The following is a 72,089-nucleotide window of genomic DNA, read 5'->3' on the forward strand; positions in this document are numbered from 1 at the left end:
ATAACAATGTAATAAGCCTTAAAAATGTCAACTACCTACCTACCCTACACAAACAAAACAATTAGCTCTATGTAAAAGTAATCCTAATCATTGTCCCTATACCTGACCGGTACGCGAACCGTACGACCGCTCCGCGAAACATATGCCGTATTATCTGCGTTCGGTTCGGGTACTCTGCTTTTGGACACTCCCGGATTCGCGGTCTCGATATCGCCCGCAGATTCACTTGAGTCCTCACAGGGTACATTTGTCTCGGCCAACCTCGATTTAGGGCTAGTCAATGCCTTGCTATCCATTAAGCCCTCTTCTGCACATTCCAAGGGGTAGAGACGTTGTACAGGTCTCAAAAGTTGGCCCCTTTCGGTACTGACCCGCACCACTCGAACCTCACCATCTTTGCCAGGTAGCAGCTCAATAACCCGCCCTAACGGCCAATTAACCCGCTTATCTAGGTTATTGCCAATAAAAACCACATCCCCCATCTTAACTTGATAACTGGAACTTCCCTTGGACCATAGCTGCAACTGCCCTAGGTATTCATTACGAAACCTTCGACGAAGATCCTCTGCCAATTTCTGTCTATGCTGTACCTTCCTAGACAGAGAGTGACGGTCAACAGCATCACAATCTGGAACACCACTCACCAACTGATCCCTAAGAAACATTATGGGGGTTAAAGGTACCAACTCATTAGGGTTAGTTGAACAAGTGAGTGGCCGCGAATTGATGATGGCCTCACAATCACAGATTATCGTTAACAAGCTTTCGTAATCCAGTAAAGCTCGTCCCAATACTTTACGCAACAATTGTTTCAACACTCCGACAAGTCTTTCCCAGAATCCTCCCCACCACGCCGCCGTTGGAGGATTAAAACGCCATTGGATCCGCTCGGTACTACTAGTTTCGGCAAATTTTTTAAAGTCTACTCGCGAAAACGCGTTGTCCGTACCCACGAAATTTGTCCCGTTATCACTGTATATAGTCCGAGGGCGACCCCGCCTGGCAATAAACCGACGCAATGCTTGCATGAAACACACAACCGATAAAGATGAACAAAGTTCCAAATGAACGGCCCGATATACCGCACATGTAAAAAGGCATATCCATACCTTTTCTCCCGATTTGACAAATAACGGACCAGCAAAGTCAACACCGGTTATCTCAAATGCTATAGCATCGCGAACCCGATCAATAGGTAAGGGTGGCGATCTTACAGTAACCGGCTTCGATGTGTGTCTCTTGCATACTACGCACTTTGATATCGCATGTCGAATGGCTCGACGACCACCCAAAATCCAAAAATTTTGCCGTAAAATACACATTAAACTTTGTGCGCCAATATGCCCTAACTTTAAGTGTTCTCCAAAAATAAGTCTGTTTACTAAAAAATGTTTACCAGGTAATATCACAGGAAAAAGGAAGTTGTCACAATCACTCCTATTACTTATACGGGATTTTAATCTAATGACGCCATCCATATCTTCGAAAACTTCCATGCCGCTTAGTCTATTTTTATTGTCTTTAAAGAATTCTTGTTGCACTTGTCTTAATACAAATATCTCGGCTTGATTAATTTCTTCGGTACTTAAGGGCCCTGTGTGCCGCTCCTTATTTCTCGTATTATAAATAAATCGAGATATCCATGCACACATCCGTATAATTTTCAAATACTGAGAAAAGTAGTCCAAGTGCCAATCCATAAGAGACATTTTCTGACGCTCATTATTTATTAAGACAGTAACCAGCTTTTTCCTCCTCTCCCTATTAATTTCTTCCTCATCGTAGCTAAGGCTTTCCAGGGGGGTGTTAAAAGGATTTTGATAAAGCCATTGTGGACCCTCCCACCATCTTGATTGAACCAATTGCTTAATAGAGCAGCCTCGAGATGGTAAGTCGGCAGGATTTAACAACCCAGGTACATGTCTCCAGGTGCCAGAAGCTGAGAGTTTTCTTATTTCTGAAATGCGATTCCAAACAAAAGTAGACCACTCCTCGGGTCTTTCTATCCAGGAAAGGACTGTTGTTGAATCGCTCCAGAAAAAGGCTTCCAGTTTATTGTCAAAATTCTCCACGATGTTACTGTATAACCTTACAGCAATCAGAGCTCCCATTAATTCAAGCCTTGGTATAGATAAAACCTTCTTTGGAGCTACCCTTGACTTAGCTCCCAACAGACGAACAAATACTCTACCATTCTCGACCCCTCTCAAAAACACTACAGCAGAGAAGGCCTCCTTACTTGCATCACAAAAAATATGCAGGGACCATTGTTCAGCCTCTTGAGGTCCAGCATTTATCCATCTGGCAATTTTAATAGTCGACAAATATGGTACTTCTTTAAGCCAATTCTTAAACAACGACTCAATTTCCCCATTAACTGGCACATCCCAACCTACTTGCTTTTCCCAGGTTTTTTGTAATAAAAGCTTAGGTATTAAAACTGCCGGGCAACTGAATCCTATGGGATCGAATATCCGTTGTGCTAGTGATAACATCAATCTTTTGGTTACTGGCTGACTAAGAAGTTCTTCAATATTTCCGATGTCCTGATTTAAAAATAAAGTATCATCCACCCTGTTCCACTTAATACCCAGTACAGATGTTGTAGGGTCTCGGGAGTTACCCTGGACTTGACCTGTATACTCCCACCCTCTAAGGTCAAATCTGCCTTCAGCCATTATCATGATAGATCCTTTGACGAATGATTCCAAATCTTCCTCATTGGCGACACTAGTAACGCAATTGTCAACATAGAAAGCCTTTGACAATTTAACTACAATGTCCTTGGATACTGCCATCGATTCACATTTTTCGGACATCTTTGACAAATGGTACTCCAACGAAGCTCCCAACAAAAAAGGGCTACTATTCATTCCAAACACCACTCTACGATGACGAAATATTATTTCTTGGCCATTTTTATCTCGCCATAGGAACCGAAGAAAATCCCTGTCATCTGGGTGTATGCTAAGCTGTAGAAATGCTTTCCGAATGTCTGATACTACCCCAATTCTTTGCTGCCGAAACCTCAGTAAAATATTTGAAATCATTTCGATCAAATTAACCCCCTTTTCAAGGCACTGGTTTAATGATGGACTGTCCTTTTCTCTGGCCGAAGCGTCGAATACCGGTCTTATCTTTGTGGATGAGTTTAATTTGATTACGGGCCTATGAGGTAGGTAATGAGCCTTTGAACTTGTTTGATCTTCGCAAACCTCCTCAATGATGTTCTCACTTTGCCAGTCCTTAAAAACCTGATCATAGAGTTCGTAATAACCATCCTTCGTGACTTTAGTGATGGTATTATCCAGTCTTTTCTTAGCAATGCCATAATTACTGGGCAATGCTGGATGTCCTTCCAGCCATGGAAGTCTAACCTCGTATCGTCCTTCGGCGTCGGTTTTAACAGTCTCTAGAAACAATGCTTTTGCTGCCAATGCCGTCTCCTCCCGAGTTTTTCTTTCCACTGGATCGCTTATGCCTAGTACGTCAAGTTCCCAGAGGTTTGAAATGGACGCGTTATTAACAAAAAGCGAAACGGCGGACATAGACAAAGTGTCCTTTTGTTCAACTGGTATTTTTCCCATCAAAACCCAACCTAACAGAGTTTCTACAGCTACCAGTCCACATCTCAAAATGTGTCTCTTGCCTGTGTATAATTTACCCGCTATATCAGATCCTATTAACAGTTCAATAGGGCCAGAATTATGTGAATCTGATATCTTGATGTTCAGTGTTCGTAACTCTTCCATCCAAGGACCATTGAATACAGAATCCACTCCACTGCATATGACGGGTTGATCCAGTGCCTCGAAATTACAGCTGTAGTTGTTGTGACTAAGAGTGACGTCATAACAGCAATGGACTTGCGGTAACTCAGTGCCTCCAAACAAACCATGAATAACGTTAATTTGCCTCTTCGATTGGTAACCCAAAAAATCAGCCGTCGATTTTAAAAGATAAGTTTTTTGGGAACCGGTATCGATCAGCGCACGCACGTACTTTGATTTATTCGCGCCCTTAACTTTTACCTGCAAAGTTTGCAAAAATACGTGTGTATTAGAACTATTTGCCAGAGTCTGATTTACGTTTTGTACTACACTTTCCATAACGTCCTTTTTCTCAGAGCTGTTCCGACCAGAGCTGTACTGACCCGAGCTACAAGATGGAAGTTCAGGACACATTAAAGTGACATGGGATTTGCTGCAAACTATACAATTTAAGCGTGCTCGACACTTTCTAGAAAAATGACCCAGTTTTAGACATCGAAAGCATGCACTATTTTTTGACAAAATATCCTTTTTCTCCTCACGACCTAATTTCTGCGCCTTAAAACAATTGCTGCTCTCATGAGAATTTTGACAAAAAATACATTTTGTGGTTCCATCTGAATTGATTAAGCCCATCGCGGTTTGAAATTTTGGCTCAAAATCCTGGCCTGCTTTATTTGTTTGGTAACCACCCCGTTTAACATCCTTATGAACAGTGCTTCGCAAATTAAAACCTTCTGTTGCTAAAGAAACATGTTGCTCATTATCGACTTCCAATTTTAGAAAATTCATGAGGCTTTTAAGTCGATTTTCGATTGTAGTAAGACCTGTATTATCCAGTGAAACCTGCAAATTTATACCAGTGTCTCCGATATCCGGTGTCCGTTGCCAAATTCTTAACAGCTCTGGCGGTAAGCAAGACTCGACCAACGGAAATAGCATCGCGGCGTATTTATCGGACGTAATACCGAGGGTTTCTAAGGCCCGTAGCTGAGTTTCCAGTTTATCATACAAACGAGTTATGTCTAATCTATTGCCAGACGAGGTATTGTGTATAACTAATTTAAGTAACTCGCGCACATAAACTTCTACCTGGAGGTCTTCCCGACCGAACCGCGCTTGAAGACACTCCACCATTTTACTATAGTTACTTCCGGTAGCGGGAAAACTTTCGACTAGTTGCCTTGCCCTACTGCCTTGAACCGTCGCCTGAATTAAATATTCGACCTTGTCGTTGTCGTCTATTTCCAAATCATTGTGAACCTTTTGAAACTGAGACCAAAAAGGCAACCAGTCTTTGATATTTCCATCAAATTTTTTCAACTCGAGAATAGGTAACTTAAATTTACGCCTACCTTGTCTGATGCTGTGGCTAACACTACGCTCCGAATTTACCTCTTCATCTGGATCTGCCTTTACCCTAGGCTGTAAACATTCCTCACATTGAAGACTCAGATCTGTATACCTTTTAACATATCCATCTGCACCCTCCATTTCTGCTAGTAAGTCTGTCTCTGCCGTGTCATCCTTTTCTAACATAAGAGCATAAATATCCCCGTCAAGTCTCTTTAGATCCTCAATTTTCTGTTTTACCAATTCTAAAGAGACCGTAATCAAACGCTCTTTTCCTTCCGGTGATGACAAAAGACCCTCTAACTCACCAGCGGTCTTGGTAAAGCTGGTGCGGAGTACTCTCCGACTTTTCTTTTTCTGATCCATTGCTATGCACTGTATACTCACTGTTAATCACCTAAACCGCGTTCACCAGTCCAGGGCGACAACGCGTCGGACCGATTGCCCGGTGATCAAGTAGGGTAGCCAAAATATGTCCGTATACACTACAAGATTAAACACAACCCGTAAAACTGCCAGTCCTGTCACGGTCGCCAAAATGTCGGGTGCGTATTGATGTAAAACTACCCGTCGTACACAATACGCGGTTCGGTCCAATAATAAAAGCCAAAAACTTTAGATAAAAAAAAAACACTTATATTATCAAACAAAAATCAGGCAGTTTTAAGATGGTTAAAGACTATGTAATGTATGAAAATTAAATAAAAATCAGAAAAAGCAAAAAACCTATTAACCCGGCCCCGAGAATATAAAACCAACCGAAATAATAAAATAAAAACTGATAGCTCTGACAGACGTCAGACAGGATGACGTGACATCTTCATTAGCTAACGCAGCATAGGCTCTTTTCAGAATCACCTCTTTTTTTTTATCTTTTGACCCCTTTTTCAAATTTTTTTCACTGGCGTTTCTTCCGAATTATTCTAAAAACATATTTTATTTTTGTTTCCAAATACAGAAAACGAATGGATGGAAATCGGAAAGGAGTTGGAACAAAGATAGAATTTTCCAAACTATGGCGGTGCGATTGACGGGAAGCATATTCGAATCAAATGCCCACCCAAAAGTGGATCATATTACTACAACTATAAACATTTTTTTAGTATCATATTGATGGCTATCGTAAACGCAAATTATGAGTTTATTTACGTTAACGTTGGAACAAATAGACAAATGTCCGATGGAGGAGTTATCGAACAGATATCATTTTATAAAAAATTAAACGAAGAAACCTTAAATCTACCAAAACCAGAGCAAAATGTGGAAAATTTGAAATATGTTTTTGTTACTGATGATGCATTTGGACTGCATAAGAACATCGTGAAACCGCAAAATTAGCTAACATACGAGCAAAGAGTATTTAATTACCGTTTATCACGTGCCAGGCGCATTGTGAAAAATGCTTTTGGGATAATGGCAAGTAGATTTAGAATTTTGTCAACAGAGATAAGAATACCTGAAAAAGTTGATAAAACTGAACTAGCTTGTTGCATACTTCACAATTTCTTAAGGAGAGAATACAGAAACAGGTGATAGTGTATATGAAGAATGAAGGAATGAATCTCAGTTGATTCACGGGCTAAAGAATACGAACAGCAAGAATTGCACAAATGATGCCAAACAAAATAGATGTAATTATATGAATTATTTTAATACAATTGGTATTGTACCTTGGCAAAATAAAATGTTGTAAGTGTTGTTGTTGTTGATGTTGTTGTTGTTGATGTAAAATGTAGAAATATATATAATTAATCAATAGTTACCTCCGTCAAGTCTTCGTCTTCATCGCTTATATCATTCGAAATATTTTTTCCAGGTTTCCTCCTGATCTGCTCTGAAGAGAAGTAAGTTGTAATAACATAAAGTTGGTTCATTTTGTTCAGCTTCATCACCGCCCATTCCGGATTTAACATATTTTATTTTTTTCAACTCTCTTCGGAAGGAAGAACATAGAGATAATATTTTTTTCTTTACAGCGTTCTTAGCCGCATTTTCGATACCAAATCGTTGGTACACGTACATAATGCGGAATAACCCTTCTCTTTTAGAAGTCGATTGGAATACTCGAGAGACTGGATTTTCCACAATGCATTATGTTCTTTATAAATATTAATAAACTCTGTTATAAATTCAACTTCATTATGTTTTTTTAACACATCCTGCATTTATTTGTTGTTAGCTATCATACACAGGACAGCAAACAGCAAGCGCAACAACAAGCCCAACAAAGATTTCAAATCAAACTGAAAACCGCCGAACCGCCGTCATCGTGTTGCGCTCGCGGTGGTGCCAAACACCGATTGGCGAACATACGGGGAGCGCAACCATGTTGTACCATGGCTCAAGTTAGGACTTTCGAAGGATCCAACAGTTTGCCACTGGAATTATAGACACTTGACATATAGCTACTATTAGAATTTTAATAGTGAAAAAAAGGTAAAAGGAAGGAACACATTCTCATTCTGAGCTTTCCTCATAGACTACTCACGACGAGAAGGGCTGCATGGATTTTTTAAACTTTAACATACTTTTATGGGTGCCAGATTGAATGTACTAAGGTCTCTGAGTAATGGGCAATTTTTAAGTTTTTGAGGATTCCATAGCATACATTCGTCCTTTAGAATACTGAAGTCTGTGACTTTTTGATAAAAAAAAATTTTCTTAGTGTTATTTATAGAAAACTAAACGACTGTCAAAAACCGTCTAAATAATCCTAAAGCAGGAAACATCTATATTTTATAGGTTTATAGAGAAACTAAATGATTAAGAACAAAATTTATTTAAATTTTAAGATAACAATTATTGTAAAAATTAGGCACAGCAAAAAGTCCAGGTCTTTATAAACGTTGCTATAAATAATGATGGGCAGCTAATTCGGTCCTGCTTTATTCTAAAAAATATATATTAGCTATTTTATTTGCTTATAATGTTAATACAATTTTCTTACCCCGTAGTATTCGTTTTCAGATAAAATCTTTTCATATCGGGCTGCCACTCCTTTCAACGGGGGTTCCATGTCGTGAATTAGACGATACACTTCCGACTTCTGAAGATAGTCGAGATTCTTTGCCGGAGGCTGGTACTTCAAGAAATTGATGCTGAAACAAAGAGAAATTACTGTAAAGTATAAGCTTATACAATTAGGATATTAAGAACAACTAGTAAACTAGCAAATTACCATCATCTGCATAGGTTTCTACATGATAGTACACTGAGAAACCCAGCACAAACAAAATAAATACTTACTATCTTATGTTGGACCTTGCTGGGCACCATACAACAGTTTGACTCTCTGGAACTGCACACAATAAAAATCATGCCAGACAACTAAAATAAAAAACGTTCAACAAGTTTTGCACATCATAAACAGAAGACAAGCTTTTAGAAGCTTTCGAACTATAATATATAATAAATCCATATAATTATGTAAGGATAAATAAATATAATGAACTAAAACAATTATATAGGGATAAACCCATGTGTACTTAACTTTTCGCTAGCTTCTGTTTATGTGCAGCCAACATTTATTCCAACATTATACCTGTAGATTGGTTTCTCCTTATTTCCCCAAGGCCATATCCTGTTCCAATGGTTGACCTGAAAAGACAAACCATCTTAAAAACAGCATACTGATATAGGTGCCTACCCTTTCGTTTTTCCCACAATCACTTCCGAAAACTCGTCAAGGGTTTTGCAAATTTTTTCATCGGACATTTTGGTAGTTTTTGGTTTTGGGGTAGCGTCGTTGGGATCGATCCATTTCGTTCCACCCGGAAGAACTATCGGACGTTGCGGCCAGTCCATTTTGTTTCTTTCTTCTTGTAACTATAGTGTCGTTACAGCGCAGTTAGAAATGTTTATAAAACTAAGTTGTTTATCAGTGTTGCCAATTAACTCGTGCCAAGACATTGCAAAGGTCAAAAGTGTGTTGTTATTCGCTTTTGACCTTTAAACTTAATAAATTATTAACATTCCGGTTAATTATACTTAAGTCGTAATTAATTTCCAATTACTAAGCTATATATACAGTATTATAATTAAGTGTAAAATACTTGCCTTTTGTTTTTTTGCCAACAATTGCTCCTCCCTAATTTTAGCTTCTTTCTCTTCCTCGGTAAGGCCAGCATAGGGATCAATCACTTCTGCTTCCCTTGTTTCTTCAACATCGGTTTTCATTTCTTCTGCCCTATTAACATCGGGCATTGCAGATTCCTCATTTATTGCTTCATCTACCTCGAACTCTTCCAAATTTGGCTGATCTTCATCTTCAATTCCGTTTTCAGTTATATCATGTTCTGCGTTTTCTGACTCGGTTAAGTTTTCCTCGGCTGCATCTGTAAAATATATATTTTAGCCTTTAAGTGAATTTTAAAACATATTATTTATTAAAAGCAAACGATGATATTATTAAATAATAATATTTATCTCAGAGAATAGCTCAAGAAATAGTCAATACCGCAACGGTCACGTAAATATTTTTTGAGTCAATTTTGGGTTTGCGAAAACAAATAAAACACACAGTCACGGTCTCGCAACGTAAACAGGCCTTTAAAAGCCATATCACAATCTTCACACTACATAAATAAAAGTTTGAGTCCTTTTTATGTAGATGTTTAACAAAAAATATCTTTCTTTAACGTCCTTTAACCATAGTAAATATTAGTTAGAGCTATTGGATTATTCATTACTGAATATACCCGTAATCAAGCAACCTGTATATGGAGTGTTATTCGGTAATGGACTGTATGAATAAATATTTAGTCTGAGTGTTCATGAGGCAGCATCTAAGCAACTGTGTTGATGAGCCTTTTGCTGCTTTAATGAGCCAAAAAATTTAATCTAGCACTAATTTAAGGATAATGTGGTATTTTAGCGAAAAAGTCATTAGAAATATAAGTATTTTAAGAAAAATATTAGCCATAATAAAATTCTTATTTGTTTTAATTATCTGACGAAAAAAATCTCGTTAGAAATCTATAGTTAAGAATATATTTTAAATTAAACTAAGAGTCAAACAGGTTATAACACTAGTTGCATTCTGCATAAAGCGACTAAACGCCACGATAGTTTGCATACGTCAATTAAACGCCATGATACTGGTGCTTGGTTGAGTAATGCAAATAGCAGCTAAGTTTGGTAATTGCATCTGCGAGCAAAATGAGTCAAACTTGACAGATGTCACGTGATCTGGCAAAGAAAAATAGTTAATATATCACATGATATCTGTCAAATTTTGATCATTTTTCTCGCAGATGCATTTGCAAACTTAACTAGCAAATATCAACTGTCGTTTTTTGAGTGACGTGAAGAGGTTATGTTCATGAATATTAATCGTTAATATTGATTCAATTCAAAATTAAAAAAAAATGTTGAACCAGACTGCTATTATACTTAAACGCGCTTGTGAAATAAATTTAGATGTAAGTGGATACCCAACTATCTACTGTGAAGTAGTGCTACTATGAAGTATTTTAAACCTTTGTTTTTATTTCTTAGAATCAAGAAAATGTTCGGTTCATTCGCGATGGATTCGAACAATTCTTTTGACAATCGTGCAAATAATTATTGTCAGGTTGCTTTATTTATCTAACTTAAATTATATATTTTACTTCTTATAGTATTTATTCGAAATTAACCTTAATGCGCATAAATGTATATGCAGATCGTGTTATCGTGAGTTACGTATTACGCAAAATAATGGCAACACCGCTTGGTTGCGGCTTGCAGGCGGCGGAATTTTTCGTATTTATTTTTTGAACCGGGAGTCAGCAGACCTCACTTTGCTGTGTTACTACACGTTGCACTAATGAGATTTGTTTTCAGTGACATTTGAGAATAGACCGATTCCTTGTGAAAAAACGGTTTTAAATGTGGTTACAAATTTTGAGACATCTTTTTGTCTTCAAGATTGTAAAAAATGCCACACAAAACGTCAAGAACCACCTGTTGAAGTGGTCCAGGATATATTAGAACGGCGGGAAGAAATGGTTTGCAGTGCCCTAGAACTTGATTCGACACGGTCCACTAGAAGTGTTGGAGAGGAACTGGGAATGAGCAATAAAACTGTTGCTTATATCTGGAAAAAAATATGGGAACAAATGTTTCAAGTATTTAAAAACTCAGGAAATATTTCCTGAAGACCAGTGGCGAAGAATGGAATTTTATGAAACCAAGATGGAAAAGGCAAATGAAAACGAATATTTTTAAAAAAATATTTTGTAAATCTTCTTTTCCATTACATGGCAAAAACAATTCTTCCATTGTTCGTTATTGGTCTCAGAAAAACGAGCACAGAAGTTTTTAGTTTCGTACCCAGTATCCTCAGAAATTGAATGTTTGGGCAGGTATTTTGGGCGACAATGTTATGAGGCCATTTCTTATTAATGGCACTTTAAACGCCCAAAAGTACCTTGAGTTGCTGCAAAACCAAGTTCTTTCTGCCATTCAAATCCTACCGGATGTAGATCTGGGATCGGTTTATTTTCGGCAAGATGGCTGTCCTGCTCATAACGCGGCTAGGGTAAAAGAATTTTTAACAAATACTTTTCCTAACCACCTTATTAGTGGGACTGACGATATTAAATGGCCTCCTAGATCTCCAGATTTGTCTCCAAATGACTTTTATCTGTGGGCTTCCCTTAAGCAGACCATTTACAAGCATGAATTTAGTAGGCCAACAAAATTAGAGGAGTTGCGATATAAAATTGTCGAAGGTGCCAATTCCATTTTACCTGAAACTCTTTTGGAGGTACGAAATAGCTTTTACGATAAGTTAAGTTTTTGTTTAGCGAAAGAAGACGGTTTATTTGAGCCTTTTATTTAAAAAATGACATGTTGTAAGTTTGTTTATTAGAGTTTTATTTCTGTTTTTTTATTATATTTTTATCAGAGTTGATATTTTATTTTTTATTAGAATAACGCTTTAATTTTCATTATGCAAAACACAGCATATTTAACATTTTAAGATTACAATTCTATGCGGATTTTACACATTGTCATGTCTGTAAAACCCGCATTAGAATAAATATTTTAAAAATGCCTGGATTTTCCTAATATTTTTTTTGCCTAATATTTTGGGACATTTTATCGCCAAACGACACAGCTCCCACGAAAGTCAGATGTTTACTAATCCCACAAAATATACCCCCTATAAGGGGGTATATTTTGTGACTAATCCCGTACTCGGGCCGGCCGGCCGGCTCTGTCGCAGGCGCTCGTACACGCGCGACGTTGCAAAATTTCGCCTCTATGCGGTTTCCTATAAGTAACGAACGAAAACACGATCTGTTGTTTAATTTTGTTCATTGTTTTGTCAATTTTTGAAATTGCATTTTTGTTTTGTTTTTTTAGCTTGTAGGATGCTTGTACACAAGATTATTCTTACGTAATATAGCACATTTTCTTTCTTTCTTTCTTTCTATAAGGAATGAAAGCTAAGAAAATAGCTTCACAGTCCGGCAACGCTGTAGTGATTAGTTTGATTCTCCTGAATAGGTTGTGTATCAAATGTCAATAATTTGAGAGTTTTTATAAGCGTCAACGTTCCTAAATTAAAGGAGGCTATTAGGTAAACAACTTTAAAACAGTGTTATGTTTTTAATCGTTATATTTTTTTATTTAATACAGAAATAAAGTAAAAATATTTTAGATCAATATAAAAGTGATTAGTCCGTGATAATACTCTAGTATACTTTTAATATTTGTGTCCATAAGTCAATAGAAGCAATAGGAAAATCGTGGTCCATATAAAACGTAAATTTTCGTTTTTTTTGTTAAAAAATGGCTCATCCAAAAATTTTTTTGTTTTAGTTTAATGGATTTAAGGTAAGCTTCCTAAACATACCAAAAAAATTAAAAAATCGTTGGGTCTTAAATTGCTCAATCACCCGAAAAATTTATTCTCCCCATTCCGTCACTCTGTCTGTCTGTTGGCGCTATAACTCAAAAAATACCTAACCAATCGTGAGTGAAATTTTGTACAACTATTATGTAGCAAAGGGTGAAGAGCCCTATTCTTTTTCAATTTTTCACCTTTTACCCCTCGTTAAAAGAAAAAGATTGAATGGCTTGTAATACTTCGTTTTAAAATTTATTGAATATAGTTTGTAATAAAGATATGATTAGATTTATCTCCCCTCACCCCTAGAAGTTACCCCTTTAAGCAGGAAAAAAATTAAAGGAAGCTTCTACCTTGTAATAACTCATTTTTAAGCTAATTGAATATTGATAACAAAAAAATAAATTTTAGCTTTCTACTTCTTCATCCTTAAAAGTTACCCCTTTAAACAGAAAAATATTAAATGGGAAGTTTCTAGCTTGTGGTACCTCATTTTGACTAACCATAGCTAAATGAATATGAAATTCAAATTATATTTATAGCGAGGGAAGTATTGGGTAATCAAAGTTATCGATTTTTTAAATTTATTTTTAGCCAAATCCTGGTTTTATTGAAGTTCAACTTGATCAGTTATCTTTAACAGCTTGTTTGCCTCCAAATTCTTCAGTAGTAGTAGCACAGATTTAACTAGCTACGCTCGAGCGTAGCTAGTTAAATCTGTGGTAGTAGGCAGTGAACAGGTATAATAGAAAAATAGATTTATTTTGTTAGTAAAAAAGCATTATATTTTTACACACGATAGATAAAAACCCGGCATACTCTTTGTCGGCTCCAAATTAACGTCACCGTTTAAGATTTAATTTATACAGGGTGTTTCAGAACTAGTGGATCGAACTTCTAGGGGTTATTCAGTGCCACAGTAGAAAATTACACAGCCACATTTGAGTATAGGGACCTATGTCCGGAAAAGTGTCATTACAGCTCTACGGTCCTAAAACGCGTTAAAATTTAGAAAGATAATGAATTGCCTAAACTGGATTTAATGCATTTAAATTGTTGCCTTTTGTACATGTTTTACATGTACATCATACATTTCATCACAATAATTATTTAAATGTACCGGCGCGTGTATGTTGTTATCTTTAAAAATTATAACAGAGATTGTTTTTGGATCTGCATTCCTTAGTCGTGCTATTTTAATTGTGAACTTGAATTGAAAAATCAATCAAGAACTGGCGGATATGCATTTGGCATACAAAGTAATAAGCTTCAAAGTATGAGCGGCATAACGGTTGTATTAAGAACGTTATCCCAAACGGCAGCATCTGGGATAAAAAAAGTTTATTCATCTGCGGCTCTTTGAGACAAGCATGTTTAAAACCAACTCGCATGAAGCGGAGAACACACATAGGCGATCGCGACTACGATCGCGATGGCAAAGTTTACTGAATAAAATATTTTGTATTTTATTGATATATTTTTATATTGTATTTTATTCAGTAAACTTTGGCGATGGCGATAGCGATGCAAATCGTGATCGGTGGTGTAAGTGAACAGACATATTGCGATTGCGATCCAGTTTATACCAAAAGTGAAAAATGTGTAGTTTAGAGGAAGAGGCACTCATTCTTGCTATATTATTAGAGGAAGAAAATTGTACTAATGAAACAAGAAAGTAATTATATAATCTTATCTTTTATTTGTTTTTTTTTTAAGTAGTGCATATTTTTAATAACCATTTAAAATAGACGTCACACGCTAAGTAATATAATTTAAATTATAGAAGAACTACATTTAGGGAACCTATTGGACCAATAGAACGGCTAGCAGTTACATTAAGGTAATTGAATGAGCATTTATATTTTATTCTTATTTTTTATTAAAGTGTTTTACAACAGCTAGATTACATATTGCAATTACATATGCGACGTTTAAATCGGTGTATTCAGGATGGAGGAAGATATTTTAAACAATTATTGTGATAATATCATGTACAAAAGGCAAAACTGCATTAAATCCTGTTTAGGCAATTTATCGTCTTTCTAAATTTTAACGCGTCTTAGGGCTGTAGTTCCGTAGTGACACTTTTTCGGACATGGGTCCCTGTACTTAAGTGCTTTCTACTGTTGCACTGAATAATCCCTAGAAGTTTGATCTCATAGTTCTGAAACACCCTGTATATTATATTTAAGGTTTATAGTTTATGTTCTACTTTTTAATGCGTTTAAAAAGATATTAATTTTTAATTATGATTGTTACTATAATTTTTTTTGGGTTTAGGAAGAACTTCAGAGTATTGATTCGCCAAAAATTTTTATTAAACTGCTACCTCCAAAATTCACAGAAGAACTCTCAGAGAGTAGTGATAGTAGGGATGATGTGAAAACGAATGTTAAAGAGCCTGAAAGATGTATTGTAGAAACTTTGGCAGAAGAAGGACTTTCATTACATGAACACATTGAAATCGAAGAAGTAAATGAATTTCAAGATGAAGATGAACAACAACCTCTAGAAGAAAAGCAGAATGAAAATAAAATCAAGGGCCGGCCAAATATGGGTAGGAAAGGAAAGTTTTCTGGGCAAAACAAAAATATTCGAAAAATGAAAAATATCCAGCATAAAACAGATTCACTCAAAATGGAAAACTAAAAAGAACAAAAGAATTTCGATAATTTCTGTGCAAATACGAATGGTTACAAAAGTAAGGGTGGAAGCAGTAAAATAGGAATATCATTTTTTATGCTCTCATGATGCACAGCGGTCTCTAATTTGTGCAATGGTATCTGAAAATCTAATAAAAAGAAAAAGGGTTAAAAACTCAAATAAAAAAACTATTGAAGGCAGTATATTAGTAGTATCCATGGAGTGAAAGTCTGCGAAATATTTTTCCTTTAAACGTTGAGAATTTCTATTTCAAAGGTTAATACTTGTATTAAATTTAAAAAAAGAGTTGAAGAAGTAAAAGATATGAGAGGAATCATTAGAGGCGGTAAAAGCAAAGTATCAAGAAGTTATCCAAAATATTAAATAATTTTCAAAGTACAACTCACATTATAGAAAAGAACAGACAAGTTGCATGTTTCTACGTTCGGATACTACATTAGGCGTTATGTATAACCTGTATAAGGAGAGCTCAGAGAGCCCAGTCTCATTTGAAAATATAAAGAAATTTTTTTAAGTAATTTTAATCTAAAAAAAAAACAATTAAAAAAAGACACCTACGTACCTGCAAAAAACTAGAAGTTTTGAAAAATATGGCAAATCTTGAAGGACAAAATAAGTACAAGATGGAAAAACAAAATCATTTAACTTTAGCTAGTGAGATGAGGAATGCAATGAAGGCAGACAGAAAAGGGGCCGAAGGATGGTCTTTGATATGGAAAAAATTTTACCTTTTCCTCGTATACCAACAAGTAGTGTTGTTTTTTTATAAAAGGCAGCTAGGAAAAATAATAAAAGAAAAAGAAAAAGTAATAAAAGGCATTGTTACATATAGTTGGAAGGTATTGCAGGTAGATGCGCTCAAGAAGTGGGTTCCTGCTTAATTCGGCATGTAATAGAAAATGCTGATATGGCTGCTTGTAAAAATCTGATTTTGTGGTCAGATAGCTGATGTGGTCAAAATCGCAACATAAAAATGACTTTATTATGTAACGTTCCGATTTTTAACATTTGGTCAAACTTATCTACCCAATGTCACAGATTTTGAAGATATCGAATGAGTATTAAAACTACAACAAAGACTAAATACACCTGATGATTATATAAAATATATCAACAAATTATGCAGAAAAAAAAATCCACTTGTGATCCATAACATGGAAAAAGAACATTTTGTTTTTTTGCTGCTAATATAGGAAAAACAGATTGTTAATTGAAAAGTAGATATGACAAACAATAAAATAAATTAGCTCTAATTTAGAGAAATTGAAATTCGAAAGAATAGACCGTTCAGAATATTTGTCAAAACTTCTCTTAAAGATGAAATTCACCAAGAAATTAATGTAGAAAAGTCAAAAAAACAGATTTAAAAATTTACTTCAAAATTTATGGCCAGATGGAAAGCCTATTCCAGGGAAAAAACTGGAAGGCATAAAGTTTTTGTTTCCTCTGATTCCAAAAGATAGTAGGTGATCCAACTATTGAGGATGACTTAGAAGGATATGATGGGCAACCGGATGTTGACGTTGAAAATGGGCCAGTAATAGAATTTTTTAGGTAATCGTTAGTTGTTATTAAGAAACTCTAGTTTTATTTGTGAAGTTTTTCAAGGTATGATACACCTGCGCAGTTAGTAAATAAATTGGTTTAATTTTACTGTAATTTTGTTTAGTTTAAAATAAAAAGTGCTTTTACATGATTTTCTAAAAGATCTGTAATAGTTTTAGATAATCACTTTATATTTTAAGTCAGTCTTTCTAACAAAATTTGCAGCTCTTCATAAACTACCTTAATGAAAAGTAAATAGAAAAGTATATGAAAAGTAAAAAGAAAATACATGGCTTTTCACAAACGCGCTAAAATATAGCTAAAAATAAAACAGGTAAACTAGGCAAAATTTTTCACCATAGCTTCTAAAATTTATAATTTTTTGCTAAAAGCTTACATAGTATAATTTGAAATACCGCCTTGAATATATCGATTGTTAAGGTCATTTGAAACTTTATTGTGTTTTCCCACAATTGTTATTTTGGCGCTTGGTAGCGTTATGCATAAAAAAAAGTGTAAAATATACCTATAAGTATTTGAATTAATTCAAGAGCCTGGAATAAGTGTATTATTTAATCAAATGCCTGTAATAGAGCAACATCAATAATCAAAATCGCCTTCTATTTGATACAATCCTTAAAAAATTAATTTAAATTACTAGAAATTGCTTGAAAAAAGTTGTGTGATATAAAATACTTTTTATAGTAACTTTTAAATGTTATATTTAATGATCATAAAATAATATGAAATAATTTTAACATTAGACAGCATTTTGGTGCTTAAACTTAATTAAGGTAAGGCAAATATTTTTATTTAAATAAATATTAACAATAGGATAAGGTATAAACTAAAAGAAGGTAAAATGGGAGACCAAGTAGTGAGGTTGAAGCAAACATTAACTGAAGTTGGTGAACCTAAAATTTTAGTCGAATATTTTAAAAATAGTGTGTTCTTTTTTTGCCTACCTTAAAATTCACTAAATATGTCAACTTTAATTGTAAAAAAATGCTTTAAAAAAAAGTACTAAAATATCAAACATCAAGAATAAAAATAAATTTACCTTCTTCTCCTGAGGATTTATCACATACATTATCCACATTCTCTTCGCAATTCTCATTCTCGTCTATCGTACTTAGCTTATCCAAAGCAATTTTATTGAGTTGTTCCGTTACCGCTTCTAAAGTAACCTGAATAGCTGAAGGTAGCTGAGATAAGAGCAATAGTTGCTTTTGTACTGCAGCTAGCTGCTCTGCTAAGGATTGCGAGGACTCGCATACAACAGGCTCAATATGAATATCAATTGGCTTAGGCTTCACTGTGACAGTCATAAAATAGTTAAGAGAAGTTTAAATAATTTTTTATACTCACAAATTGGCGTAGACTTATGTTCTGGTGAAGAAATCTCATTCGAAGAATCCGATCTAAGAGTATCAAAATCATCATTGCCCTCCTCGCAAATTTCTACAGTAGTTTCTTCAATTATTTTTACTGAGGTCTCCATTTCTATTTCGCTCGGTAGTGGTAAATCAATCGATTCGGAAGATTCAGTCATAGAAGCTATTGAAGATTCTCGAGATATTTCGACTTCTACCTTTAAACGTGGTAATTATTAAGATATTACTTAAACTGGGTCGAAGAAAAGTGAAAATACTGTCGTGTATTATTAATTTATTATGCATACCACGTTGGGCTCGAACTTTACGGTTTTCTTGTGATTTAGTACATCTTTGGGGTCTCGTCTAGGTTGTTTTACTATCTTGACTTTATATGGTTCTGCCTAAAAAAAGATATAAATCGGTAAGTTTGTTGAGTGATGGTTAAATAAAAAATAGTACAATCTTTTGTACTGGGACAGCCTGTGCCTTTGGTACAGGATTCTTGGGTTTGACTAAAAACGTCGACCACTTTTTTTTCTTGCCTCCAGTTACCTTATCACCTTTTTGAGGTTGTACCAACTGCTCTTGCCTGTAATCCAATATATTTGTTAGTTAATTAATAATTTATTTTTTTTAAACTTATTTCTTACCCTGATAGATTTTCTAGAACAGGTGATGGTGTGACCCGGGTTTCTTTCTTTATGCCTATCAAACGAAATTTAAAAGATTTATTTTAAAAACTTTAATACATTACCTTCAAGTTGTTCAGCTAAAGATTCTTTAAGTATATTTTCTATTTCGCTATTAATGTCGTCCTCCTAATAAATAATATTCAATTAAAACTTGTTTAACTAGAAGAATATCTCTTACCGTTGGCACTGGGATATCAGAAAACAATCCTCTGAAACAAGTAAGTTAGTCATGTAGAAAGGCTTTTTTATATATAGTGGGTTGTTTACGCCACATATTAAATTTTTTAAATATTATTTTAGAAATAATTAGTACATCTTTTTTTGACGATATAATATTGTATTTTAACACTTGCACTTTAGTGAGTAGGATTCATTTAATTTTAGATTATTTTTCAACCTTTATTATTCTTAAGACTTCTTATTCTTATGTAGATAATATAGAACATTAAAAGTAGCAATTACATTTCCATAACTATGGGGAAGGAAGGTAAAGACTTACAAAATCTCTTGGCAAAAAACTATTATCACAGCCGACTTTACTCAAGCCGCGAAATGATAACATCGGCAACATGGCTTTCTGATCCGTTTTCATTTCAGTTCTCATGGGACTTAATGAGAATTGTTTGAATTACTCTTTTAAATTTGAGTTTTTAAGTGATATTTCGGAAAGGAAGGTGAATGTAGTTATTATTAAGAACTTATTAAGTTTTAGTAACATCTCCCAGCCAGTATCGGTGTGTTATATACTATAAAAACAGTGATAAATGTTTATAAAGATAAACACCTTGTTTATAAACAGAAACAGGTGGAGCCGGCCGGCATCTTAAGTGGGTCATTGTGCTATTTATCGATTTTCAAGTTTATTTTACATATCACTTTTAAGATTTTTGTGTTGTGCTCTTATCTGTGTGATTTGGGATTTTTTGTGAATATCTTGTATTCCACTAAAACTAGAAACTTATGCCTAAGAGCCAAGGCTAATGCTTTATTCACATCAAAAAATTTAGGTTTTGTTTTATTTATAAACATATTTGAAGGAAATCTGGTAAGGAATACCCATAGTATTAGTAAGTATAGGTAAATAGCTAATGTAAATTAGCTTTATTTATATATAAAGGGTTAAGGGAAAAAAGCAGGTAAGTCAATTTTTTGATTTTTTGACATACGCCTTAAGTTTTACTATAAGGGAAAAAAAGCAAGTAAGTCAAGCGAAAAGAGAAAAAAACCAGGCAAGTCAGTAATTATTATGAAACGCCGCCGCCGCCATTGCCACCTGGCACGGTTCCTGCTAACGCATTATTAGTGCGTCAACAGCGTTTAATTAAAGCCGTTAGATTGTTTTTCGTTTACTATTGTTTCGTTAGTTTTATATCATCTGTTTAGCTTTGTGTTTGTGACTATACCGTAATGTCAAGCTCGGACGAAAGTGATAAACTTCATAGTGAGCCAAAAAAAAGGAAGAAAACTGGTCGGATATCTGATGTAAACAAAAAAATTAAGACTTGCGACACATGAAGCTGGTCCCCCTTGCCATTGCAAACGATTTAAGTGTTATGATTCAATCTCTGAACATAACAGAAAAGAGATATTACGCTACTTTAACCAGTTCCAATCCCACGATGAACAAAATATGTACCTCGCTGGGCTAGTTACTGTAGGACACGTAACACGAGAGACGACCCCGAAAGAAAGAAGAGGAGGCGAAGTTGCGTGATGCTAGTTTTTCGTATAGAGTTCGAGTCACCGACGAGGCGGGAAATAAGGTTGATATTACTGTATGTGCAAGGGCATTTTGTTCATTAAATGGCATTAGCAAAAATCAGATTTACTATGTGCAGAAAAGTTTAAAATCAATGGGTTGTGCACCTAAGGATAAAAAGGGTAAGCATTCTAAGGAACACAGACAGCTAAATAGGGTCACTGCAGCTCTGGTTGAGAACCATATCAAAAGTTTTAAAAGTCGCCAGAGTCATTATAGCCTTAAAGATTCAGGTAAAACTTATTTGCCAAAAAGTCTAAACATAAAGAAAATGTATAAACTATTAATATATGTTAAATCAAAGCCAAAAAGTTTATAAAAACACCCGTTTTATTACTTTTAATAATAACAACTCAAAAAGAACGACTTAAACTTCTCCGACCCGATTCGAAGACTGCCTTCCGTCGTAGCTTCCTCGTAGTAGGTTGCGCGCCTCGTGTGCGCGCAATTGTATTTGCACACCACTCGGTCATTTGATAATCCTGACATAGCAGAATTATAATGGCATTTAACACGGCCATTCTGATCTCGAGGCGTCCTCGCATCGTTTTCTGAAATTAGAAAACCACAAACAGAACCTTTGTAATTCTCTATTTTTTTTTTTAATAATTTTATGTGCAAAAATTTCAATTTTCATACCTAATAATGGGATTGCCATTATTATTACTTTTTTTTTTTTTTTTTTTTTTTATAATGGGTTTGCCATTATACTTTACTTTTTTTTTTTTTTTTAAATTATTTGTTACTTTCCATAATGGGATTGCCATTTTTTTTTTCTATTAATGGGGTTGCCACTATTAATCCTCTTTTTTTTTAGATAGGATTGCTATTATCAGTTAAAAGAAGTATTTGCATACTCTCATTATTTATAAAAATCACACACATTTTTTTTTTTTTCTATTAATGGGATTGCCATTAATAATACATCACTTTTTTTTTTTTTTTTTTTTTATCATAATGGGATTGCCATTATTAGTTTATTAAAGTATTGTAGATATTCTAACATACTTTACTACTATATATTGGGAATGCCAGGCATTTATAAAATTATTTTTACAATTAATGGGATCGCCATTATTAATTTATTAAAGTATTTTAGACATTCCAAAGTACTTTAATTAAAAATCACAGGTACCACTATTCATTGCTAAATGTGCGCACCACATTTGAATAGTATGACTACTTCTTACCAAAACATTTGTTTATGTAAAGTTACAATAAAATCAAGTTTACTCACTTTATTTACGTTGTTGAAGGCCATGGTCGTAGTTGTTCATGAGCGGCAACAGTCGTTCGCCGTCCTTGCTTATGCAGCACATATCTGTCATTAGGTAGTATAGTACGAACAGTATATGGCCCTCTATATTTCGGTTTCAGCTTTCCTCCGCCTGCCAGCTGAGAATCTTCCACAGCCACAAGATCCCCAATTGCAAACAATTTCGGCTTATAACGCAAGGCGTTAAAGTGCTGCGCTCGCTGTTTGGCGCTATTTTCCAGACGTACTTGAGCTTCGGCCACGGCCTTGTCGGGATCAACAAAATTCTCAGTCGACGGTGCGTCTGATAAAAACTGCTGCGTAGCCAATAGTCTCGGATTTATTCCGAAGTGTAGCACTTTAGGCGAATGACCGGTGATTGAATGAACAGTGGAATTTAAGTTATCTTCTATAGCAGAAATTACGGTGGTCCATGTTTTTTCTTTTTCGGCTGTAAGGGTCGCTCTCATTAGATTAAATATTGTCCTCATGACACGCTCGACTTGACCATTGCCACGAGGAACACCTGTAGCAATGTGATGTAATTCAACATTTTGCTCACTCAGGAAATTTCGAAACGTGATCGAAGTGAATGCAGCTGCTCTGTCAGCGATTATTTGTTTTGGCGTACCAAGTTCATTGAAAATAGACATTAATGCACAGATGGAATTTTCTGAGTTTTTCTTTGGAATCGGCATTAAACGGCACAGCTTTGAAAATGCATCAATTACTACTAAAATTTGCGTACACCCATTTGATTTAATCAATGGACCGGCATGATCAATGTGCCATGTGTGTAAAATATCATCAGGTTTATTGCCATGTTGCCACAGTCCTGCCCTACGACCAGTATGAGATTTCCCTAGCACACAAGCCCTACAATTTTTGATGTATTTCTTCAAACATTGGCCCATTTTGGGCCAAAACAAATCTTCTCGCATCTTAGAAATGCATTTATTCCACCCTATATGTGACGATTCGTCGTGGTATAGACGCATTGTTAGAAGTCTTGCAGCAACGGGTACATAACACTTTGGAGCCTTTGTGTTAGTTACAACAAGATTATTTATGACAGTATAATAAGTATTAATATTCGGGTCATCATATATTTGGGAACAGAAAGCATCATTTAACTGAAATTGTCGTAAAGTGCTTACCTCTGATATTTTACTGGCCTTAAGGGTCTTTAATGCACACACTTTTAGGGTAGTTTCGTCGTCTATGGGATTCCGACTTAAATAATCCACGTGTCCCATTTTCTTTCCAGGGCGATATTCTAGTGAAAAATCGTAGTCTTGAAGTTTGACCCACCAACGTGCAACACGAGGATGTAAGTCTTTCTTTAAAGCGGTAGCACGAACTGCATTACAGTCAGTGTATATTGTAAAATGTACACCATACAAATACACTCTAAAGTGTTCAACAGCTTCAACAATCGCGAGCGTTTCTAGGTTATACGAATGATACCGGGCCTCGTAATCAGTCGTACGGCGACTAAAGTAAGCTACAGGGCGAACAACACCATTTTCGCTCTGCAAAAGAGCAGCTCCAAGTCCCACGGCACTAGCATCGGTATGCAACTCGCAATTTAAACTAGGATTATAAATTCGTAAAATAGGCGAACTGGTCAGTTTGTTTATTATGAATTGTCTTGCATTTTCACACTCAGGGGACCATATAAACACACTATTTTTCTTTAACAAAGCCGTTAAAGGAGCAGCTAGCTCTGCAAATCCTTTAATAAATCGGCGAAAGTAACTAGCAAGTCCTAGAAATTGTCGTACACTTTTAACGTCTGTTGGAATAGGCGCTTCAGTTAAAGCATTTATTTTACGTGAACTAGGACGCACTGATCCTGCACTTAAAATAACACCGAGATATTCAGTTTCTTTGGCAAAAAATTTACACTTTTCATAGTTTAAGGCAAACCCACAACTCGACAAAGCATTAAGTACCTCCTCCAGATTTTGTAATCCTTCCTCAATACTAGTTGATGGAACCAGTACGTCATCAATATACACAAAGGCCTTAGTTTCCTTTAAATTACCCAGGGCCTTGTCGATGGCGCGTTGGTATATTGCCGGTGCGTTAACATACTCAAAAGGCATTCGATTAAATTCGTAGTGTCCATCTGGTGTAATGAAAGCCATAATGTGCCGTGATTTTTCTTCAATTTGCATTTGATAAAAGCCAGCTTTCATATCCAGTGTAGTAAAAAATTTTGCATCGCAAAGAGAATTTATTTGGTCTTGAACATGGGGCAGCGGATACCTTTCTTTAACTACCTTTTTATTGATGTCACGTAAATCCACGCACATTCTAACTTCACCATTCTTTTTTGACACTAGAACTATAGGGCTTGCATATTCTGATCGGCTTTCTCGAATTATATTGGCACTTAAAAGTTCATCAATTATTTTTTTAACTTGCAATCGTTCTTGGTAAGCTAATCTTCTTGGACGGTATGCAACTAAACTATTGTCCTTTAAATTAATTGTCATTTCACCTGTAGTAATATGATCAGGTGTTTTATTGCCGTAAAGCAGTAAAAGACTCTCGATCTGCAGCTTTAATTTTTCTTCCAAATCAGGCTGATTAATTCGAATACTGTTTACATTTCTTATACACATTATTTTAGACTCCCTAGGTAAAATACAATGTGATAATTCAAGCCCGTAAGCACTTTTCTCAATTTGTAAACACGGTCGACTCATAACGTCCCATCCAATAATAAGGTCAATGCCGTCTGGAATAACACTATCCGGCACGATTGCATACGTAATCTCTAAAGTCAAATTCGGTAAAACGGTTATTAGGTTACAAACACCGTCAGCATAAACAGTTTGGGCCCCAAACCCCGAAAACCCTCGAACTGTACCGTCTTTTTTAATTATCGCGTTTATTGTTTTTACCACTGAATGTTTTATTATCGATTCGTCGGCACCACTATCAATAAGATAAGAAAAAGAAGACACACTGTTTTTGCATAATAATGTCGCCATTGGTGTTGTATTCAGATGGCGTCATTTTTTAAGCAAAAAGGTTTTCTTAGGTTTTCCATTTTTATACCAGCAATTTATTTCGCTATGGCCAATTTTTTTGCAATGACTGCACGTTGGGATTTTAGATGAACCAGCCATATCATGCTGAATTTGCATTGACGATTCTTCTTTATTATTGCAAGCATCTTGATGGTGTCCCTGACGTCCACATTTAAAACAGGATCCTTTAAGTGCCCTGTTAAACTTTTCAGGCTTTTCCTCTATACGGAATTTTTTTCTGGGCAAATTTTCAGCTTCAAAGGACCGTTTGGTAGTCCGGCGTGCGTCGAAGTCACTAAAGATTGTCATGACTTCTCGGTCAGATTGCGGTAGCTGAATATGCAGCGCAGCACGTGCTTCTGCGTGGTCCAACCCATATTCAACCATACTCAAAATTGTGTTCCACGGTAACTGTTCATAAAATCTGTTTATACTTCGAATTTTCTTGTTTCCGTAATCACACAATGAATCACAATCACGGCTTCTTAGTGTGGCAGCTTTAAATGCCCGAACGCCAGGTGACTCTTTGTCTGGGAAAGCAGTGATGAGATCAGCGCAAAAATTTTCCCATGTTCGGCGAATGGGTCTCCAGTCGCAACAGTATCGATTACCACGATTTTTTAATGCTTCGCTGGCTTTTGCGATCATTAGATTATCGCTCACATTCAGCTCGTCCTTCAGCTTCGTAGCATCCTCTAACCACTCATGAACGCCATAGGCGCTATTATCCGGATCGTAGCTGGTCAATTTAAATGTCGTGTAGCCGGGTACTACGGCAGACGCCTGCGCATTCAATCCATCTGCTACGAAGTTGGGCGTTGACGATGATGGTGCCGATGACATCATTGCCAGTTTCGTTTGTTTCGCTAACTCGGCAATTTGTTGTTGTTGGGCGGCAATTAAATTTAATAATGTTTGTTGCCACTGCACTTCAGGAAGCTTATCAGTTGGTCCAATACTGCTTTGTGATGCAACATCTTGGTCTGAACCTTCCTCATTCTCCTGCGGAAGATTGATGGCTTGGGAATTTTCTTCCGACATGTTGGTTACACTTTACCGCGAATTGTTTTGTAAATTTAGTCTTAACTCTCACTAAAACTCCGCACTAACTGCACAAGGATCTAATCCCACTTCTGATGTTAAATCAAAGCCAAAAAGTTTATAAAAACACCCGTTTTATTACTTTTAATAATAACAACTCAAAAAGAACGACTTAAACTTCTCCGACCCGATTCGAAGACTGCCTTCCGTCGTAGCTTCCTCGTAGTAGGTTGCGCGCCTCGTGTGCGCGCAATTGTATTTGCACACCACTCGGTCATTTGATAATCCTGACATAGCAGAATTATAATGGCATTTAACATATATAAGAATTACACCCTGCAGCAGTGGTATCTTACGATACTTACCGGATGATTTTCAACACAAAATTTAATATTTCTTTTGGGTATCCCCGCACGGACACTTGTGCAACTTGTGACGAATATACAGCAAAAGTTAAAGCTTTATCTGCGGAAACTGATAAACAACAAATTCAACAGCTAACAACAAACATATTCTTCATAAGAAGAGGGCGGAATGTTTTTACAACCATAAGCAGAAAGCCAAAATTCAGGCAAGAAAAAATAAAAAGAAAGAAGCTATTTGCATAGATTTCTCTAAAAATGTCTCCCTGCCGCAGATAGCTACCAACGATGTATATTATAAACGTCAACTTTCTATGTACCTCTTCAATGTCCACGTTCTTGCAATTGGTGAGTCCATTTTTTACGTGTACGATGAAAGTGTTGCCAAAAAAGGACCGAACGAAGTGGCCTCATTCCTTTTTCATTTTATTATAAACTATTTGGATGACGAAGTTCAGGAATTGGAAATTTTATTTGATTCTGCAGGAGGGCAGAACAAAAACTACACGATATTTAGATTCATTCATTACTTAACGAACAAGCGCATCCATGGCCTCACAGACATTAAAATTACATTTCTTATACGTGGACTTGGAGTGCGATAAAAATGTTGGTCTATGGAACATAAAAGCACCAATCAGTGGTAAAAATACCAAAAGATTTCGAAGAAATGGTGAAATTATCACGATCAAAACCATCCCCTTTTACTGTGGTCAGAGTTACTAAAAGAATTGTATTGAATTGGAAGACAATGTTGCTATCAAAGTATGCCGCTAAATGCCCTTTTAAAACGTAGCCTATCAAAGTTATTTAAGCAAGCTTCTTCTAGCGTTTGTTACATCTAGTCGTTTGTTACAATATCGCACGACGTACTTTGGAGAAATGCTGACAGGCATTATTAGAGCACCGCGGCATAGTCAATTATTGCCAAAGGGGTTGTTTGAGCTTCCCTCTCCAGCTTACAATGGTATGTTCTATTAAATATTATATTTTTTTACAAGAATCGCGTGAAAAAATATTACTTTTCAAACTAGCTAGATAAATAAATATTACTTAGTGTTTAGAATACTCAGACTCAAAAAAACTCAGGAATCTCCAAAACACGTTTGTTTTATTTCTCAAGACACACAGCTCCCTCCCCACATCATGGCCGCCTGTGGACTGTCATACCACACGGTAAAATAAATATTAGCCATCTAGCGGCGCAGCGCCAAGGCATGATTCACCAAAATATGTACAAAGGTGGTAAATACAACATATTAAAGAAATATGGATTTATATAGATTATAAATCTTTAAATCTAATAAAGAAGACAAAAGGAATATAAACACTTAGTCTTAACAAAATCTTATTTTTTTAGGCCTCCTGCCAATTTCCAGAGCCAAATTCAACGATTTGCAAAGTTTAATGAAGTTTTGTAGTCCCTCTGCTGTCAAGTTCTTTCTCAATCTATCCCATGACTAATTAAATGCAAATTAAAATGTAATTTATTACAATCACCTTACATTAATGTGTTTTTTTTTTCAGGTCTGGATCAATCTGGATACAACCGACATCATGGAAACTCGCTTTTTACTTTCTTAGAACATAATACTGTAGTTATTTTTATAAAGAGTATTTTGATAAGCTCTCATACTGATTTTGTACCGTTTTTAACATTTTTTTCTCAGTTTCGTGAACAATTGACTTACCTGCTTTTTGCTGCGCCCCTGACCCTTCATATAGGAATTCATTTTTTTTTCCTTTTGAAACATGCCAAGCCCCTTCTGTGTTCCCGGATGTAAATCTAATTACGAAAGTAGTTTAAAAGCAGGGGTGGCAAGTATTTCTGCCTTGTTTTTGGCTTCCTCAAAGATGAACAACTTAAAATTAAATTACTAAAAGCTATACCTAGAGCAAAGTTTACTGAATAAAATACTTACTAAATATTTTATTCAGTAAACTTTGCCTAGAGATAATTGGGCTCGATATTCTGTGGTTTGTGCCAAGCATTTTGACCCGAATGATATTATCCGTGAAGATGATTATCTTTTACCTGATGGCACACTCACTAAGATTAGAGTTAAATTTTTCCAAATTTACCTGCATATTTAATTATAACAGTGCCTCTTCATACTCAACTTGATTTCATAACAAATTTTCAAGATCTTATGATAAATTATTCCCAAAAAATTCTAATATCTGACCTGTGGAATGTAAAAATTGTTGGGGATACAAAACTATATTTCTCTACTTTAAACTTGAATGATGCTTGTATAAATATTATTAATGAAATATCAGTAGATAGCGACCTACATGTTAAAGTATTTTTAAAAAAGAATGAATTGTCCCAAAATGGCCTAAAATGGATTTTACTTTTCGAATTTAAATTAAAGGTGGTCTCAACTTAAACATCTATTAACTAGGTTTAAGTCTTCTGATTATTGTTATTGTTTCATGACTGCATTAATCAAAATTCAGATTTCTTAAAACAGGCGTTAAATTTATTGGAAAGTTCTGATTAACACACCTTAGAAGATGAAAAAGATAGTGACATTTATAATCGAGTAATACTTTTAATAGAGAACTTTTAATAGATATAACTTTACTTATTTTAAAGCAAAAACGTTATTGCCCATCAACTATAGAAATATTTTTTATGTTATATATTATATCCCCTTGCGCATATGAATTGCTTAGAGATTATTTTAAACTCCCCACCAAGAGACACCTACAGTATCTTTCTTCTAGCTTTGATGTGTCACCAAATTCTGACTTAAATAAAACTATTAACGGTGCCTAATCAAAATTGAACATCCATCTCGGCAGAGCCGCGCTTTCAAAGCGTAAACGGATCCACCAAAATGGATCCGAATCTCCCACGTGGTGCGACGTTTCCAACTGTTATTTCGCGGCTTGAGTAAAGTCGGCTATGCTATTATCAACCTATTTTTCGTTATGTCGGCGGTGCTATTATTCCTTATCAAGGCAACAAGAAAACGTAGCAAAGCCTTGATATCTTGAAAATAATATCGAATATGTTAAAAGAATGAAGATTGCCGTCTAAAATATCGGAATCAACCCAAAAATCTCCTCGGATGATCTTGAATTAAAAAAACAATTGCTCCAACATACTAGCCGACCATGCAACACTTTATTCTCTACTTGAATAGTTAAGGGAATAAAGAATTATTTGCATAAAGTGCATATCAGTACTTGAAGAATGTCGAGTCTCAACATAAGAGTAGGAAAGTAGATGACTGTAAAGATTTGATTTTCTAAAAGAATTCGTCACCCGAGAATTGGTTTGTTCTATATCCAGAACATTTGAAGCTATATGCTACCCAATAAGGAAATAAACTACTCTATATCCCGCTATAAACATATTTAAGATACTATTGGATTATTCTATGTCCGATAGTTTAATGCTTGTGCTATCTCCACGCTACCGTATAACGCATATTGATCTCCATTTTGACCAATGAGAGGCGTTATACGCACAGTCCGTAAAGATTACTTCAACCTATAAATGGTATATTGAATAGATCGTTACAGTGTTTACCGGCTTATTATTATACGCAAAAACAATTTATTATGAGTAATTTTAGCAGCCGTTTTAGTTTACCATGTCCAGATCTTTCCCCAAACACTCTCGGGTGTTCAGGTGTCAAGTACAGTTCATCTAGAACTATTCTTTTTTCAAAGGAAAATAAACTTATTTGGCTCGCATAGTTAAATGAACATAACCTCACATTATTTCTAATAATTTTATAAAACACTGTTAAAAAATTGAAACATTATGATTTATTTTTTATTTATAAAATTGATTATTTTTTAAATGTATTTTATTAAATTGTTTGTATTTTATATTATGTATTTAAAAATGTATTTAATTAATTAATTAGAGTAAAGTTATCTATTAGGTAATCCAAACCACTTGTTCAGGTTTTGACCATATTGATTTTTTGTTTTGACAGGTTGTTGGATCGTCTTATTTTATAAGTTAGATTAAACAAACATTAATTTTAGGTTGAAATATTTATATTTAATATATAGCACAAATATTGCTGCCGAAAATTTTAATATTGATGAATTTGATATTGAATTTAAAGACGGAACGATTATCTATGCAACTTCATCACATCATGATGGAGACCAACAACTGAATATAATCAAGAAAAGCAACTCGAACCTCAAGAAAATAATATGAACATTGAAAACGTGTGTCCTCTTAACCCAGCCCAAACTAAGCCAAAAATTACAAGAAAGAGGTCTCGCAACCCTGACACTTGGGCGATAAATGTACGAAAAAAGAAGCGAGAAGCAGGTGAGGAAGGGAATATTAAGGGAAAAATTCATCTGCAAAAAATTGTAAAATAAAGTTGTAAGCGACGAAATTGTAAATTTAATTGTTCTTCGAATTTTACCATTGATGATAGAAAACTTATTCATGAATCTTTTTGGAAACTGTCAGATACTAAAAAAAGTCATTTTTAAAGCAAATATGTTACTAGAAATCTAAAAGCTCGAAAGCGCGGTCAAAGTAATAGAAAAACTTATTCCTTTGAATATTTTCTTCAAGTGGGGGGAAAAATAACTCGTGTGTGTAAAGATTTTTTTTTTAGGTACCTTGAATATTAGCTCACAAAGGATCTATTATTATATTTCTAAAGTTAATAATGCGGAAACCGGATTACCAAGACCACCATTAAAGGGTAAAAATCAAAAAAAAGTTATACCAGATGCTCAAAAAGAAGAGGTCAGAGCTCATATACGTTCATTTCCCAAAGTCAGTTCACATTACTGCCGAGCTAACTCAGAAAAAGAATATTTAGAGACTAATTTAAATTTGTCTTAAATTTACAATCTTTATTGTCTGACCGTTAACAATCCCGTTAAATTTAATATTTATTCCCGTATTTTTAATTACGAGTTTAACATTGCGTTTCATAAACCAAAGAAAGATAAAGGTCAACCCTTTGGACGGAGAAATCCAAGAATATGAAACCCATGTAAATAAAAAAAATTGGCTAGAAATGAAAAAGGAAAGATAGACAAATCAAAGATAAATATACCGCAGTTGTTACTTTTGATCTAGAAAATGTTTTTTCTCTTCCAAAATCAAATGTTTCATCACACTTTTATAAAAGAAAACTTAATTGTTCTAATTTGACAGCATATTGTAACTTAAACAATACAGTATATTGTAGTGTGTGGAATGAGGGTATGACTGGCCGTGGAGGTGTAGATTTGGCCAACGCCTTAATTCGAATTCTGACTCAACAATCGATAACAAAGGTATACAAAAAATAATTTTATGGTCGGATAGTTGCGTCCCTCAGAATAAAAATTCCATAATGTCCTATGCTTTACAACATTTTTTGTACAATTCTAATAACGTAATTGAAATAGAACAGAAGTTCTCCCAGCCAGGTCACAGTACTCTTCAGGAGGTTGATTGCGCACATAGTGTTATTGAAAAACATTTGCGTTATTTGGATATTCATAGTCTACTCTCTTTAATAAGATTGTTAACGAAATTACCTCAACGAAAAATGAAGTTTAAAATATTGCAAATGACTCCTTCACACTATAAAAATTATGCTTCTAAAAGTTTGTCAAATATAAAGTATAATTCAATCCCATATACAAAAATCAATAATATTATTTATAATTTTTGGGACGATTTAAGGCAATATTCACTCCTGAACAGGAACAAGACCTTGAAAATTATTTAATGCACATGGAAAAAAGATTGTTTTGTTGTTGTTGAATGATTGTTTGGATTAACGATGACTGAATGCAGGCGTTTAGCATTTCAATTAGCTGAGCTCAATGAACTTGATCATCCGCTTAATAAAGAACATCACTTTTGCCGATAAAATCTATAATGTGGACGAAACTGGAGTGTCAGTTAATCTAAAGGGAATGTCTAAAATTATTGCTACTAAAGGGAAAAGACAAGTCGGAGCCCTGATGTCAGGAGATAGGGGTGAGACCGTCACTGTTAAAATATGCTTTTCGGCTTCAGGAACATGCATGCCTGCCATGTTTGTATTTGGTAGAGAAAAAAATGCAACAAGCTTTCATGGATGGAATTGTTCCTGGCGGTTGGGTAGAGCTAAATGAGAGTGGGTCGATGGATAAAAATTTATTCTTTATTTGGTTCAAAAAATTTGTTGAATTTGCCAAGCCCTCAAAAGACCGAATAATTCTGCTTCTTTTGGATGGACATTCATCCCACACAAAAAACCTGGAAGTTATTAATTACGCCAGGGAACATGGAGTTATTTTGATCTGCTACCCTCCTCATTGCACCCATCCGCTACAAGCCCTAGATGTACCTTTAATGAAACCAATAAAAACAATGAAAACAAAGTACCTATTACGCTGAAGAAGTACGCAAATAGCTTAGAGCTAATCCTGGTCGTGTAACCTTACAACAAATAACTAAATTATTTTGTGTAGCTTACCTCAGAGCAGCTACACCGCTTACCGCCATGAATGGATTTTTAAAAACTGGAGTTTGGCCAGCTAATAAGGATGTTTTCACTGATGCAGACTTTTTGCCTTCCGAAACAACAAATATTGAACAAAATAAAAACTTATCACCTAAAAACAATAATAGTGAAACTATGAATGAAACACATCGGAAATTAATTTAGTTAGAGAAAAAACTCCAAAACCAATTGATATTTCCAAACCAGGTACATCAAAAGATTCAGAGGTAAGCTTTAAGATTGTTAGTCCTGAGGGTATAATTCCAATCCCTAAAATAAAACAAACTGAGAAAAGAGTTTCTCGTAAAAGAGGAAAGACTGCTATTTTATCGTATTCGCCTTACAAAAACGAGCTAGAGGAAGCTGAGCAAAAAAAGAATAAAAAATCTAAAGGGAAAACTCACTCTTGTGAAGAAAAACCTTGCACCATCACCAAAAAAGAAAAAAATTACTAAAGCTTCCACTATTCTGAAAAATAATGACAAGAATTCAAATATACAAAACAACAAAAATTCAAGTGACAGTGAAGTTAGTGATGCGGAGTGCCTTTACTGTGGAGATTTTTACTCTTCGTCAACGGAAGGATGGATAGCATGCTGAATGTGTCACCACTGGGCCCATAACTCATGCGCAGGATTTGAAGACGAAGATAACCGTTTTAGATTGTGAGTTATGCAAGTAAGGTCCAATCCCATTTTGGGAAACAGGGCAATTAGCATTGTTTTGCTAAAATTACTGTAACAAAAAACTTGTATATTTTTTATTTTATTTTAAGCTCTTATAATTTAGGCATGATATGTAGAAATTATTTTTTCGTTAATTAAAGTTTCTGTGTCAATTAATACTAAAGTTATCTTTATTTGGAGACAAACTACCCCATTTTGCCCGCCTTTACCCTAATATGCATAGAAATATTTAAGTAGAGGTATTTAAAAAAATATATTTCAAATTTAAAAAAATTAATTATTGTATGTTGTCTAAAGATGTAAACATTCTTGGGGGAGCGAGGTCCCAAATCCCTCCTCATGAGCCGGGACTTAACAGAAATAAAAACTAGAATAGAAACATGGAAACAGCAAGAAATGCGTTTTTTAAACAATCCTTTGTTACAGAGACGTCACAATAGAACTATACAGATAATATACCACTTATTTTGTTGAAAAATTGTGCACGTAATTTGGTCAAGCTACTTGGCATTAAATTTAACAACTCGTTGAGATCAGGAATTTTCCCCTCAAAATGGAAATTAAGCGAAATCTCGCCAATTTTTAAAAATGGTAATAGAGAGGACGTGTCAAACTATCGGCCTACTAGTAGATTATACATTTTTGGTAAAATGTTGGAAAGAATTGTGTACGACACTATTTTTCCGAGTATTAAACACAAAATTATTCAAGAACAACACGGTATTTATCCAAAAAGATCTCTTGAAACAAATTGATTATGTTTTTCATAATAGATAATAAAGGTCAAGTGGATGCGTTATACACAGACTTTAGTAAAGTATTTGATAAAATTGATCCTAAAATATTCATTCAAAGGCTTGAAGAAATCGATGTTGTTGAATGTCGACAAGTATTTGGTAATGTCTATTAGTTGGAGGAGATATCCCATAAAATACGATTATCATGTTGGTGATTCCATTCCGACCAGAACGCCCAGTGAACGAGATTTTGAGGTATTAATTAGTGATCAACTTTCTTTCGCTGAGCATATCGAGCCGGTAGTTTTCGGTGCATTTTATTATGCGAAAGTGTAAATCTTTTAACAATGTCCAGAGATTAAACAGCTTTGTTTAACTCTTTAGTTGGGAGTAGACTGGAGTTTAGCTCTGTTATTTGGTCACCTATATATCAGAGAATGTGCAGACGAAATTTTGAGACGAAAGTACTGGCATTTGAAGAGGACCTAGTTTATTCCCCAAGAGAGTCAGAGAGTGAACCACTACAAAGATTTCACTTTCACAGTCACTGTGTATCCTTTGTTAAGCAGAATTAATATTAATATCCTAAGAATTTCTGCTAGACAGAGCAATTTATTACCTACTACAACCTCGTATTAGCTTGAATCAATCATCACCAGTGTATAGAATCTGCTTAGTATTTAATAAGATTGTAAACCGAATTGATCTTAGTTGGCCTTACTTGAGATTCATTCCTGCTATCATCAGATTATCTTGTTTCTATAATATAAGTAGAGTAACAATTAATAGCCATAAATCTTAATAATTTGAAATACCATCAAGTGTGCCACAAGGCAGTTATCTGATTTCATTATTGTTTATAATTAATATTAATATTATAAAAACGTTTTAAATGTTTTAAATCCTGTAAAATACTACTTTTTGGAGATGATCTGAAAATATACTTAAACATCGAGACCCTGGATGACTTCATTAAAATCCAGCAAGACCTCTCGCGCTTGGAGCATTCCTGCCAGAAAAATCGATTCTTTTTAAATTCCGTAAAGGGTTTTTGTATTAGTTTTACTAAGAACATTATCAAATCAAATCAAATATGCTTTATTTTTTTAAAAAATTGAGACAAAGCTATACATAAAAAGCAAAACACACAAATATAGAAATCAAAATACAAGTACTAAATAAATATGTACAAAACTGGGTACAAAAGACATAAATGTACCTGGTCAAATTTCTTATACTAAATGTAAAAAGTAAGAAAATAGGACAGTAAAAAAAATAGTAACAAGAAAGTAAAATAAAAAAAGTAAAAAAAAGTAACAAAAACAGTCAAAAACATTAATACAATGTTTAAAAAGTCATAAAAAATTTGATAGAAATTTAGCAAAATATTGCTATTCTACATCGTAAAGAATTTAATAATTAGCCAGTGCGTGCATGATACTCAAAAAATAATATTAAAAAAAAATCATCTACTGCATATAAAGCTCTTTCCAGTAAATATGATTTCAAAGCATTGCGAAATCGAGGAAAAAAAGTCAATGATTTAATTTCCAAAGGCAGATGATTATGCATTTTTTTAGCTCCGTAAAGAATAAAGCTTTTTATTAATTCTAACCTTGGGATTGGCACATAAAGATCATGCTCTGCGTTTCGAAGTGGATAATTGCGAGATGGTCTATTAGGAATTTCTGATATATGCTTGCGAACCAAGCAAATAGATTCAAGAATGAATAAAGATGGAATAGTTAATATTTTAAATCTTTTAAACATTTCTTGGCAGTGAGCTCGACTATCAAGTCCTAGTAAATAGCGAACCACTCTCTTTTGTAGTTTAAAAATGCGCTCAAACTGAGTCACACAGCATGTGCCCCAGAATGGAAGAGCGTAACGAAGATGGGACTCAAAAAGGGCATAATAATACATTCTTGATGACAAAAGATTTAATTCTCTGGAAACTGATCTTATGGCAAAATAAGCTGAACTTAATTTTTTAGATAAAACATCGATATGTAATTCCCACTTCAAAGAGCTGTCAACAATAAGTCCCAAAAATTTCACAGATTCAATAACGTCCAAGCTGGTGTTGCTAAGAACAAAGGGTTGGATAGTACCTTTATAAGATAAGACTTTAGTTATTGAGATGTTTAAGCAGATAAGATTCGAATCGCACCACGATTTAATGTTGATAAGGTTTTTAGCAATAGTTGCATGAAGTGCCGCAACATCCGGATTGCTCCATGTAAAGCTAGTATCATCGGCGAAGAGACAGATTTTGCCGCTAATGTTAAGATGAGCCATATCATTAATAATCAGCAGAAACAGAATTGGGCCCAGAACTGAACCTTGAGGTACCCCACATTCTATTGGTCTGCTAGAAGACATGGTCGTTTCAACCTTTACAAGCTGACTTCTGTAGCTAAGATAGGACTTAAACCATTGGAGAGGCGTTCCTCTGAACCCATAGTGCTGTAATTTGTTGATCAAGATAGTGTGGTTTACACAATCAAAAGCCTTGGAGAAATCACAGAAAATAGTTGCTGTTGAATGATGATTGTTTATACTGGAGTAAACACTGTTAAAAAGGGAGAACATAGCATCATTAGTGCATTTATTACTCAAGAAGCCAAATTGATGGGGAGTTATTAAAGTTATTAATTATGTTATATTTATTTGAAGCTTGCTCTTTATCTCCTCCTTTATGTAAAGGAATAATTATTGCAGTCTTAAGGCAGTTAGGAAAGGCCCCATTTTGAAATGATTTGTTAATTAGGTTTATCAGATGGTTTAAGGTGTTATCAGGCAGATTTGAGAACATTTTTAGAGTCAGGCCATCTGTACCAGATGATAATTTGTTTCTTAATTTATTTAATGTACTTTGAAGCTCCGTTATTAGTACACGGGTAAAAAAGAAGTTATGTAAGTTTTCATTAGAGAGATATGAAACTGGATCATGAGAAGATGTTATAGTAGTCATTAGGTTTTTAACCACGTTTTTAAAGTAATCGTTAAAATTCTCAGGTGAAGAGGGGATAGTGCTAGTCGAAGAAGGCTTATTTCTTAATTCGTTAACAATAGACCATGTTTCTTTAGCAACGTTACCAGAATTAGCCAGCCGGTTAATATAATAAATATCTTTTGCGGCTTTTATTGCTTTTCGTTACAATTTCCTGTATAGCCTTACATAATTATGAAAAAATATGCTGTCCGAAAATGTTTTTAGGTATGATAAAGAGCGCATGTTCCTTGCAGACACACGTAAGCCTTTAGTGGACCAGGGCTCATTATGCTTAATTTTGATGGGTCTATAAGGAAAGGACTTATTCGCAATACTTGACAAGATCTTTACAAATCTAAAAAAACTCACCATCGATATCATCAGAGATAAGTTTAATTATAATTAATTAAACTTATCTCTGATATAAGTTTAATTATAATTAATTAAACTTATCTCTGATACATTGATGCATGATTAAAACATTATTATTATTAAAACAATATCGACCTACTATACAAATAACAGTAATTTGAAAAGAGTCGTAGAAATCAGAGATTTTGAAGTAATCCTGGATAAAAAATGGACTTTTAAAGCACACATTAAAAAGGTGATAAGCGAATCAAATAGAATGGCTGGTTTTATTAAAAAAAAACTCAATGGAATTTAAGAACTCTAGATCAATTATCTCTTTGTATAATAATAATAATAATAATAATAATAATAATAATAATAATAATAATAATAATAATAATAACAATAATATCTTTATTTCAAATCACATAACAATTAGAAACACTGTACATGAAATGAAATATTGTTAACAAAAACATGCATTAGGATTAGGTACAATAGTCTCTTAAAGAGTAGGGTTCCAGCTTTACTAACAAATCCTTAATTGCAGCCTTAAACTTTCCAACTGATACAATTCTTTTTATGTGTTCTGGTAGGGAGTTAAATAGTTTTATACATGCATAATGTGGAGATTTTTCTGTTAGTGAAAGTTTATTAACTGGATACCTAAATTTTAATGTCTTTGTGTTATATTTATACTCAGTTTTTGTTTAGAAAAGATGTTTGTTTTTGAAAAGAAATATTAAACATTCAAATATATATAAGGCGTATACGGTCATAATACCCAAATCTCTAAAGACTGACCTACAACTTTGAAGAAAACCCATTTTTTTATAATTCTTATCAACCTTTTTTAAACAATAAAAACATTTTGTAACATCTTTTCCCCAAAAAATTATACTATATTTAACAATAGATTCAAAGTTAGCGTAGTACAGAATTCTTAAGGATTTTTCATTCATGTATTTTCCAACTATTCTAATACCATAACAAATAGAATTTAACTTTCTTATTAGCTGTTTTATATGGTATGACCAGTTAAGGTGTTCATTGATATATAAACCTAACATCTTGGTATTTTCGTTTACATTTAAATCTTTATTGCTAAATTACATTTGCAAAGGCATTTGTATGTTACATTGTTTTGTTCGAAACATTATAATATTTGTTTTTTCTTTATTTAAAATTAAACTCTTTATATTAAACCAGTATGTAATTCTTCTTCAAAGAATTCTTCTGTTTTATTTAATAAATCTTTCAATAATTTACCAGTAATAATAATGTTAGTGTCATTAGCATATTTAATAATCTTTTGGCTAGGTGATTTATTAGGAGATCAAGATCATTAATAAATATTATGAATAATACCGGACCAAGTATGCTGCCTTGTGCAATTTCTATATCATTAAATACACATTTAGAATAACCTGTTTTCCCATCCTTTGATATTTTTACTATTTCTGTTATTAATGTAGGACCTAAACTACTCTATTACATTTCCCCTTATGCCATATTTCTCTAATTTTTTTATTGAGAGGTTCCTATTCAAACAATCGTACGCTTTGCTTAGATCTAAAAGCATTCCAAGAGCAACTTAACGTATAGAGCAAGGTATAAAGCCTTTGTTCTCAATAAACTTTCATTTGTCTCGGTAATTTGAAATCCAAAGTACAAGGTAGATATTGTGCGCTTAGAGCGGGTACAAAACCGGTTTCTGAAGTACCTATACGTTTTAAAATAAATACACCAATAAATAACCATAATTATTCCACAATACGATCTAAATTTAATTTTTGAACTCGTAAAAACAGAACAAATGTCACCGACGTCTTTGTGCTTTATAAAATAATTAAGTCATGTCGATTCTCACTCTTTCCTATCTAATATTAATATACGTATACCAAGACAAAATGCAAGGGCCATGGACTTGTTTGCAGCCGATTTTCATCGAACCAACATGGAACAGAAACATGTTACCTGATTAATACATAAAAAGATATTTTGAGACTGAGACTTAGAGTTTTCATATTTTTTCTAGTTACGTAGGTCTCTTTGAGATAATGGATGAGTTCTTTTAATTTTATGTTTGTTTATTCAACTCCAATCTTTTAATCTATCATAGTTATATGATAATATCATAGTATTCTAGATTACGTTCTTATCAATAATTTTTAGTATCTGTATATGATACTATGAATGTAGTTGCAAAAGAATTTTTATTAAACCTGTTGTAAGTTTATTAAATATGCATAGTGGATGCTTTTTTGGTACTTGTGTACTGTATGCAACCTGAATTTATAATAAATAAATAAAGAGTGAGAACGTTAAAGTGCTATTTATTTTCAATACTATATTATAGACCGGAAAGCTACACACTTAAACCAGAACACCTAAATAAACTGCAGTCGTTCAAAATGTGGTGTTATAGAAGAATGCTCACGATATCATGGACAGAAAGATAAAGAAACTAGTCAACAAACATGGAAATACATCGCGAAATGGGTAAAGAATATGAAGCAATTAAATATCATATAAGCAAGAAAGTTAAAATATCTAGGACATAATATATGAATCGACATAAATAATGAGAGGATAGGGATATGAGATACTTAGACTAATTATGCAAGATAAGATAACTACTATCGACTTGTTAGGGAGCTACACCAGCCGGATCAGCCCACAAATCTATAGGAAAAGCACGTAAATTACATACATTTACATTATAATTAGAATTTTTTTTAGGAAGTTGGTGAAGATGATCTCGACAGAAGAATTGAATGTTATGAAATTACGCCACCTAGAATTACTGCAGAACCTCGGCACATAAGTATTTGCTTCAGTGCTGAGTATAATTTCTGTTTGAATTTATCCAAAAAACAGTAGTTAATAGAATGGCAAGAACCTACGAATGTAACTAAAAAAAAGACAGAATAAAAAAGTCCAATTAAATAGCTTTCTAAACATCGGACCTATCGGATTTTTCTTTCTAGATTCACTTTCAGATAAAGTGTCATAAACAGGACTTTGCCAAACCTATGGATATGCTCGAATTACGGTTACATCAAAAGGCTCAAACTAAACCTCACTTAAATCCTCGCAACCATACCAACATTGACATTTCTCGCAACTCAAAAAAAACTCCTTATTTATTGCAGTACTTTAGAAACACGACATTAATTAAAAAATTCTAGTCAAGACAGGCACATTTATTTAATGATTGCATTATATGAAGAAAACAAAAGTGAAAGTATTTATTTTGTTTTAAAAGTATTATATCGGAAGTCCAAAACCTATAATTAGTGTAAATGATACTATGATCACATTTCATGTTTTAATGTAGCTTATATCCAAAAGATTTATATAATATTCTAAGCGCCATTTTCAACAGAACAGTCAAAAGTTACGTCCGTGTAACATCAAAGCCAGCTTTTTACTTATACACCGCTTTACTTATTCGACCATGCTATTCAGCACTCTTTTTTGTTAATAATTGAATGTTATAGAATAATCAAGAAAACTTAAAAAACACACACATACACATAATTTTTATTCAACTACTACCATAGCCCTGAAGAAGCTTGATTTCTTTTTATCTGTTGACACGACGGGAAAATCTTTTCAGATAATGAGCGGAAATTTCCAGTTAATGGTAATCGTAAATTAATAGACAACAAAAAAAAATTTCCAATATATTCATAATTCCTTTATATTAATAAATTATTATAAAATTATTAGAAATATTAATTTCCTATATATTAATAAATTTTTTTCACAGTAGCATTATTTTTTTATTGTATTTTTGTATTTTTAGAATTTCAAAATTGCATTTAGTTTTTAGTTACTCTCTGAAAATTTTTGCTTATTTTTGCAAGTAAAAACAAATAAGTTTTTAAATACCATCCAAGGCTATTCTTGAGTGATTCCTTGTATATATTAAGTTAAGTAAAAATTTTGCTTGACTTTTGTTTTAAACAATTTGTGTTCAACAATTATGAGGATAAATGATTAAACAAAACGTTTAATAAAATTCAGTTTATAAAAAAGATAAAACCAAGATGATGTTCATATAAGAGTGAAAAGGAGGTAAAAAGAGTAGCAAAAAGGCAAATATATATTCGTATTTACTCAAATGTCTGGAAGCTAACATAGAGTTTGAAGTTGATATTTACTTAAGAAAGGGCAAGAAAGTCAAATCTATTAATAACAGCAATTTTAGCTAGCTACGGCAGATTGGGTTTCAAGATCGGATGCTTAAATATATTTAAGATGTAAAATAGGTAAATAAGAAATCTAAAATATTATTTGACACAAAAACGCCTTAACATTTATTCAGAAATCGATAAAATAAAATCTGATACTTATGTGCGAAATTACTAAAACTTAAGAAGGCAAAAGTTTCATAACAATATTATATATTAATTATAATGTTATTAAATATTATATAAGTATAATTACCTTCGTATAGCCACTATAAACTCATTTCCTGCATCAAAAATTAAATCATGGGCAACGGCATGGGTTAATCCCGCTGTGGGGGTGTCGTTTACTCGAACTACGACATCGCCCACCATCAAGCCTGCATTTTCAGCAAAGCTATTTTTATCTACCTAAAACATTATAACATATCCCTTCCTTGTTACGTTATAAAAAATATCATAAGCAGATTTTTCCAGTACAGGACGACTCTTAAAAAAAAAAGGTACCTTAACAACCACTAAGGGTTCGTTAAAATCGGCTCCCCCCACCAACCGAAATCCCCAATGGGAACCGGCGTCTGGTTTTGAAAATTTCAGCTCGATCGCCATGTCATTTTCTTAATTTTCCACTCTTTCAACACTTCACCAAAATTATTGAGTCATCGCGCCTTAATTCATTCGTAACTGATACGAGTCGATCTCTGGCTATTATTAATTGATGGACAATTGACACACTTTTTGTGATTGCCAAAAAGTGATCTGCGTTTAATGTCAACTAAATTTAGCGGCGGTCAGTTAGTTGTGGAATTAGATGTATGGAAGTATAATGTGGGGACGCAGTTCTATTAACAATCATTCGTATATGAAAGGTCCTAATAGATCTTTAAAGAACAATTCTCTAAAGAAAATAATTCATTGAATAATTGATAAAATGACATAATTAAGAGATGGAGGAGGACCACTAACTATAAATATCCGGAAAACTTTTTCTATTTATTAATCAAAAACTTCTGTGCGCTAAATTGACTTCTTTAGAATTTTCTCCTTCGTCCCTTTTTTTTTTGAGAATCTCTTACTAAGAACGAAATTGTGGGTTCATTCAAAATACAATAGTGAGGAATCTTCGTTAAAGCCATTGACCAAAGTGGTACCATATTACCGATTGTATGGACACCTATAGCACCCATTAACTAAGTGTTTATTTATTTATTTATTTATTCATTATTTATTTATCTATTAGTGTCAAATGCAAAGCACTCTTATAAAAGTCAAGTAAGATAAAATGCAAGCTCATATATCTCAAAAGTACAATGAAACGTATGAACAAAAGTTAGTTATGTCTGAAATTACTCAAAATTAATAATGCAATTAAGAATAACATCTAACACAAGGCATAAAATAATTAGGTCCTACAAATATTTGACGTTTCCATACAATATTATTTAAATGTTTCTTTTGTTTTTGCCGCCTGTTATAGAGTAATTAGACATTCCAAGGCCGAACGCTAAAAGGCGGTACATAAGTTTTGACTCTGTACGTAAAAAAAAACTTTAATTCGCTATAACTTTAAAATGAACAAAGGTATCATCATCTGGTTTTCAAAAAAATCTTTGCAAATTTTATCTACTTTTCAAATATGATAACACAAATATACTAATTAATTTGAACTTCTGGAGTAAAATGAAAAAAACTGGAATTTTTAAAAATTGCGCCCTCTAGCTCTTTTATTAATAGTGGAAGCGGTACACATGAATAACTACATAGAAACCGCAAATTGTGATACAAGCAAGGCGTTTGGTACACATGTACTATAGACCCAAATAATCATTTTTACCCGAAGTTCCTATAAATACATCCCTTAGGGGAGGAGTGGCACCATTCTGACTCCCCTCAAAATTCAGATGTATTTATTCACCAAATGTCAGTAAACCAGCTTTCATTCTGTTTCAAAACATTGTGAATTACGATTAGGTCTTAAAAAAGGGTAATAGTAATCTTTAAAAGCAGCCAAAACAATTATTAACCCCTAAAAGGGAGTGGCTACCCCCTGATTTTTTGAAACTTTAGCGCAAAAGATAAATGTTTAAGTTATTTCCATAAAATAAATTTGATGCAAATTAAAAAACTAGAAATTTTGGAAGCGTTTGGGGGGGTGGGGGGGAGGAGGCACCCTCTCTTGCATCCCTACCGCTCAACTTACCAGAAACAAAAAAAAATTGTTATGTACCATTGCGATCAATATTCTAGGACAGTTCTTTTTTAAACAAATTGTACTTGTGACTTTTTATGCCCTAAAATATTATTTTGCCCTATAGGGCAAAATAAAAAAATATTATAATATTATTTTCATCCATATAAGCCCACGGGCACTTCCACAAATGTCTCCGAATACTGTTCTAAACAGTTAGTTCCTGCTCTAACAAAAATTGCTAACAGCGTAAGTGCTCTTAAGAGATCTAGCCTGGGAGCTTTACTGCAATATGAGTCTTAAAGCGACCACTCGTGATCGAAGAGGTGCTGGAGTTGGCCAGATAGATATTCCCGAAAGAGGTAAGAAAATTTGACACAAATAACTTTTTACCAATAGTATTTGCCATTATTTTTTATTTCTTCCAAAAAACTGGAGCTATTAAAAAAACTCAGAAAACAAACAGGAACTGTTCCGTTTTCTCGCTAGAAATCTTATAACTTTACTAAAACAATTTTAAATTGTTACAAATGCTGATAATAAAATTGTAACGTCACCTGGATCTACTTCTGAGTTACAAGGATTGGATATTTCCCAAATGGAGGAAGCTGACGGCAGAATACTTCTTCATGTAAAGGATATGGTTGCCAATGGAATCGAGTCAGTTCTGATCCACTGTTCCGACACAGACGTAGTTGTTGTGGGAGTATCTCTATTCCACGAGCTTCAAGATCACGGTTTCAAAAAGTTATGGATTTTGTTTGGCAACGCATTAAAAAAAAAGATACATTCCCGTCCACGAAATCGCAAATAAACTTGGTAGAGAAAAAGCAGTTGCGCTGCGTGGATTTCACGGTTTTACAGGGTGTGATTCAACTTCCTTTTTTACATCAAAGGGTGCGTACTCTTATCATTGTAAGAGAAATTGTTTTGATATAATGTGTTTTAGGTAAGAGAAGTGCCTGGTCTACTTGGAAAGACCCAGACATTACTTCAGCTTTTAAGTGTTTGTCCTACCCCTCCAGCATCGATCAGCTGACTGATGCATACATAAAAGCTCTAGAAAAATTTACGATTGATATGTACGATTCACGCAGCGAAATAACCGATATCACCGAAGCCCGTCGTCACTTATTTATCACTGGAGAGAAGTCCATCTCAGGGAAACCTCCTACCGCTGGTGCCCTTTTAGAGCATATAAAACGCGTTAAGTACCAAGCTGGAGAGATATCGCGACGTGCACTGGAAGGCTCTATATCTAGCCTACCACCCCCAGAACAATGGGGGTGGAAGGGGCGGAAAGATGGTTCCCTTGAGCCAGTTTGGTCGCAGCTAGACTGGATATGGTCATCAGTTAAAGAGCTGGATAGGTGTGGTTGTCGGTCTGGCTGTGACACAAATAGATGCTGCTGTAAAAAATATGCAATCCCGTGCACACCCGCCTACAAAGTTTGCCACGGGACTGCATTAATAAAACGAGTGTTTGTCAATTATTTTATCCTAATTATTGTATTCTAATACTCCTTTTTTATTTTTATAGAGGGAAGCAATGAAGATGAAAATCTCTGAATAGAAAATGAATAGAAAATCAATTAAATTAGTTGAGGAGGCAAGAAGGGGCGCATTTTAGGGATGCCTGCCTGTCTTCGTAGCACCCTCTAAGACCATATTTTATTTTAGTTGTGCCATAACTGGGATAAAATACCTATTATAACTAACATGTTTATAACTAATACGTTTGTCTCTAAAAAAAAAATTAGTTGGTAAACTTCCCTTTTAGGGGCTAAAACTTATTTTTTACTCCCTTTAGGACTACTAAAACTACTGTCAGTATCTATTTACCCACCACAAGACTTTCTAACAGGATAAATGCACGCTTACCTACGATTTGTAAAGAAATCTATTTAAATTTTCAGTAAGGGGTAGTTATTCTCCCCATTCCTCCCCTAAGGGAAATTTTCGTAGGTTTAAAAACTTCGGACCAGAATGATTATTTGGGTCTATAATATACATGTACCAAACGTCTTGCTTGTATCACAATTTGCGGTTTTTTTCTAGCTACCGCTTAAGAACTATAGAGTAGTAGTGAGATATTGAATAAGTATTTTAGAATTTACACCAATTTTAATGATTACACTTTTAATAGCCTGCCCCTACATTCCTACTATAGCGCATAGACCAATGAGTCTTAAACCAAAATAATAAAGAATTTTCTAGGCTTTCTAACAGTATTATTAAAAGTATAGGTTTGCGAAAAAAAAGACGTTTTCCTTATTTAATTTTTAGTTACGCTCTCTAGCAGTGAAAAACGAAACTTGAAAATAATTTCCAGAATTTTCTTATAGCTATTTTTAAAATAATTTAAAATTTCCATTGTTGTTAGATGTACAGGTCCTGAGATACAGCTTACCTCGATTAATTGCCCACCCTTTATATCAGCATGGGTCATAAATTTTTCAGAATTCTCTTTCACAAATAGAAGGCATAGGAGAATATATTATATTATACAGAGCATAGGTACAAGGCAGGGTAAAAATTCTTAGTTTTCTAAATTATAAATTGCAGCACTCTCTATAGTCTTAGACATCTGCGTGAGTGAAATTATCCAAAATATACAGCCCTGAGCGTGCAAGCCGAAACTGAAGTGGGCAAATTTCGTATTAGACAAATATATCTTGATAACTTTGACGAGAGTTTCCAATATGGGACCACCAGGTGAATCTTAAATCTAGAGTGACACCTAGGAAAGTTATAGCCTTTTCCAGAGTCTGCTAACTATGATTACAATCGCACAGGGGAAAAATTATCTTTTTGGTTTTGTTCTGATTGGCTTCATCGATTTAATACCGCCCAGTCCTCCAGGTCACTTCATGATCCCAATTAGCAATTTTTCAACGTTGCAAATTGCAACGCAACGTTGCATTGTTACGTTGCCTTAACTATAGAGACCCCGATTACCCCAATTTGAAAGCGATTTTTTTGGTTGTCTCAATCGTTACACAGTTAACTTTCTAAACGCTTTTGCAACGTTTTTAGAGTTACTGCTTTTTAGACGGATGGACGCCATAACGACAGAAAAATTAATTACTTTTTAACAATAAACTAATAGATAATTCCAGTAGGCAGCTACTCCAAAAATACAACCTTTTTAATCCATCTTTTGAACAGACCTTATTAATATTTGTTTTGTATGTAGTTTAATATAGTGAATCATACGGGTAAAATACCCGTTTTGAAGGATTTACAAGCACTTATTTATGCACGGAACATAGTTTACTGTGAAAAGATGTTATTTTAGCCCTAAATAACAGGCGCGCCTTGAATTTATAGCGGATTTCGAAAAAAAAAAGTAATAAGTAATTTTTTTTATTGGATACATAAGAAACCCGCTATCGTTGTCTCTGGTTGACCTGAAGCAAAAGGAACAACAGATGGACCTAACCTAAAATTTTAATATTTCAATTATTGTTTGCAGTCTGTTGCGCGTATGCAGCACGTTTTTTTACAAACTTTAACAAACAAAAACTTTAACTTTTACAAAATAATCATAAGCTCTTTGAAAAATATAAACTGAGAATGTAATGTTAACATTACATTCTGAGTTCTCATTGCTGCTGCTGCTATATAAATCCTAAAAAATAAAACTTTATAAAATTTACCATCGTTTTCAAACTGGTTAGTGTAAAGAAAGGCTATAAAGTAGGATGTAGGAACCATGAAGGAAACCATTAATACAAACCATTTCATTGCTATATTTCGCAACTTCCATTGATTCTATATAATCCATATCAACTTCAGGTAAGCTAGTTGTAGGCATTTTTACTTCCATTGTAAATTTTTTTTTGCATCTGTAGTAAGTAAAATATTTAAAGTCTTTATATCTCAAAACGAAAATAATAAATCCCAATAATTCCAAGCAAAAAATTAATTATAAAAATACAAATATAGATTAAGTAGGATATGTTGAATTTAATATTTTTTCTTCCTCTTATTCTCTTTACCTTTGTTTTTCATCTTCTTCCTAAAACTCTTAACATGTCAAAAAGGAGCTCTACAGCGAAAAATGCTCAACACAGCCGATCAGGCAATGTAATACCCATTCGCTAACGATGAGGTAACGTTGTTCTTACTGGGTTTTTGATTCGAAAAATTGTACACGTCTGCACGTCGTTATTTTAAGTGTAAATTACTACTCCTACCATCTATAGTAAAAATATACGTTGTAAAAACAGCAGAGTTTTACAACAGTTGCGATACAGGTGCAATACGCCAAAGTTTGGTCGAAAATAAACGTCTTTGCAAAACCAACTAAATTTTGCACTGAAAACAACGTTGCAACTAGTGAAAATAAGAGTAATCTCAACTTAGGTGTAATATAGTTAAAATAGCATAAGGCTAAAATACTACCCAGTAAATAGTACCCAGGCTAACAGCTGGGAAGAACATTAACATACACCAGAAAGAGAACAGTGCCATCAGTAAACTCTGGGATTTACTATCAAAATGACATATTGACTCCTGCCTGTTTTACTGACATAGTAGACCCTCCGCAGATAGACGAAAGCACCTGGTATGAGAGGTTAAAGCACATATAGATGGTCCCTCTGCCTGACTCATCTGACAACTACTGCGCCTAAAGAGACGCAAACTCCGTCTAGTAACAGGTCTTTCAACCGGACATTGTCATTGGAGATGCCGTCCCCACACTATAGGTAATGCGGACAATCCGGAATGCTGATGGTCTGGGAGGAGGATGAAACTACAGACTACGTTATCAGGTAGTGCCCAGCACTTATCCTTGGGGACAAATATCTGGATCTATAAACACCTACAGTTTACCCAGCGACATTAAGTCTTAAGGGTCCATTAGGAGACCTATGTGCATAACAACCCTATGGGGACCCACTGCTTTCCAATTCAACACATGAATTTGCTTCGTTAGCAGTAAGAACAATGAATAAAATCGTGGAATTTGTTTCTCATTTTATTGCATTTATAAATTTTGATCAATTTAACAAAAAGCAAAATGCTACTTACTTTTATCTTTTATTTTATTTACACCATTCCACAAACCACATCCTAAAGAAAAACAAAAAAAATTATTATAAATAATAACAGTTGTGTACAATATCACAATAACATAAGAAAAAATTAATTTTATGGTTACTATCTGAAACAAGTGTACTCTTTTCATTTCGGACAAACTAAAGATGAAAGAAAAATATGTCACATATTGCTGCAATAAGTCAGGTGAATCAATTTCATTATTTAAAAGCTTAATAAAAATTGCAGATTAGCAGATTTTCGCTTTTCCTCAAGGCGAAAAAGGTTTTTTTTTCAGGCGATTTCTGCAATTAATTATGACTTACCACTATTTAATAACCTATCTAAGAAAAATAAATCACAATTTAATCTTAAACTCCTCCAAATCAACCATTTTCAGACCAAATGAATCTTGGTCTTAAAATGGATGTGGAGTTAAGATATTCAGGGCATATTAACATAATTTTTTCAAAAAGCCTACATTTATCTAAAATTCATATGTCAACATCAATTCAAAAACTACAAAACTGCTGTATGCGTTTCATCTATGGGATCAGTAAGTATAATTATATCAGTATAGCCTACATCGAATATGTGTGGCTTCAGATGGCACAATAACGAAAGCTATAACACTAAGATTTTTGGCAAGTGGAAGCACTTACCAGAATGCCAGGCAATTACTGAGGTACTCAAGGATTATATAAAGGTAAGTAATGCACATAAGTTGAACCGTTTACAACGTGTTTAATAATAAAAGTAAAAACATTTTTCATTAGATCATATTTGTCCTAAAAATAAGTTCATTATGAGGAGTCATATTTGGGGTCCCTTCACTTTGTATTATATTCTGAGGATTTGGGAAATGGGTGTGTGGAAGCTGGGGAGTCGTAAAATGTCCTTGTGTCTGTAGTCGCGTCAGAAAATAATCTTGTGATGGCTGTGGAGTTAATGAAAAGTGGCTCTGTGGTGGTTGAATAGCTGGAGCATGGCTTGAGGCTTCTTGTGTTGTTATTAATGAAAAGCTATTTAATGTCTACATATGCCCCTCAAATATAGCCATGTTTATAAGCCTTTTTACGTAAGGTACCATTTCAAGGGGCATATTATTTAATTCATCAGCGACATGCATGCCAAAGCTGTCATGTTTTCCGAGTACTATTTTTTTTAATCGGTCAGCCACCAACTGTAGCACCTTTTGGTTCGAAGATACAACTTCATCTTGTTTTGTGTTCCTGGATGGTCGCTTGAATCCTGATGAGCTTCCTGATGGTGATGGGGATGGTCTCGTCGATTGAGACTGAGATGATGATTGGCTCCGTGCATAACATTCATCTTCTACTGGTTCTTTTTCATTGATCGACTGCGAGTCGTCCTGAAATAAGAACAAAATATGCATTAGATATTTTCAATTATTTTATTTTAACACAAACTTTCATAATATTTATTTTATAATTACTACTTGACTATTTTTTGTTGTAGCTTCCAAGGAATGAATTTGAATGGAGAAAAGTTGCGGAAGGTTTTCGTGAAAGATGGCCGTTCCCAAATTGTATAGGAGCTCTCGACGGAAAGCATGTACGCATAATTCCGCCAACAGAAAGTGGATCATTATACTGGAACAACAAGAAATTTCATAGCATTGTCCTCATGGTCCTCATGGCTGTTGTGGATTCAAATTACGAATTTATAATGTGTGATGTGGGAGCCTATGGAAGCATTTCAGATGGTGGCGTAATTTCCAGCACTAAGTTTTACGAAAGATTAAGTAACAATCGTCTGTATTTACCTCCCGATGAAAATCCAGGTAGCACATCCGCGCTTCCGTATGTATTTGTGGCAGACGAGGCCTTTGCATTAAGGCGAAACTTTGTGAAGCCATTTAATAACAAACAATTGAATTATGAGCGGATGTTCTTCAACTACAGATTATCAAGAGCAAGAAGAATCGTCGAAAATGCCTTTGGCATATTGTTAAATAGATTTCGAATTTTCCATTCTGCCATAAATTTGAGAGACACTAAAAATGTAAATACCTTGGTCCTGACGGGTTGTTATCTCCACAATTTCTTGAAGAGGCAGTCCCAAGACTCATACATCATACCCGATTGAAATGACGCGAATTTAGAGATATGTAAGGTGCAAGGGCTAGTAGATCTCCAAAATTACATCAATAGCGGCAATGTTAGTAATGATGCTAAATACTATCGAAATGGGTTCGTAGAATACTTTGTAAATGAAAGACGAATGGCAAGATGATTCAGTGCAGAAAACATATTTTGGATAATTTTTTAGTTAACTTAAACAATTTAAGAGCAAAATAGCTTTGTAAAGTAAAAAAGGAAAATACATGACGTCTTGATTTGCTTCGTTTTGCAAAGTTTTTTCTTTATGAATTATTTATGGATTATTTAAACACTTACCACTCCCTCATTGTCACTGTCGTCATCCATGGTGCTCACATTAGTTTGGGCGTTGATTGAAAAGGGAACTCGCCTCTTCAATCAACGGTTTGGGTGAGCTGTTGGTCGCTAAGGAACGAAATATCATAATACCATAGTGAGGATGAGTATATTTCTTCAGTTCCTGCTCCACTCCTCTCACTGCCCTTGACTCTTTTAACTTCCTTGTTAAAAGTTGAGCGCAGGCTATTAATTTTACATTTTACCATAGCCTTTGTTGCTGCTTCGTTATATTCTTTAAAATTTTCCAATAGGAGACTGTAAGCAGTCTCCCTGATATTTACATTATGATAGTTAGGGTTTTAGTTAAGGTTTCTTTCTTCCTCCATAAACATGGAGACGCTTTATCATTTTAAATTAATTCCACAATAAAGCCGTGATCTTTTTGTCGCGGCATAGCGTCAATTTTATACGAGAACTGACTACGTGAATATAAGCATGAAGCGTTGTTGTTTACACATAGGAATTCTAAGAACTGAAATGAAACAATTTTATACTGGAATTATCTTTATGACTCCCAAAGGTTCGAAAAACTTTTTTTCTTTAGTGCCAGATTAAAGAAAGTTATTAGCGGTTTGACAAAAAGACAAACGTAATGTGTAAGAACTTTGAATTCCGGCAAACCGCCAAACGGATTGACAATTGGCTAATTAACAATTCTCTTGTTTGATCAATCATAGTTTATGGTAATAAGCTATTTTCTTGTGCAATCTGCACTAACCTTGAAAAGTTATGAGATTTCAATTTTAAGTCGTCTTCAAGCTTTCTACAGTATTGCCTACATGACGATTAATATAACTTTTAATATTGCGGAGGGTTGTTGGGTGGGGTCAGAAATAAAACAGAAACCTGTTTACCTAAATGTCGACGTTTCGACTTATATTAAGTCATCCTCAGGACACTGAAATGGATTCAAGTAATTACAGAGATAAAACAAAGTAATTTCAAGTACATACACTGTAAAAAATCGAGTGTTAATTTTAACACGCAAAAGTGGTCTATATAACGTCCACACTAGTGCGTGTTAAAATAACCACTGGCAAAAAGTGGTGAAAAGTGGTTGTTTTTATTTAAAAAAAAACATTTGTTTTACCCAATTTAGCGTGTTAATAAACGAACGAAAATAAAATTTAAAAAACCCCTTCCGTATTGTTTAAAGTATATTTTGAGTGTCAAATGTATTTAAATAAAAGTAAAATTTAATCACCCACTTTGGTTTAAATTAAATTTACACAGGTGCTTAAAATATTTATTTCGGGTTAAATATATTTCAAAAAAATAAAAAAATACACTTAATTTATGGTTAATTAAGTTATAAAAAATGGTAAATTTAACTTACCTAGGGTTAAAATTATTTTTATTAGTGTAATAAAGAATCTATTTAGGTGGTAATTTATACTTTAAATAAAATATATTTTCCTTTATTTCGTGTAATAAGTATTGAATTTAATGGTTAAAAGTAATTTTTTTAGTGTATTTTTTTTATAATTGGAGTGTGTTAGCCGAAAAAGAACCAAGCACAATTTTTAATTTACAAAAAAAATATTTAAAGTATTTATTTGTTTAAATAAAAGCTTGAAACTATTTTTAAATAATCTTTGGTACATATATTAAAGATTATTAAGGAAGAGTTTTAAACTATTCATTTGAACAAATACTAATTAACAAGTTAAAAAGTAATTATTTGGTGCCTGGTTCCTTTTCGAATTTATCACCCCAACTATTACATATTGCAACTATTTCGGTTAGTCTGTATATATTTGATAAAAATTAAAAAAAACTAAAAAAAAAACACAAAACTTCGTATTCCAAACGATTAAATCAAAAAAGTTGTTCTAAGAAAGGAAAGCAATTTCTTTTTAGGACAAATACAAATAAAAGCCATAACAATCAATTTCTTAGACATTATCTATTAAAGAATAATATAACAAACATAAAAAATATATATTCTGCAACAAAAATATATAGGAACCCACATTTTGAAATGTAAAACCTTAAAAAATAATAATTGGAGACCAAATTTAACCTTATAACAAGAGTAGATCTTATACAGATGAAAAAAACACTTATGGCTTATGGCACGTATGGCTTATACATATAAATCTCTGTCGCTTAATTCTATAAGCTGCAAAAAATTTTATTTTTAAGCTAAGATGTACTTTGGCACTATAAAAAAATCTGTTTTTTGAAAAGCCTCGGAGCACGCTTACCTTTATAACTCAAACAAAAATCCAAACTAAACACTAAATTAAATTAACGACGCGGAGACGAGATCAGACAGGTCAGGTTCAGGTCGAAGCCTCAAGAAAGTAGAGAGACACAGGGTTGGTAATTTCACGACTTGTAGCAGTGAAACACGCACACGTTTAGTGTTAATTTAACCAGTTTTAAGGGTATATTTACACTGGACGCATTTTTTTACCAAATAAAAATTTAACAATATTTTAGCACGGCGCGAAGTATTTTAATAGTGTTAATATAACACGCAAAAAAATAAAAATAAATTTAAGTCAATTTAACCACTTTAAAGTCTTCTTTAAGTGTTAAAAAATACTACATAGTATACTTCATAGTGTTCAATTTAACACTCAAGAAATTTACCACGCTGTTTATTCTTTTTACCACCCTATTATTTTTTTCAGTGTAAAAAACACTATTAAAATAAATGTTCTTTAAGTTACAAAAATTAAAACAACAAAAAACAAAAACCACGACGCAGTTAAAATTACATTCAGGTACAATCCGTTAAAAATTTTTTTTATAAAAAAAAAACAGTATAAAATTAATTTTTTTTTTCTTTTTTTTTATACATTACACCTCTTACCTAAGAATGTATAAATGTATAAAAAAAAAATATTTTATACTGTTTTTTTTTTTATAAAAAAATTTTTTAACGGATTGTACCTGAATGTAATTTTAACTGCGTCGTGGTTTTTGTTTTTTGTTGTTTTAATTTTTCTAACTTAAAGAACATTTATTTTAATAGTGTTTTTTATGTACTTGAAATTACTTTGTTTTATCTCTGTAATTACTTGAATCCATTTCAGTGTCCTGAGGATGACTTAATATAAGTGGAAACGTCGACATTTAGGTAAACAGGTTTCTGTTTTATTTCTGACCCCACCCAACAACTCTCCGCAATATTGAAGATATTGGGTCACAAACACGAAATTGAAAATAACTTTTAATTTAGAACGCAAATCTTTAAATTTGGTAAAATCTTAAAGATAATTAAAACGTTTCTAAACACATTGTTTTTCTTTTGAGGATTTTATTATTGTTGCGGATTTTTAAGAAATGCTCATTAAGACAGGAATAAACTTTTTGATAAAAGAGCTTCAGGGCATTATTAACTAATGCAAGGTTGCCTTCTAGATTTAATTTTACCTAATAAGAAAAATTATTTTCTATATGCTCAATTATTTTAGATTTGCTTGAGAAAAATCTGATACCTAATAAAATCAGCCATCACAACAATATATACTTCTTTACATAAAATTGCAATTTGCCTAAAACCTACGGTTCAACCAATTCTTGAAGAACAACAATTGCATCCTTACCATCTACAAAAAGTTCATGCACTTCTTCTTAAAGATTTTCCACGACGAATGGTAGGGTTGTTGATTTTTATAATTAACTGCCCAGATTGTAACACAATAATTGAATATATACCTACTATAAGCAAGTGTAGTATACTATAAGTAAGTGTAACACTAGTGTATGAGTAAATTATTAATAAGGTGAAAATTTTTTTATAAGTTTATATGACGTGATATAATTTTGTTTGCGAAATAGACATTATTTATTTATTACTCTTGTTCTTTTAGTCACTGATTTTTAAATAGTCTATTTAATATTCTTGATAATGGAATATAAATTTTTCACCCTAAATTTATATTCCTTTTCTTATTTAGATAAGGAAAAAAGAAAGAAATTTCTCTACATTTTTTAAATTATTTCTGATATACTTATAAAAGTACCTTTTATGCAATAATGATTTATTTATTTTAAGAAAGAAGGCTTAAAATTTACTGTCAAAAACTTTTTTTGCAACTTTTTTCCTGCTTAAATATTGAAAAATTGTTTTAAAAATTTATTTTATATAAACTTTGATACTAGTTTTGAAAAATTAACGAATATATTTTTATAGGCCTAAATTATTTGTTCACTTTTCAGAAATTTCCTTATTAAAAAAAATTAATTGTCAATAATTATTATAATAAATCCACATTTAAAAAAATCAAACAAAAATGAAATCATGTTTAGTTCATTCAAATATTTTCAAGAAATAAATGTTTTATTAATTGGGTAGCAGACTTCTTTTCAATTCTATTGGTTTGAAATCAATTTAAATTGTTTGAAAAAAAAAAAATTTGTTTTACGTTTTTCTTTAATCTTAAAAATAAAATTGTATTTTTTGCATATTGAGTTCTCAAATTAGTTTTTGCATAAACATGCAAATAAACCAAACTTGACCACTTGATCTAAGCCTCTTAGATTGTTTCCTATGAGAACACTTAAGATCTTTAGTATATGGTTATATAGCCGATACTAAAGAAAATTCTATTTTCTTAAAGCAATGCAAATCCAGGAGTTTACCTACCTATTCTGGGAAACCGTGTATAAATTGTAATCTGAAATAATAATAGTTTATTAACATTATTATATCTAGATAAAATGCAAAATTTAATATGTACCACATACGATGTTAATTTTTTTATTCAACAAAACTGATAGTTTAGGAGCATGGGACAGTGCGTCGGTTTCCGGGAAATCATAAAACAACGCTATAATAATTTACAGCAAGTTTACTTAGTGAAAAATATGGTATTAAGACGGCAATAAATCACACACGTTAATGAGCAACCTGGATTTAACCAACATGTGGTAAATTACCCGCCAGATTTAATTAAATACTAACTGTTAATCGGTGTCCTTGACCCCAGCGATGGAGTCGGTGTGCGCGCGGATTGCAGTTCTTTTAACTCTATACCGAAGAAATAAATGTTTAAATATCTTTTTAAGTATCTTGGCGGAATGGACCGGTTAAATGAACGCAGGGATGGAATAAGGACCAGTAAAAGTTTTAAAAAATTATTGAAAATAACAACATATTTATTTTTTTACGTTTTAAGGACTTATTTCTATTGAAATATAATTTCTCTTTTATAGTGAGAGTTTGTTGGCCCCAGCTAAATAAAAAATATAAACACCTTCTTTAAAATATGGTTCCTATTTACGAGCTGTATTCAAAGACATTTGCTATGTTTTTAATTAGAAAATCCAATATAAGTTTTTCAACTACTTTGATTGCATAAGTATTTAAATATTTATATGTTTAACATTTTCTTGATCATTACCCTTGAACTTTTGTTAATCTTTTAATTACCTTTATAAGAAATCTTACAATAAGCTTACCAAAATCTAAATCTGTAGTATCACGACGTCCTTTAGAAGTCGTTCTTAGATCTCAGATATATTAAGATCCAAAGTAATGTTATCCTCTAACGGCAATCTAAGAACGCATGAGTCTAAGTCCCTATGATGTCTTTATGTTTGAGATTCTGCTATGGCCTAAGAAAATTTGACCACATATCTGAGAGTAACGTTCACTTGGGGTGGCTAAAACTCCAAAAAAAATTGAGGTTCACCTAAATACCTCTATTTATAAAATCATTAATAATCACCAACCTGAATACCTACATAAGGAACTTATTAAGGGTTCTCATATTCCTGATATGAGCACTCGTCACTGTGCCGGAATGTTTCAAAACACAAAACTTCCCTTTTTGAACGGTCATTCAATGGATTTAACTAATTGCACTTTGTTATATTATAACGATAATACAAATCAAGTGCTACAATATTTTTTTGCCTAGTAGTTTAAAAGAATGCTGGTCGAGTAATAGCTTTAAACGAAATGTAATCATATTGCTCAAATCAATAGGATCGTAGATATTTACTTGCAATATATCTTCACTTAGCTATATCCTGATCTCCTATTTTTTATACATTTATTTAGAGTTAATTATATTTCTAGGTTATGTTCTAATTGTTCTTTTTTTTCGTTCAATGAGTCGCTAGGTACCGGGTGACAATGAGTCGCTACGTGCCAATAAGACTCTTCCTCGGCCATACTTCGGGAACCGTTCATCGTATGACTTAGGGGTAAAAAAACTTATGGGGTAAATCGGTCATAAAGAATCGATGGCAAATATTTTCAAGTTTCAAAAATAACTACCAGAGGGCGTAACTTTGGGGAAAAAATTGTTTTTCACATTTTAAAAAGCCTAACAAGTTATCACAACAATCATTTTCGTTAGAAAAAAAATCAGTTATTTTAAAAATAAAGATGTTTTTGCAATAACCTGGTTTAATCAATTTAAAAAAAATTGGTATCTTTAAAAAGAGTATACAAGAGCTTTGCAAACTGCAAGAGCTTGGGCAATAATAATGGACCAAAATATAGTTAATTTAGTTGTATCCTTCTCCGCCAGGGGGCTAGTTTCGACACCATAACCCAAATCCTAAAAAAATCAAACGAAATGATGACTTTTTCTTTATGAAAAAGCAGCTAAATAACATTCAAAGAAGCCAGTGAAAACCGTTTTTTAAAATCTCGTTCCAAACCTCAAATATTGGGAAACTAAGATTAATTGATCTTTGGAGGTCAAGGATCGCACATTCTCAAATCTGTAATACTATTAACAATTTAGCTACAAAATGAATTAAATGTTAAAGAGGCAATTGTGAGTCCTATCTGTGTGACCTTTGTCTTCTGATAGGTTTACATAGGCTTAAAGTTAATTTTAAAAACTCTACCACATTTCAAAAAAATGAAAATAAGCAAACTTTCGTTTCAATACCATATGATCCTATCTTGACGAGAGGCTTTAATAGGGTTTTCGAAGACTTAGGTCTAAGAGTGGTCTATCATGGTCTATCAAAGTTCTATGGTCAATGGTCTATCAAAGTTCGTCCAAGTTACGAATCTTTTGGGAAACCCAAAAGATCAAATAAAGACCAATGAAAAGTCCGGAATCTATGAGATCAATTGCAACGATTGTGATAAAAAGTACATAGGACAAACCAGGAAATCAATTAATGTCAAATTTAAAGAACATCTAGCTTATGTGAAATATGGAAGAGTTGAAAAGTCAAGTTTGGCTGAATATGTTTTAAATACTGGTCACTTTGTATGTATAGACCACTTAAAATTACTTAAACCAGTTATAATAATAATAATAGAAAATTAGATGCATTTGAAAGTTTAGTAATATTTAAAAATCAAACATCTTTATCAACATTCTTAGCAGGGATGAAGGTCCAATCCATTATAGTCAATTATATAGTTTAGTTGGTGTTTAAGATTTGTCGTAAGACCCCATGCTTCATTGAATTTTCCGCTCTATTAGATACATTAATAGTATATAAGGCCATTTGTAAGTAGTTTTAGTTTAGTTTTAATCTTCTAGCGAAACCCTTGTCGAAAGTAAAATAAAGAGTTTTGGTTAGTGGTAAAACTGTCTTGCAATTTGAGTGTCACACTAAAGGTTCCAACCATAGTACTTTTATTTACGTTAGTTAGTAATACACATTTTTTTTAAACTAATCATAAAATGGGTGTCCCGAAATTACATCGCAATATTTTACCAGCCGTATCTTTGTCTAAAAATAAGACAAAAAGTCCATATACAGTATGGTTCAAAAGTGCATTTTTAAGTTACAGGGTGTTGTATGAATCATGTTAAAGATGGTTTTTTGTTAATATATCCGGAACGCCTAGTTGTAATCTTTTGAAATTTTCAACAATTACTATTGATTTTATTAAAAACTGATATTGCAACTATTTTTGCCAAAATGTATACAGGGTCGTGTAAAATAAGTGGTCGGTAAAGTTTAAATTGTTAAAACTTTTTTTCTAGCAACTCCGTGATAATTTTGGTATTAGAATTGAAAAGAACAAATATTTTTACATAAAAAAGGTGCTCTTGTCTAATTTCGATAGAAGCTTCCGTTTTCGAAAAAATCAATTATTAATAAATCATGAATTGGTATTTCAATAAGTAACTACAAATAACATCTTGTAAGATAATAGTTGGCTGTGTTTGTTGACAATTAGTTTATTTGTTAAATTTTATTTAACGTTTTGTTGACATTTCACATTTTTTTAATTTGCTTTGGCAAAGTAAATTAGTTTCCCCTTTCCGAAGATTTCCCCTAAGACATGTTCCAGATCGTCAAGTTTTTATAAACACTCACCGAAATTTATGCAATAACGGTTGTATGTAATAAAGTTTTCAAAGAGCTCGTGGACAAGGCAGACCACGAGAAGATTATAATTTAGAAAATGTTTTAAATGTTTTTGAAGAAAATCCGGGGGCAAGTATAATAAATTTGTCAAGAGCCACACATGTCCCTCGCTCTATAGTAAGTAATTAAAAAAATTACTTCTTGTTAGGATAGTAATTTAATTTTTATTAGATTGGAAGAATGCTAATATTTCAAGGGTTACATCCGTTTCATTAGCAGCGGGTCCAAGATTTAGACCCAGATGATTTTCCGTTGAGGATCCAATTTTGTCAATGGGTAATTAATAATCCAAACTTAATTCCTTCCATTTAATGGATGGACAAAGCCACTTTCACACGAAATGGTTCATTTAACATGCATAATATGCATTTTTGGGCAGAGCAAAATCCAAGAGCCATAAGGCGTAGTAATTTTTAAAGAAGGTTTTCGGTAAATTTGTTGGCGTTATTAATCGGGGACCAACTTATTGGCCCGATAGAATTACCCAATCGGCTAACTTCGGAGAATTATCTTCATATGCTGGAAAATAATCTTGTGGAGCCTCTGGAAGAAGTTCCTGTTATCTTACGCCAAAACATGATTTTTCAACAGGCCTGCTCATTTTGGTCGCAATGTGCGTGAGTGGATGAATAACCATTTTCCTGAACGTTGGATTGGTCGAGGTGGTCCTATAAATTGGCCTCCTCGATCTCCAGATCTAACTTCATTAGATTATTATTTATGGGGACATTTAAATGAGTTGGTATATGCCGTGGAGATAAATACCCGTGAACAACTGATGCAAAGGATTAATTGGGCTGTTAATGAAATAAAGAGAAATCCATTTTTTGTTTTAAGGGCTACTCGCGCAATAACGCGTAGGGCAAGATTGTGTCTTCAGCAAAATGGAAACGACTTTGAACATTTGTTGTAATTTGTGCTTTTTTGTTTGTTGTTTCAATGTTTTTTTTTTACGTAATAAATTAATTGTTCCTTTTTTTTACCTATTCAATTACATTAAAAAAAAAAAACAATTGAACTTGAAAAACAATTTTTGATTATAAATAAAGTATTTGTAATAGTCTTAGGTCATGTTTATCCCCAACGGATTTTTAAGATGCTTTTTATTTTTATTAACTGTTACCAAAATAACTTACGCGTTCTCTTTGCAAAACATTTACATCTAATTTTTTCGAAAACGAAAGCTCCTATCGATATTAGACAGGAGCACCTTTTTTATGTAAAAATGTTTGTTCTTTTTAATTCTTATACCAAAATTATCACGGAGTTTCTAGAAAAAAAGTTTTAACAATTTAAACTTTACCGACCACTTATTTTACACGACCCTGTATACATTTTAGCAAAAATAGTTGCAACATCAGTTTTTAATAAAACCAATAGTAAATATTGAAAATTTTAAATGATTACAAATAGGCGTTCCGGATATATTAACAAAAAACCATCTTTAACATGATTCATAAAACACCCTGTAACTTAAAAACGATGCACTTTTGAACCATACTTTATATGGACTTTTTGTCTTATTTTTAGATAAAGATGCGGCTGGTAAAATATTACGATGTAATTTCGGGACACCCTGTATATAATGAATAATAATTTATAATAATTACACAATTATTTAAAAAAATAGCTACTTTTCTTTTAGTTAATTGAACTATAATAGGTTAGACCAGCAATGTAATAATATTATACTATCCCAGAAACCGATAGGAGAATTTCACAGTAAATTAATCGAGAAATTAATGCACGATATTGCACACAATATTTCGTAAGGAAAATTAAAATAAAGAATAGCTCCTACAAGCCTTTAATTTTTATCAAAAAAAAAATATCTGCACAATATTTATTGACGATCCTTTCTTCTATGCTTATTCTAATAATTATTATAGGTCCATTTACAGAAAATTCATTTGCATCACTAATAGTCTTGCAAATGCATCCAATAAACAATAATAATAATAATCTATTTATTTCAAATCACATAATAATTACAAACACTGTACATGAAATGAAATTATGTCAACAAAAACATGCATTAGGATTAGGTACAATAGTCTCTTCAAGAGTACGGTTCCAGCTTTACTAACAAATCCTTAATTGCAGCCTTAAACTTTCCAACTGATACGATTCTTTTTCTGTGTTCTGGTAGGGAGCTAAATAGTTTTATACATGCATAATGTGGAGATTTTTCTGTTAGTGAAGGTTTATGAACTGGATACCTAAAGTTTAATGTCCTTGTGTTATATTTATGCTCCGTTTTGGATGTTTGTTTTTGAAAAGAAACATTAAAGATTCAAATTTATATAAGGCATATACGGTCATAATACCCAAATCTCTAAAGACTGACCTACAACTTAAGAAAACTAATTTTTTTATAATTCTTATCAACCTTTTTTGAACAATAAAAACAATTTGTAACACGCTATCTTTTCCCCAAAAAATTATACAATACTTAACAATAGATTCAAAATTAGCGAAGTGCAGAATTCTGAAGGATTTTTCATTCATGTATTTTCCAACTATTCTAATACCATAACAAATAGAATTTAACTTTTTATTAGCTGGTTTATATGGTATGACCAGTTAAGGTGTTCATTGATATATAAACCTAACATCTTGGCATTTTCGTTTCATTTAAATCATTATTGCCAAATTCCATTTGCAAAGTGCTTTTGTATGTTACATTGTTTTGTTCGAAACATTATAATATTTATTTTTTCTTTGTTTAAAATTAACCTATTTGTATTAAACCAATATGTGATCATGTCAAAGAATTATTCTGTTTTATTTAATAAATCTTTTAATGATTTACCAGTAATAATAATGTTAGTGTCATTAGTATATTTAACAATCTTTTGGCTAGGTGAATTTATTAGGAGATCAAGATCATTAATAAATATTATGAACAATACCGGACCAAGGATGCTGCCTTGTGCAATTCCTATATCACTAAATACATATTTAGAATAACCTGTTTTCCCATCCTTTGATTTTTTTACTATTTGTTTTCTGTTATTAATGTAGGACCTAAAACACTCTATTACATTTCCCCTTATGCCATATTTCTCGATTTTTTTTATAAACAGGTCCCTAGTCAAACAATCGTACGCTTTGGTTAAATCTAAAAGCATTCCAAGAGCAAGTTCACCATTTTCCAAATGTTCTACAGTGTTTTTAATGAATGCAAACATAGAAGTTTGTGTTGATTTATCTTTTAAGAAATCGTGTTGATTTTCACTAAACATTGAAATATTGGAACATTGGTTATTGGAAGTAAAGAAATTAATCAATCTTGTGCTCATAGCTGCTTCGAAAATTTTTGAAAACTCCGGTAATAGGCTTATGGGCCTATAATTATTAAAATTATCAGAAACCCCTTTTTTAAAGCATGAATTTATTTGGGCAATTTTAAAATTTTCCGGAAATATTCCATATTTAAAAGAGCTGTTAATGACATAGCACAGGACATTATTGATTTCAGGAGTTGCTATTTTAATAATACTTGTAGGGATTTCATCTATTCCACTGCTATTTTTATTTTTTAACCTATGCGCTATGTCACTAATTTCCTCTGGTGTAATGGGACCTAAAAACATTGACCTAGAATTTTCTTTAAATTAAATTTTTCTTTTAATTAAAGAATTAAATGGAATTTTAGTAAAGGAACTTAATAGATCTGGAATAACAGAAATTAAAAATGTAATATACATATTTGCAATTTCTTCTGATTCACCCTCTAATTTAACAATATTGTCTCCCACACTATTATTTATTCCCTTGCAAATAGACCACATATATTTTGATTTCTTGTCCGAGTTCTTAATTCGGGTTTCTTATTGCTTGGCACGTGCGTTAACTAATAAGCTGTCACATTTAAGTTTTTCGACTCTATACGCTTGTTTAAAAGTATCATGCTGGTGTTTTAACACTAATAAAATGTCTGGTTTACGTTTATATTTTAAAATATCTACATCTTTATAGATCTCTTTTTTCTTTCGACCACTTAGTTGCTTAAGATAAAAACTTTGGTTAACCAGGCTCTTAAAACTATTCATAAATGTGTTGCATGAATATTTACATCTTGCACATTACAACAGTATACCTGTGTCCAATCCTGCTCCTTTAAACTACTTAAAAAATCAGCCTTGTTTTCTTGTGAAAAGATACGTTTATATTGTAAAGGGTTTTCATTTAAACAATCTATTTCAAAGCTTATTTTCTGAGCTGAATGATCCAACACAAAATTTGCAAATACCATTGTTTCAATATATTCTGCATTGGTGAAAATATTGTCTATATAATTTGCATATGTTTTTGTTGTTCTGGTATTTTTGTATATGGTTTGAACTAAATTGAATGACTTTAACAATAAATTTGTTTATTTTCATTAAATATTTTCACCAGCAAACTTTTAAGTTGTAGCATAAAAACATTAAAATCGCCAGATGGTGGCCTATACAAACGATAATTTGTTTTTTGAACAAATTAATTCCACTGCAGCACATTCAAATGTTCCATTGATTGATAAATTATTAATTTTAATTCTAGGCTTACACTTATTATTTTTTTGCAAAGTATTCCTGTGCCTCCATGTCTCCTCTCTTCCCCGGAAATGATTAAGAGAGCTGATCTATTATAACTGATTTATTTCTGATGCGTTTTCTCCATGTCTGAAGCTAGCAAATCTATAGCTCTTCAAACAGGAGAAAACTTAAAAGATGCATCAAATTACAGACCCATATCGCTTCTTTCTAGTCTCTCTGAATTCGTGAAAAAACTGGTCAAGACCAGAATAATAAAATTTTTAAATGTCAACAATGGATTAAGTGCTCTTCAGTTCGTTTCGAAAGCGTCACAGTACTAGCGATGCAATTTTTTAATTTTTGAAAGGCCTTTATTTAGGAATTAACGATAGATCGTGACGTGACCCCGGCAGTTTTTTGTAATTTATCAAAATTATTTGATTGAGTAAATTACAAAATTTTGCTGCGAAAGCTCAACCACTGTGATTTTAGAAGATTTTAGAAAGTTTTTTTTTTCAATTTTATGATCTGAATAATATTTGTCTAATCGTTCTCCGCGAGTCTGCATTAAGATATCGCGGTCGGGCATTATAAGAAACGGTTATTGTTTGTTATTCCACGAGTCTTTGTCCCACTTCTATTTCTATATTAATAAATTTTCTATATACTAAATGAAAGTTTATTTTATATGTTGACTACACTAAAATTCTAGAGCTAATCACCTGACACTTAGACAAACTATTCTTGCCGACCATTATTGTTCTTGATTTTTTGGGCGTGACTCAAATTTTCTTACTCTGAAGCTGACTTAAACAAGTATACTCTGATTTAGATGTGATCTAGGAACTTGTACTATCTGTAGTGTATCAATTGACTATTGCACTGAAACTAAATTTGAGGAAGTTATCTTAAGTAATTAAAAGGAAGTAAATTTTAAATTCCAAATTGGTTATTCAGTTCGGTATATTTCACCTTGTTTGAGTCAAAGTTAAGAGACGGTATCTGTTTATGGGGATTTTTCAGTCGGTGTTTGATGGATTCAATTTTTTTCTTACTAAAACGAGCAAAGAAATTATTTCTGGAGCTAGATATAAAGCTCAATGAAGACCTTTATTCTTTGAAGAAAATATTATAACTTTAAGCAGTTTATTTATATTGGATACATAAAATCGGCATAGATTTCTAACTTAGAATGTCACACACGTGACCACAAATATTTCCGACTTAAGCTTACGAATAGCCCATTTCACTTATATCACCTACAGTCCATGTACCCATAAATAAGAATATTAGCATATAGGTATATTCGTTTGCATAGAAATTTAGTTTTTAGGCTTTGAGAGCTAGTTTTTGTTAAACAATTAAAATTTAAATTTTTACATTCGCCATTGACAGTGAAATACTACTTTTATTGGCAAGTTTTTATGTTTCGGTTGTTATTCTTCCGAAATATCGGGGTGAGTTTACCAATATGTAGCTTCACTCTTGGTTTTTGGTCGTAAATATGCCAGTCCCTACTTCTGAGTTAATCTTGAGAAGATCTGTATAATATAGGGTGATTTTCAACCTATGCGCATAAACTTGGGAAATGGTAGATGAAGATCAATAATGAGTAATAATGAGAAAAAAATGTAGAAAATATTTTTGGTTTCCGAAATAAAGTTAAACAAATGTCAACAGAACGTGTATCAGACGAACTTATTTTGTTTATTAATAACTGATAGTAAACAAGTCATAATGTTTGGAATTTGTTGTTTGGAATCTTTAGCAGTACTTAGTTTGTTGGTGGCTGTGATCGTTTTCAATCGTTATTTTCACACGAACAAAATAAAAGCGTGAAATGTAATGACGCACATTTTTACAAACAAAGAACTTGTCGACATGGTTTTGGTTTACGGAGAAACGCATCAGAATGCCACTGCGGCAGCAGCTGATCTGTATGCCCAAAGATTTCCCAGAAGATATTACCCGAGACGTGAGGCTTTCTTACGTGTTATTCAGCGAGGTAGAGAAACTGGCAATTTGCGGCCGCGGCCTGGACAAGATGGAGGAGCTATTAGACCTAGGCACATTCTAAATCTGGAGGAGGATATTTTAGAAGTTATCGAAGAACAACCTGGAATTAGCACTAGGACAATTGCAACGTGATTTGGAATATTGCAATCTACAAGTTGGCAAATTTTAAGGCACGAGTTGCTGTACCCGGTTCATGTGCAGAGAGTACAAGCCCTAGTTCCAAGAGATTTGCCGCTTCGAGTACACTTTTGTGAGTGGTTGTTACATCACCAGCAGTTAAGCTCAAACTTTACCATGAAAATTTTAGTTACAGATGAGGCAAATTTTACACGCAATGGAATTTTCAACTTTCATAACACTCATTACTGGGCTTTGGGACAATCCTCATATTACACGGAGAACATACTTTCAACGACGTTTTTCTGTAAATGTATGGGCTGGAATTCTGAACGGGATGCTCATCGGACCTTTTATTCTGGAAAATCGTTTGACTGGTGCTCGGTATTTAGAATTTTTGCGCAACAATTTACCAGTGCTCCTTGAAAATGTGAATCTCAACGTTAGGCAGAATCTCAATGTAAATTCCTCATGATGGTGCTCCACCACATTTTTCACGACCAGTGCGACAACATTTCGATCGTGTGTTTCCCGGACCATGGATAGGCCGTGATGGTCCAGTTGGGTGGCCCCCTCGCTCACCTGACCTTAATCCATTAGACTTTTATTTGTGGGGTTATATGAAAACAATGGTGTATGTAAACGAAGTTGATACTGAGTAAGAGCTACGACATCGCATAAACGCTGCCAGTGACGCAATTCGCCTACAGCCTGGTTTGGCCCGTGCATGCCGTCTTCATGGATTCGACGAGCTCAAGTCTGTATCGAAAATAATGGAAACAACTTCGAACAGTTGCTTTAAATTGGTTTAAATTAAACACGTTAAAAAATACACTTCTTTTATTTAAAAAAATATGGATATCTCCAAAACTAAAAATATTTTACTAAATTTTTTTTTCATTATTACTCAACAGCTATCATTTCCCAAGTTTATGGGCATAGGTTGAAAATCACCCTGTATAGGCAGTCAGGTTTTTTCAACAACTAGCTGCTATTCAGTGTGATTTTTAGAATTCAATCAGGTAAAATAAGCTTTTATTATTTTATGCATGTTGCCGCTCTTGACCTAATATCAAAGGGATATCCAGAATACTGCAATTGCGCATTTTTGTTAGAAGTTTAGTTCTTTTAATTGTAAAAGTAGTTCTAGCCAAGATGTAGCATACATATTCACTTACGAGAATGTTTTTACGAAAAACTTACGAAAAACGAAATTTATTTTTTTTATTATTCTTGTTTTTTTGGTTTTTTCTTTGATTATATAAAATATGCACAATCTATATCTATATAAACTATGTACAATTAAAATCGATTCTGTATTCTGTTTTTCCTGTATCCTGTATAACCAAATAAATACTAGTATTATAAATTCTACGATTAGGAAGCTTTCAGCACAAGTTTGTAAACTTAAATAAAGTATATTTTGACGTTGACTTTAACTATATATGGTTCTCAGCACCTTCATGGCAGCTGGTTAGCAAGAATCTTTGTTCCACCCAGAGCCAGAGGCTTGAGTATAAAGTCAAAACATCTTTATCATATTTATTCTCTAAGATTTGTCGCTATTCAATTACAATGAGCCATTCTTGCTCTTTTGACTCAGATGCAGTCATCTAAGACGTCATTTTGGGTGTGACATTATTAATATATCACCATTTTAAGACCATCACATTTGCTGGACAATTGGACCCTCCGGAGATAGATGAAAGCACCTGGCACCAGACAGACTAAGACACATAGATTGGCCCTCTGTCTGTCTCACCAGACAACTATTGCACTTAAAGAGAGGGAAAATCTGACTAATGAGAGTTAATCTGATTAATCAGACACTGGCATGTAAGACGCCATCTCCACATCTTAGATATTACGGGCAATCCAGAATGCCTGTTGTGTTGTAAGGAGAATAAAACTGCAGACCACATTATTGGGGAGTGCGCAGCACCCACACGTACCAAGATTAAATATCTGGGTAACCATTACAGTTTGCACAGCGACATTAAATTTTTCAAACCAGATGGTCTCGTTGGTTTTTCCAATACAATTGGTCTCTGGTAACTCTCGGTGGGCCCCTTTGGCTGCTCACTGTTTTACAGTTCAATTCAATATCTATGTATGCACTGATAATGACGGAATAAAAACATGTTCTCAAGATTAAATATTTTATTATAGATGAAATATTAGAGTATTATAACAATTAATAACTTCATTATTTTTTAAACTAAAATGATGGTCATTTTTTTGACCAAGTTTTTAATCAGCAAAGTTATTCAAAAATTAATATTTATTAGAATGAAGCTATAGCCCATTTACTCTTTTTGAAATTTAAATCTACTTCAGAGTTCTTAGTTTTGATTCTCGTTTTAAAAAGTTTAGCTAAGATGAATTGACAGGTTTTTGTGGGCCAAATTTACTTATAAGGTTATATCAGTTATCAATAAAATTACTTCTAATCAGAATACAGCAAAAAAACCTCTTGTAACAAACTTTACTTCTTATAATTAATTATATTTATGTTATCTGATATTGCAATTATTTTTGTTTTAAAAATTGGTACGTAAAGTACTGAAAATAACGTCATCAAGACATTATTTACCTGTATCGAAAAACTAGCGCTAAAAGTACTAAAAAGTAAAAAAAACATTATACACAATAATAATTTTACTTAGATTATTCCTATAATTAGAATTGCTAATAATATTAATATTATTGGCAAAAATGGAAAGTTTACTTTAAAAAATTACCAAAAATTAACATGCTGCGAAAAAGAAAAGCGTCAAAACATCTAATCAACATAAAGAAACGACAAATTTTCAAAACGCTAATATCCATCGCGAGTGACGTAAATAATACATCGTTTGTATTTTTACTATCATCGACGTGACCCAGTTAGTTTCGACAACAGTATAGTGTCTTCATACAAATAAATTATCAGCGAACAAAAATTTCACTAAAATTTCTCTCGAATCCACCTCTGTAATGCTGTTGCCGGACAATAAAAGAAGAACTATCAACATAAGAAGAAGTCCCCTATATAATCGACCGGTAAGAGTTCATCAACTTCAGTATACATTTAATCACGATGCTACGAAACTGTTTGATATTGGTTTTAGTGATAGTTGCGGTTCAATCTGCAACTGTTTTGCAGAGAAATATTCCGGTCGAAGTTAGATATGAAAGGTTAAATCACAATATTAACGCGAATTTAGCGGAACAAATTCAACTAAGCCCCGAAGAGATAAAAGAAAATCAGATTAAATCCCAAAACCTGGTTAAGTTGGATGGACCCATTCCTGAAGCCACAGTGGATCATTCTGCTTCAATTAAAAATCTGCAAGAGAAAATTCAGCTTTCTCCAGAAGAGCTGATTCAAGCACCCAAATATATTCCTGTACCAGACACATTAAATAAGTTAAAAAGTGAAACAACTGATTCAGAAAGTACTAAAAATAAAAATTTAATTAGTACCATTCAAGAATATGTTGAAAACAGATTGGATGGTTTGAGGAATAGCTTTATACCTAAAGCTAACGAAAATGGACCTCCAAAAGAATTATGGGAACGTTTCGAAAAGGATGTGAGGAAATATTTTGAAGATGAAAAAAATAAAGGGGGACTTAGACAAGGTCAGGGAATAAATCAGCAAAATATATTCCAAAATTTTGCAAATGGGATTCAGCAGTTCGCCAATAATTTTGTAACGCAGTTGCAAGGACAAAATAGTAGCGCACCAACCGGAACGAGTGGCGATGAAGGTACCTCTCAGAATCCATTCCAAGGTTTTATTGGATACTTTACTGGTGGTAAGTAGGTTTGCAACAATTTTTTTTACAACCTTTTTCTTTATATTTTTGACTGCGTATATAAAATTTTATATACCTGCTCTACCAGATTCTGAATTCATAAGAGCCCAATTTGTTTTCCTTTAATTTTATTTTATTATATTTGATGGCCCGGATAAAATAAAATCATTTATAGAAGCAATTTAAAAATAATGCTTTATAACGAGAAGCTTCTAAAAAACAATTTATCTATTTATTTGCTTATTTAGACTACAAAGGTATTTCTACAAGACATACTGAATTTCTACTGTGTAAAGCAATTTTAATATCCACTGAAAAAGTAAAGAAATTATAACTTTTTATTTACAAAACTGATTATAATTGATATTTAATAAATATTAAAATTTTTGTTTTTATCAAGGAGTCCAGAATATAGTATCAACGATTCAGAACGCTGGTCAAGGTACGCAAGGTAGCGGAAACAGTACCGTTTTAGGAGATAGTGGATCGTCGAGCCAACAACCTGGAAACATATTCACTAGCTTTGTAGCTGGAGTCCAACAAATCTTCCAGGGTCCTCAACAAGGCATTAACCAGGTCTTAGCTGGAAACAACTCCCAGAGTAAGATACGCTTAATAATTTAAGTAAAAGAAACATTACATACATTTGTTTAGGTGATACTGAAACATCTACTAGCTCTTCGGGTGGAAATCCTATTCAGCAAGTGATTCAGTCATTTGGAAATATCGGTAACGCAATTAATTCATTTGTCCAAGGAGGACAAAATAAACCTCAAGGTTTGTAAATACATTCATGATTTTAAAAAATGATAATTTTTATTCTCTTAAAGGTTCAGAAGATGAGAGTTCCAGTCAAGCACCAAGCCAAAACTTTATTCAGAGCATCGGCCAAAACATTGGAAACGCCTTCCAGAATATCCAGAACCAGTTTAGACCGCCGAGTGTCAGTCAGTTGCCTCAAATACCATCCATTAGTAGCAATGATTCCAACCCTATTATCGGTCAAGTTTCCAATATTGGAAACCAAGTTCAGCAAGTTGCTGGGCAGGCTGTCAGTAACAACCCTCTTCAAAACCTAATTCCAGGTTAGTCCAATAAATCAGATTACCCAATAGATTATTAAAATTAATATGGAAATATTTCTAGGTGGGTCAAGTACAAGTTCAAGCGTTGAAAGTTCAAGTGACAGCTCTGCGCAAAAAAATATTGAAGAGGAAGAAAATGCTAATAATAAAGAATTAGCCAAAGATATTGAGACGTCCACGACAGGTGCTGAAACAACAACGGTCATGGCATAGTAGCTTTAGTGTGATACATGAATCAGTTTGTAGCTTTAGATATCGACTGTTAGTTTTAGTTTTGCAATTACCTAACTTATTTTAATTTATTTAACAATATTTATTTGAAAAGAATATATTTCTGAAGAAAAATAAGAATTTTTAAAATAATACAAAAATGTTCTAAATGGTTAAGCTTTTTATAGAAAAATTG

At 33.2% G+C, this 72,089-nt stretch overlaps 2 protein-coding genes across 7 annotated transcripts in view; one reads left to right on the forward strand and one right to left on the reverse strand.

Moving 5' to 3' along the window:
• Nucleotides 1-7,886: 7,886 nt before the first annotated feature.
• On the reverse strand, nucleotides 7,887-42,855 carry LOC126745561 (uncharacterized). 6 transcript variants are annotated; one of them, XM_050453450.1, is made up of 14 exons: nucleotides 42,647-42,854; nucleotides 42,399-42,550; nucleotides 19,416-19,446; nucleotides 19,300-19,363; nucleotides 19,196-19,250; nucleotides 19,005-19,134; nucleotides 18,851-18,946; nucleotides 18,538-18,760; nucleotides 18,230-18,484; nucleotides 9,180-9,457; nucleotides 8,665-8,720; nucleotides 8,370-8,415; nucleotides 8,071-8,221; nucleotides 7,887-8,013 (listed from the first exon to the last, which is right to left on the reverse strand). In XM_050453450.1, the coding sequence occupies exons 1-13, from the start codon at nucleotides 42,746-42,748 to the stop codon at nucleotides 8,102-8,104; spliced, it is 1,608 nt and encodes a 535-aa protein (XP_050309407.1). In that variant the 5' UTR covers nucleotides 42,749-42,854; the 3' UTR covers nucleotides 7,887-8,013; nucleotides 8,071-8,101. The 6 variants fall into 6 exon arrangements, 4 of the variants coding, with proteins under 4 accessions (XP_050309407.1, XP_050309405.1, XP_050309406.1 ...); XM_050453448.1 differs by having other exon boundaries at nucleotides 8,370-8,421; XM_050453449.1 differs by lacking the exon at nucleotides 8,370-8,415 and having other exon boundaries at nucleotides 42,647-42,853.
• A 26,959-nt stretch (nucleotides 42,856-69,814) lies between these two features.
• LOC126745915 (uncharacterized) overlaps nucleotides 69,815-72,089 on the forward strand; it is a 2,306-nt gene continuing 31 nt past the window's right edge. The window contains exons 1-5 of the mRNA XM_050453966.1: nucleotides 69,815-70,598; nucleotides 70,999-71,199; nucleotides 71,253-71,375; nucleotides 71,429-71,683; nucleotides 71,745-72,089. The exon at nucleotides 71,745-72,089 is cut by the window's right edge and continues 31 nt beyond it. Coding sequence (XP_050309923.1) covers nucleotides 69,878-70,598; nucleotides 70,999-71,199; nucleotides 71,253-71,375; nucleotides 71,429-71,683; nucleotides 71,745-71,896 — 1,452 coding nt within the window. The 5' untranslated portion in view covers nucleotides 69,815-69,877 and the 3' untranslated portion in view covers nucleotides 71,897-72,089. The remainder of the gene's footprint in view (nucleotides 70,599-70,998; nucleotides 71,200-71,252; nucleotides 71,376-71,428; nucleotides 71,684-71,744) is intronic.

Source organism: Anthonomus grandis, chromosome 16, assembly GCF_022605725.1.
Source record: "Anthonomus grandis grandis chromosome 16, icAntGran1.3, whole genome shotgun sequence".
NCBI classification, from domain to species: domain Eukaryota; kingdom Metazoa; phylum Arthropoda; class Insecta; order Coleoptera; family Curculionidae; genus Anthonomus; species Anthonomus grandis.

Coding starts and splice junctions, on each gene's coding strand:
- LOC126745561 (XM_050453447.1), bottom strand. CDS start 42,748: ATGGCGATCGAGCTGAAATTTTCAAAACCAGACGCCGGTTCCCATTGG. Junction 19,447..42,398: donor TTTATAGTGGCTATACGAAG/GTAATTATACTT, acceptor TACTTGTTTCAG/AGGATTGTTTTCTGATATCC. Junction 18,761..18,850: donor TAAAGTTCGAGCCCAACGTG/GTATGCATAATA, acceptor CCACGTTTAAAG/GTAGAAGTCGAAATATCTCG.